This window comes from Nicotiana attenuata, chromosome 11 (assembly GCF_001879085.1).
Source record: "Nicotiana attenuata strain UT chromosome 11, NIATTr2, whole genome shotgun sequence".
In the NCBI taxonomy this organism is placed as follows: domain Eukaryota; kingdom Viridiplantae; phylum Streptophyta; class Magnoliopsida; order Solanales; family Solanaceae; genus Nicotiana; species Nicotiana attenuata.
Window position 1 is genome coordinate 16,106,917 of NC_031999.1, and position 72,089 is coordinate 16,179,005.

At 41.1% G+C, this 72,089-nt stretch overlaps 1 protein-coding gene across 6 annotated transcripts; it reads right to left on the bottom strand.

Annotated features, from left to right (window-relative positions):
- On the bottom strand, positions 6,945 to 27,505 carry LOC109234173 (putative cyclin-B3-1). Of its 6 annotated transcripts, none has more exons than XM_019400046.1 (27): positions 27,330 to 27,505; positions 27,211 to 27,250; positions 26,988 to 27,069; positions 26,767 to 26,824; positions 25,474 to 25,522; positions 25,295 to 25,388; positions 24,232 to 24,289; positions 22,102 to 22,159; positions 21,941 to 22,010; positions 21,796 to 21,828; positions 21,648 to 21,705; positions 21,255 to 21,312; positions 21,088 to 21,169; positions 20,942 to 21,004; positions 20,794 to 20,851; positions 20,632 to 20,680; positions 20,448 to 20,544; positions 10,574 to 10,631; positions 9,498 to 9,794; positions 9,288 to 9,410; positions 9,076 to 9,165; positions 8,823 to 8,984; positions 8,621 to 8,680; positions 8,317 to 8,415; positions 7,685 to 7,863; positions 7,411 to 7,608; positions 6,945 to 7,316 (listed from the first exon to the last, which is right to left on the bottom strand). In XM_019400046.1, the coding sequence occupies exons 1-26, from the start codon at positions 27,330 to 27,332 to the stop codon at positions 7,476 to 7,478; spliced, it is 2,211 nt and encodes a 736-aa protein (XP_019255591.1). In that variant the 5' UTR covers positions 27,333 to 27,505; the 3' UTR covers positions 6,945 to 7,316; positions 7,411 to 7,475. The 6 variants fall into 6 exon arrangements, with proteins under 6 accessions (XP_019255591.1, XP_019255593.1, XP_019255592.1 ...); XM_019400048.1 differs by having other exon boundaries at positions 20,942 to 20,971; positions 21,941 to 22,022; positions 27,330 to 27,504; XM_019400047.1 differs by having other exon boundaries at positions 20,942 to 20,974; positions 21,941 to 22,022; positions 27,330 to 27,504.

Consider the following 72,089-nt stretch of genomic DNA (forward strand, 5'->3'; position numbering starts at 1 on the left):
ATCATCCCCAAGAAACAGAACATAAATACAAAGACCATTTGGTGGATGTGCCCCAATGAGGTGAGGGCGAATTCGTCCGGATAAGTACAGTATGATTTGTTGTGACTGTACATTTCATACAAATGGTCAAAGGGAATGTATGACTCCTTCAAACATGTCAAGTCGGGGTTCTTCTTTAGACCCATCATTTTAAGAAAACCCCTACCCTTACGATTTTCCGGCATTAGCGAACCCGAAGTTTCCCATGGTATCCCAGCTAGTCCTCCTATTTCCTCGAGTAAAGGTGTCATTTCTATATCCCCGAAGCGAAACACCGATCTATCACAGTCCCAAAACAGAGTGGCAGCTTCTACGATTTTGTTGTTAGGTTGAATGTCTAGGAGAGAAGGCAGGTTTCCTAGATACTTCCTGACAAGAGCTTGATCGCTGGAATGAAGATCTCCACACCAATTCAGCAATTTGGGGTGCATGTTGGTGACCATGCCGAATTTGGGGACTTCGTGCCTCATTTTCTGCAAAACAAAAGGTCAAGCCCTTTTCCCCCACCAGACTCGACTATTTTAATATCAATAATTGGAATAACAAGCATTTAGTTCTCCAAATGAATGCACAGAACGTGGTAGTGTCCGTTTGGGTTTCAAGGAAACCCAGTGGACTTTGGACGAGGTTATCTTAAAGAGTCATTATGCGGACAACATAACTGACTCGGCTAAGTTTGACCATGATTCATGCATAATTTAAAGAGAAATGGTTTCTATGGGTTATTAGACTGGTACCCTTGAGCGGACAACTCAAGAGGGAAAGGCGCGGAACCGTCGACTACACCGTTGATCGACTGGATTTACCGCAAATATGCCTTTGCCGGATTTAGGGGTGATAATATTGGAAGGGTGCAACCACTCATTATAAGCGTTGCTATGGTATTTTGTTTGGCACGAGTGGAATATGATGTTGAAGAATGCAATTACAATAACTAACAAGTTGTCATGTACTTTCACGTTCATAAAATAATAATTACAACAGTTTCTCATAATTTACAACATTATTGAAAGAAAGCGGCAAAGGAAAACAATAAAAGAAAAGAAATGAAGAGCCAAGTCAGTTTCGTAGTGGAGGAAGGAATAAATATTTAAAGGCATTTAAACAAATAAAGGCATATAAAGAAGCATAAAGTCACAAATAGCATGAAAATGGTAAAAGCCTTAAAGAAATCCCCAGCAGAGTCGCCATGCTGTCGATGCCCCCTTTTTCTCGTGAAATCGGGTTTATGACATTTGGGCGGACAACTCTTTTCCTTTTGGGAATCGGGTTTGCAATTTAGAAGAGTCGCCACCTAATGATTGAGTGCATTAGGACACTAAGAATAAAAATAAAAAAAATAAAAAAGAACCAGAGAATGGGTAAGGGCTTGAAATTATCTCGGGGGGAAGGTGTTAGGCACCCCCCAAGATCCACTAGTGTGGTTCCCGGCCATGCTATAATTGTGACTTTAAATATAAACAACAAGTAAACATACAAGACAGCTTTCACATAACGATTGCAAACAAGGGAAGTATAAAAGTTAAATAAACATGTTGAAGTTCGGAGATAGGCGATTTCATAATTATTTAAGGGATATACAAGTGCAGGAAAAGGGTGTCAAATAATTGGTACAAATAATCAAACAAAGGAAATAAAAGAGGCGGAGGTTTGGAGAAGAAACAGTGCTGGAAATCAAATAAGTAAAAGAGATTTTTTAGCGACTGAAGTAAAAGAAGAAGTTTAAAGAACTGAAAAATTAATAGCTTTTCTAAAAAAAAGTTCTGGAAAGAAAAGAAAGTAAACAAATAAAGAGGGAGGGGGTCCTAGGTTTATACATAACATGGATCACCCCACACAACACCCGGTAACCATTTATACACGTGGTGCTATCGCGTGGTCATCATATCCATGTCTACCCTTACCCACCCCGTTAAGGTATTAAATCGCGGAATGGTCTCGTTAATTATTGCAAGCTATTACCCGCTCCAATCCTATAAGTCCCGGAGGCAGTTGGGACTGCTAATCCTAAAGGGAAGGGAGATTGGCTTTTCAGAGTTTTAAAAGGACAAAAGTCTAGTGCGACAAACAAAACACATAAAAGCAGTAAAAGGGGAAACACATAACAGTTAAAGGCTCAAATAGGCCTCCTCATTCAAAGCAACGAATTCTTTAGCATGACTTACAGGTACTGGTTAGGTCCTTAATTAAACTTAAACGTTAAAGGGGTGGCTGATTTATCACATATTTTCAGATAAGAAGTCCAAATTAGGCCTGCCTGCTGATTGTAATTATTAAAGACTGGTATAGTTAATTAGTTACCTAATGGTTTGCCTAGGTGAGACCTATAGGCATGATATCTAACAAGGTAAAGCATACTGATTTTAAGGAAGGATTACTGATTTTAGAAATAAACCAATTCTGCAGATACTAAACGACATTATTACTGATTTTAGACTCGCGGATGAATCAGATTTAAACGATTGCTCCTATAGGCATGAATTCTAAGCGTTACTGATTTTTAAACGGTTACGTAAGTGCAGGAATCCTATAAGCATGGTATCTAGGATGTGATTGACTATTCTTTAACCTATAGATTGTTTGCCTAGTGACATATGCATATGCAGAAGTGCAGAAACTTGTAGGCATGACTTCTATATGCGGAAATGCTAGTCTCTAATGTGGGAATGCAGAAACTTATAGACATGGTCTCTAATGTAGGAATGCAGAAACTTATATACATGATTTCTAACGAAATGCATAACTTATAGGCAGGATCTCTATATGCAGTAATGAAACAACTTATAGGCAGGATCTCTATATGCAGTAATGAAACAACTTATAGGCAGGATCTCTATATGCAGATACATAAACGAAAAGGTTGTGATTGCAGAAGTAAAGACCTAAAACATGATATCTACCCCATATGTATAACATGAGTGACCCTCCCCCATTTTTACTATACACCCCATAAGTTATTACAAGATTATTACAACTTGAATGAATCCAGAAAAAAAAGTAAAGAAAATTACATCAGAAAAAAAATTCCAACCAAGGAGAGCCTAATTTAGACTCCTAGTCTGAAACATGAAATAAACCAACTTCCAAAGATCAGATTTCCAAAGCCTTTCTCATCTTTGGGTGTGTCAAAGTTCCAAGGAGATTCATGAACTCCAAGCAGTGCTTACACCCAAATACATTGCAGGATCAGATTATAGTGCAGTGTGGAAGAGCCAGCCCTCAAATGTCCAAGTTCAGAGGGAACTCAAGGTCCCCAAGGCAAGGCTCATAGGAGGGGGGGCAGAACTTAGAATCTAAGAGTAAGTGTAAGTGCAATAGAGGGGGAGTTAGGGAAGGCCATGACAGGCTAGTGGTCATGCCCAGCAATTAGGAATGCTGGCACACCCCTGACCAACCTGTTAGCTAGATTTGGGAGTTAGGACCCATTGAAGGTTAGGTTCGGACCTGGGCAGTAATTTGGATACTGCCAGGCCATGAACTTTAACTCATCACATAGAAGGGAATGGGGGTATGGGAAATTTATAACAAACAGTAAACACAAAAGAAAGTAACATATTTAATACAGAACATGAGCAGCAAAGTAGGCAAGAGTGTAGTGACTGTAAAATAAACACATAGGGAAGAACCTGAAATCAAAATCGAGACATACCAGTTTCAGGGAAAACAAATAAGTAAAACAGCAGTCTTGAAAAGCCAAGTTGCGAGCAAAGCAGCACAAAAGTCTCAGAAGAGAGTAGAGAATTGAAAGAGTATTGTGATTGAGAGTATGCGTGTGAGAGTATGAGTATTGAACTTAGGATTCAAAAGTTCAAAGTTGTTTTAGTGCTGAAGGGTCGAGCCCCTTTTATAGTGAAGCAAACAAGTAAGAACAAGGTAAGAAAATAACCAGTTTTACCCTTTTTATTAATAAAAATAGTAAAATGATTTTAAAAACAAATTAAAAGCACTGAACCAATTAGTAATATATAAATGTTAATTAAAAAATGCTGGAGCCGATTTTATAATTATAGAAATGCTATTAATCCTAAAATAGGCTAAAATTACAATTGTATGTATTTTGGCTTTAAAAAATACCAAATAAAATTGTAAAATATACAAAAATCACATTAACTATATTTTGGTGTAAGTATGAGAATGAAATAAACTATTCACCAAGGTTGATAGTTTTGGGAATAGTTACTGATTTTTGTATTGCTAAAATGGACAATAAATTGATTTTAAAAATATTTAAAATTTATGAAAAATACCAAAACACTTGGGCGTGCTTATATATGCATATATATGTTATTTTCAAAGTATTTTGTATATGAAAAAATACGTTGGGAAAAATTGGGTATCAACAACCGACGGAGGGTTCTCGACTTTGAAGTCATTTTTTAGGACACAGGGGCCAGGAACAATCTCGTGAAGGAGAGGCTCCACCGGCGTTTTGTCACCGGCCGGCCGAGAAGAAGATGAAGAAGAAGAAGAAGAAGAAGAAGAAGAAGCTTTCTCCTTTTAAGGGGCGGTTTTGGAGGTTTTCGCTATTGATTCAGATGAGATGAAGCGGAAAGAGGTAGAGTTTGGTATTTTCTGGTCTTAAAAGATCGAATCAACGAGCGGTGGAAGAGAAGAGATAGAGAGAGGAAGAAACTTAGAGAAATTGGTGAAGATGAAAGTAAAGTTTTGATTCAAAGGGGAAACATGTAATTATAGGTTCACGGCAACGGTTCTATGGCGCTAGTAGCCGGCCGTCACTAGCAGGCATTTAATATTTTGGGGAACCGAACCGACGGGGCATTTTGGTCACCTCAAACGCTTACGTCATGGGGATGACATCATTATCGGGGTATCCGAAACGTCGAGGCTCAAGTCGTTTCTTACCATTTTATTCTAAGAAACGAGGGGACTATCTGTATATGGTGAAAATCGGGGCTACCCGATTTCGCTCTTCGATGGAAAAAGTGATACCACGTCGGAAAATCAGAACGTCGAGCTCGGGGTCGAAGTTCCTTTCCAAGATCATGGTCGATAACACTTACCGAGGTCAGAAGAAGGCATGCTTCAAGGTGATGCCGATATGAGTCAATAACGGAAAGAGCGAGATACCCGCAACGGGCCGGAGATCACGGCGTAAATTTCGGAATGGATTGGTCTTCGGCGGTTAAACAATTGTCAAATATGATTTCCTACTATAATTGAATGTGTACCTTATTTAGGACTCTCATATTATATAAAAGGGGGATCCCATCCATTTGTAGGACATTGATCATTGCTCATTGATAAGAAATTATACGCTTGCTATTCTCTTGCTATTTTATTCACTGTTCATCAGAGTTGTTTATTCATTTGTTCTTCCCATTATCATACTTCGAGACTGTCACAGCTCGAGGTCGAGATTTAGCTTACATATTGGTTTGATCTACTTTATTCTTTAATTTATCTATTTAATTCTTTGTTTATCAATTGGCATTGAATTAAATCACATATCCTTAAAACCACAATATAAGTTTAATTGCTACTCGAATTTTAGGGTAAACAATTCTGTAATAGCAGCAATACAAATTAAGAAATTCGACAAACTCAAATGGCGGAACAAATCACACTGAACACTTATGTTTTACTTTTGAAAGCTATGCAGAAAGTAGTGAACAAAAGGGAGAGTTAGCAGATTTCGGGTGGTGCAAAAATGAGGTCAAGTGTCATGACCACCGCCACATCATCATGTCACGTAGGTGCCACTTGGCATATATTTTGCCACACGAAAAGCTTACATAGGAATAAGTTATCACTTGTAGGAAGGTTCAAGAAAAATATAGAGGTTTCCCTAGGAAGACCCTAGAACCCTATGGATTTGCTAGGAAAGTCCTTGGAAGATTCTAGATATGTAGAGAATTCTAGAGAGAGGGCTTACTTGTAAATAATAAGGAACTTGTGTAATAATTTTTATTTATCCACTAGTCTCTAGGAGACTAATATATAAAGGGGGATATTCATTTGTAACTTACCTAGCAAAACAATAAGTTCTTTACAATAAAAAGCTTCATTTGGCAAATTTCTCTTGTCTTTCTTATCTAACATTCCCTTAGCGATCTTGAGTGTAGTATTTTAGGCTGACTTGGCATAGCAGGATAGTGAGCAAGTTATCAAGTGTCGCGCGTGTGCTTTGTTCAAGACTAAAGACGTGACACAAGCCTATGTATTTATAGCCAAAAGTTGGTGAACAAAAGTGTGTTGGTACCTGTTCAAAAACCAACTTGAACAGATAACGGAAAAGGAAAAAAAGAGAAAAGGATGTACTAATTTTGGTAAGAAAATTCAAATTCAAATTCAAAGTCGGACGACGACAACAACAACGCGACGCTTGCTTTCTTCTCAACTCTTTTAGCTAGAATAAGCGCTTCTATATATAAGCACAATATTTTTTTTCCCTTTTCTGAGGGACTAAATTTATAGCAGAAAGCAACCTTTTTTAAACTTTTCATTTCCCTTCATTCCTATTCACACCTCAACTAGAAACCAACATTCTCTTTAAATCACCTTTATTTAATCGGTTATCACAAAAATCTCCTTTATTGAATCTTCCTGTGCAGATTAAAAAGCATATTTTTGGATCTCTTTTCTGTATGTGTTAGATCTTATCACTGTTTTCTCCACTAGTAAAAGTTTCTCTCATACTGATCTTAACTACGAAGAAAATCTTGAGCGGGGTTATGTAGTGGAGAAAACAATGTTATCTCTTGAGTTTTATTGGTTTTTATCTCAAAGATGAATACTTGTTGCTCTTCCGTGTAACGTGCGGCTTCTGTACCCTCAAGAGAGTTGTATAAGCTGAAGATCAATATTTTTACAGTAAAGTTTAATTTTCCAGAAATAAATGCACTTGCACGACAAAAATCAGCAGATGTAACAGAGGGATTGCATAAGCAATTAATCCGTTCTTTATAACGCGCCAGAATCACGTATCAACAATTCGTTTGCAGCCTAGGCTTCAAAAAATAAGTCCTTAAAATTCGTATAGCTTACGCACATCGTGATGAACACAGGAAGCTCTAATGTATCTATTAATCTATTAATAGAACTAGAGCCCATTTTCAGCTTCCCTGGGAGGCTAGAGATAGAATGATTTCCGCTGCCATAAAAAAGTGGGTTTGCCTTCCCCTGGGATTACTCTAAAAGGGAAGTTAAATGTCTTATAGTTAAGAGATCCCCCTATGGTCGATTTACAAGGATTGAAGACCAAGCTCAACTTCCAGAAGCCATTACAAAGAGTTGTGATCAACACAGATTTACAGCACCTGCAAGAAAATCCAATGCAACCCAAACAATATATTTAGCATATGAAAAATAACTATTACATTGAGAATAGAAGTCTCTGACAGGGAAGCTCACATCTCTTTTGAGTTCCTCAGATGTTTCTGCACTTCCAGAAAACTGACCTCAGCAGAGATATATACTTAAGGGAGACTCTGCAAAGGTTTTATAGCAGCAACTTTACTGTTACTGGACTGCATATATTTCTCATGCGTCACTTTCAAAAGTGCTGTGCTTGCAGCTTTGTGAAACCTCAAGATCATTTCCGCACAATGTCTGTGAACATCCAAAGAGATTATATATCAGTAGATTGCAAAGAGCAAAGAGCGACAAATACTATGCAGAAATATGCCTGAGTTGGGATTCTTGATAACGTGCATGCATCCCCAGCAGTGGTGTCCAGGCTGGCGTCATTTGCATCGTACATCTTGCCACATAAATAGCTGATGCACAAAGCATGGATGGCTTGTAGTTCAAAGCTTCGTATTCAACCAAGCACAATTCGATGAGGTAAAATGCCAGATGTTCAAACTAGCAGAAGATTTTCAGAAATTCAGAAACACGTTAGTTGCATGAGTGAGAAATTTTATAGCTCATACGAACATTCAGCACATCTGCAGAAGTATTAACTGGGTTCAAAAAATAACCAGGTGGGGCAACAAACAAAATCCATAAATTTTTCAAGTATTGTTCCGAAACTGAACTGATCATACGAAGTTGAGATAAGGGGACTTTGTCATTACTTATGGCAGCATGGTGCACAAGGCATCCCCCGTTCATGCAGCATTCGGGAAAGGGCCGCACCCCAAGGGTGTGATGTAGACAGCCTACCCTAATGCAAGCATTAGTGGATGCTTCCACGGCTCGAACACGTGACCTATAGGTCACACCGAGACAACCTTACCGTTGCTCCAAGGCTCCCCTTCTTTGTTATTACCTATATCATACTTGTTTAATACTAGTCCAAAAACAAAATTTCCCTACCCTTGTGTCAGCTTGAGCAGCCTTAAGAAGCCTTAGCATGAAGACATAAGGAGTTGCTGCATTAAGGCGAAACTTCAATTTCCTTAAGATATCTTTCTCCTGGAAAAAGAGGATGTGCAAGACTGTCAAACACCAGATTAAGAGGCTAAGTTACAATGACTACCACCCCCCACCCCCCGAAAAAAAAAGGAATTAGATATTTTTAACAAAGTCATCCTGGTTCCATAAAAAGAAAAAGAACTTTGATTATCTTATGCCTCAGTAAACAAACCGTTTTCCGAAATTAAAGATGATTCATGCTCACCAATTCCAGCATCTGATCTCTTGTGTATGACTCCGCAGAGATGCTTAGTAGGTCCATGACCTGTAGCAATTGGATTTTCAAGGTGAAAGAACAGTTACATGTTTCAAATAGAACTTTACCTAAATCACATAATGATCACAATTAACTCCTAGCTATACCTAAACAGAAATCCTATAAGGAAGTAAAGTGTATAAACATTTACCCTCGGATGGAAAAGGTCCTCATATTTTGATGCCAACAAAAGTGAAGTAAGGCCAACTAACTGCAAATCATTCTTCTTGACCCTTGCTAATGATAAGTAGTAGTCCAGGAGTGTAACCATGAGAAATAGAGTTTCTTGCATCAAATCAAATTTCAAATGGACCTAGATAAAGAAAGTAAAACCCTGAAAGTGGGACCAGAAAGTATGTGCAAGCAAAACGAAAATGTATAAATGCAGAATAACTAAGACATACTTCAATAAGCCAGTTGATCAATATGCCACGCATTTGGGGTGTTATTTCCTTCCGAGTCTCCATGTAGTTTTTGATAGGCTGATTCTGTGCCTGCAGTTAGAATCAGCTTAAGAAATCGGAGGTCGAGATATAAAAGCATGTCTTTCCTGGGCAGAGGAGAGGGTAACTTGTGGTGTTCAAATGTGACGGCTAGAAGTATAATATTAACTCACCTCTATAACCCAATAATACTGATAGATGTCATCAACATATTCAGTAACTTCAAGATGATTGCAACTATCATAAATGTTTGACAAATTGTCCAGCTCTACATTTCCACATAGCTCCTTCATAAGCTGCATATTCATGTCAGCTGTCTAAAGATCTATGGGGGTGGGGGAGAAAAGAAAAGAATGATCTGAAAGAACAGAGTTTACACTAACCTTTGATCTTGCCATCAGTAAACACGTAAAAGACTTCCTACGATCAGATTTCTTCCTGGCAATTGACAATTCCGGTGTAGCTAAGCTGCCACTACTACTAGAAGGAACTTCCTTTTGATGAGGTTGCTCAGCTGAAATCTCTGATGTTGCATATTTTGATAGGGAAGATGTCCTAACATCCACCAGCCTTTTACATGGAATGGCAACTCGAGAGGTGCATTTGTGCACACCTGAGATGGAGTTCGACTTTGAACTCTTTTGTGAATTGAGACTGCTAGCAGTAATTTTCAGAACTGTCTGGAACATCCAAGTCAAAACAAAGAAATGAGTTTATTCTGTAGATACAGAGACATCAGATATTAATAGGGCTTTGAAAGTGAAAAACTCCAATAGTTATTTTAAAATCATTGCCTCCATTTGTTTTATTTAGAAATTTAGAGCGATACTATTATTTTGAACTGACTAAAAAAACAATTATAGAAAGGGAAAATTGCTAAGTTAAAAGAAACAACAATAAGCTGGTCGCTGATGTAAAATTTCATTCTACCCGAGCAAATTCCCCTCCTGGTGAAGTAAGACTTCAAGGGAATATCTAAGTTTGTTTTATAATGATTAATCTATTGAGATAAGAAAAGGGAACCAACTAAAGTCCGGATAATGTGATCTAAAAGTAAATTGCTTCATTCCAACAGGAGAAATTTGCAACCTAGTATTTTCTTCCGGCACTACTAGTATAATGGACAAGCCAGATTGACTTCTTATCTCTGTGCCCCTTCAATGAGGTCATATACAACAGAACAAAGGGAGTATTAATTTCGTGTCTCTTGAGTAATTTGGAAGATTTTAAATAGTATAATTTCTCCAAAAAGATGAATGGAGTCACAGTCCTCAAGTTAGAGCTGGAAATTAGCTACAAAAATGTGAGAGACAAGGATAATTATTTTAGTTGGATTGCTAAATTTGGCATTCCAGCCGCTATTCAACAATGATGAACACTACTCACTACTCATGGTACTATTCCCTGCTAGAGATAGGGGAAGGAGAAGAGAGTGAAACATGACAAATGCTCCATTTACCCTGACTGATTTTCTTCTCAATGCTCCAACTTCCACCTTAGCTTGACCCCGGGGAGCCCTGAAGAAAGATAAACCACAAATTAATTAAGAACATTGAGTAATGTATGTGCCAACTCAATCAGAAAATGTCAAGCTCATAGCTCAACCTACGATGAATTGAGAAAACTTGCCCTGTTAGACCTATACCTCTTACTCAAAGGGATTAATCAATATAATTTACAATTTATAACATCTATATAAGAGCCCAACCAGCCAAGTACTATAATTTTTAAGGAGCAAGACAGATTTTTTAATGCTAGCATGTTAATATCAAAAATGTTGCTGCGAAGAAATTAACAACTAGAGCACAGTATTATAGTCACCAGATTCAAGGCAAGCAGCTAGTTTACTTCGAATATTCAATTTTAGCTTAAGTGCAACAGTATTACTTGTATTTCAAGCTCGACATGTTTAACCATTACATTTTAGCAAATAATCAGTTTAGTTCTTTTGCTAAAGGATTCTGTAAAAGCAAATAGTTTTACTTGCTACACTTTGGAGCCTTCCGACACTACTGATGGGCTGATGGCTAGATAGTATATGTGTATTCAAGAGATTGCACCCCTTGAATTGCTATTTTTTGAGTGTTTTGGTGGAGGTATAGTTCATGAAAATTTAATGCTTTTTTGTGACATGTCATGCAGGTGAGCCAATGATTAAAAAATGGCCAATGTAAAAATATGAAGTGCCCGAAGTTAGACGTGTTTGTGCCAACCTTGAAGTAAGCGCGTCATAGGCAACGTGCAGAGAGAAAATAGAAGAAGCTGAACCTAACATGCTCATGCCATACAGACAGAATGTTTTGATCTTACATGGTCATGCGCTGACACGACCATATAGATCACTGAATTTTTTTGAAAGGGTTGTACTGTCATTTAGACATAGTTAACGGAGGCTACTACAAAAAGAAATTTCCTTAGGGAAAGGGAGTTCAGCTCTAAGGAAGAACTTACGGGTCATTTTGTTGATGGTATTAGAATAACTAATGCCAATATATAATACTGCACAAAAAACTACAATATTTAGTTGGCCAATAAGAAAAAATAATCACTCCATAACTAATGCAACATTTGGTTGGTGTTGTTAAATGATATCTGCATTAAGTTACGTGGGAATATATATATATATATATATATATATATATATATATATATATATATATATATATATATATATATATATATTGTTTTATGAAGGATAGAATGTGAAATAAGAATACGTCTATCAGCAATGTGAGGACTAAACTACTTAAAAGACAAACAAACAAAAACAAAAACAAAAAACTTTAAAGTAATTCATGTATAACAATCTCCCCATTATCCATCACCACATAAGAATTTCTTCATTATTAATCAATGCATAAACAATCCTACAATATAATCCGCGCATAACTAGTATGTGGACCAAACACCCCTTAGGGTTCAAGGCAAGGAAAGTGGTGACTTGAACTCAAGAAATCAAAACTTTGAAGGAGGAAGAACTTGAACTTGTACAATTTATTGTTAGATTCTCCTCCCCAAATTGCAGTAAAATACTTGGACTTCTATTTTTGCTACGGGCTGTCTTAACTCCTCCATGGAGTATGTTAGTTTGGTAGTTAAACAGTATTAAATAACCTTAATCCCATATGTATTAGGAGTAGGACATGTATTATATATATATATATATATATATATATATATATATATATATATATATATAGGGTTCATTGTATCATTGTTAAGACATGTGAATAATAATATTTTCTCCCGTGCTTTCTCACATGGTATCAGAGCCGTAATGGTGAGACACATCCGGGAACTAGGAATACAGAGCAGAAGTTGTCGTGCCTCAATTTTCCGGCGACTTTTTCAAAGCTATTTGCGTTATCTCTCTCCCTGTCAGTGTTGTGCAAAATCCAACACTAGCACAAGATTCGTCATCGTCCGCGACCAAACCCCAATGAACATCTCCGGCAGAACCCTCCACATGCGCCCTCACACGCCGTCAGAAGCTAGGGTTCCGGCGAGCGCGTGAGGTCATGCGCCGGCGAGTACGACCACTTTCGGCCATTCTTTGAAGACGTTTCTTCATAACAGTTGGGTCGGCTACTAATTCCGACCATACCCATACTGTTTTCGTTTGATTCTGACAACTTTGAGTTTTTTCGGCGACTACGCTGTTTTTTCTCCGGCAGCTACAGTAATTTTCCGACAAAAAAAACAGTGTCTCCTTCGTCTGTTTCAGGGAATTTTCAACTGATTCTTTCTGTTATTTGGTTATAATTTTATAGACCTCTCTTCAGTCCAACGATGTCTTTGGGAGTTGATGTTTTCGGGTCTAAAAACCCGGGCTCTGGCAGTTCCGGTATTATGATTACCTCAGAACCTTTAATGGGAAGTTCAAACTACTTAGCTTAGGCTTCGTCTGTCGAGCTGTGGTGTAAAGGTCAAGGTGTTCAAGATCATTTAATCAAGAAATCTAGCGAAGGAGATGAAAAGGCCAAAGCACATTGGGAGAAGATCGATGCTCAATTATGCAGTATTCTGTGGCGATCTATTGATTCCAAGTTGATGCCCTTGTTTCGACCATTCCAGACATGTTATTTGGTTTGGAAAAAGGCTCGCACTTTATACACTAATGACATATCTCGTTTCTATGATGTGATATCGCGGATGACAAATTTAAAGAAACATGAATTAGATATGTCTACTTACTTGGGACAAGTACAGACAGTCATGGAGGAATTTGAGAAGTTGATGCCAGTTTCTGCTAGTGTTGAAAGGCAACAAGAGCAGCAACAAAAGATGTTTCTAGTTCTTACTCTTGTTGGACTTCCTAATGATCTTGACTCAGTACGCGATCGGATTTTGGCTAGTCCGACTATCCCCACAGTTGATGAATTATTCTCTCGATTACTTCGCCTTGCTGCAGCACCAAGTCATCCAATGAGCTCATCACAAACACTTGACTCATCTGTTCTCGTATCCCAGGCAGTGGACAATCGGGCATCTCAAACTATGGAGAATAGACGAGAAGGAGGTCATTTTGGAAGATCTAGACCCAAGTGCTCTTATTGTCATAAACTTGGACACACTCGTGACGTGTGCTATTCTTTACATGGTCGTCCACCCAAAAATGCTTATGTTGCTCAGACCGAGACTACAGGTAACCAGGAATTTTCTTTATATGAAAGGGAGTATAATGAGTTCCTTCAGTATCGAGCAAGTAAGCAGACATCTCCACAAGTAGCCTCTGTTGCTCAGACTGATACTTCTGTTGCTGTTAATTTTTTTCTTGTGTTTCCCAGTCTAGTACTCTTGGACAATGGGTTGTGGACTTAGTCGCTTCTGATCATATCTCTGGTAATAAATCAGTTTTGTCAAATATTGCGTATTCACAGTCTCTTCCCGCTGTTACTTTAGCCAATGGGTCTCAAACTAAAGCAAAAGGAGTTGGACAAGCGAATCCCCTACCCTCTGTCACTCTAGATTCCGTTCTTTATGTCCCTGGCTGTCCTTTTAATCTTGCATCTGTTAGTCGTTTGACTCGTGCCCTCCATTGTGGTATATATTTTATTGATGATTCTTTTATTATGCAGGACCGCAGTACGGGACAGACGATTGGAACAGGACTTGAATTAGAAGGCCTTTACTACCTTAACTCACTCAATTCCTCCAAGGCATGTCTAGTTACAGATCCTCCAGACCTAATTCACAGACGTTTAGGACATCCAAGCTTATCCAAGCTTCAGAAGACGGTGCCTAGTTTGTCAAGTTTATCTACATTAGAGTGTGAGTCCTGTCAGCTCGGGAAGCATACCCGAACCTCCTTTCCTCGTAGTATTGAGAGTCATGCAGAGTTTGTTTTTTCTTTAGTTCATTCTGATATATGGGGTCTAGTAGAGTCAGTTCAACCTTGGGATTTCGTTATTTTGTTAGTTTCATTGATGATCATTCAAGATGTACTTGGATTTTCTTAACGAAAGATCGTTCTGAGTTGTTTTCTATATTCCAAAATTTTTGTGCTAAAATTAAAAATCAATTTGGTGTTTCTATTCGCACTTTTCGCAGTGATAATGCCTTAGAATATTTATCCTCTCAGTTTCAGCAGTTTATGACTTCTCAAGGAATTATTCATCAGACCTCTTGTCCTTATACCCCTCAGCAAAATGGGGTTGCAGAGAGAAAGAATAGGCACATCATTGAGACTGCTCGCACACTTCTCATTGAATCTCATGTTCCGTTGCGTTTTTGGGGCGATGCAGTTCTCACAGCTTGTTATTTGGTTAAACGGATGCCTTCATCTCCCATCCAGAATCAGATTCCGTATGCAGTATTGTTTCCCCAGTCACCCTTATACTCTGTTCCTCCTCGTGTTTTAGGGAGCACTTGTTTTGTTCATAACTTAGCCCCTGGAAAGATAAGTTAGCTCCTCGTGGCTCTCAAGTGTGTCTTCCTTGGTTATTCTCGTGTTCAGAAGGGATATCGTTGTTACTCACCTGATCTTCGTAGGTACTTTATGTCATCTGACGTCATATTTTTTGAGTCTAAACCTTTCTTTAACTCTTCTGACCACCTTGATATATCTGAGGTCTTACCTATACCGACCTTTAAAGAGTTTAATATAGCTCCTCCTTCACCTTCCGCTACAGAAGTCTTACCCATTCCAACCGTTGGGGAGTCTAGTGTGGCTCCTCCTAGATTCCCCACCACAGGAACACCGCTCTTGACATATCATCGTCGTCTGCACCCAGCATCAGGCCCAGTTGATTCACGTCCTGCACCTGACCCTGCTCCTACTGCGGACTTGTCTCTTCCTAGTACACCGATTGCAGTTCGGAAAGGTATACGGACCACCCTTAATCCTAATCCCCATTATGTCGGTTTAAGTTATCATCGTTTGTCATCACCCTATTATGCTTTTATATCTTCTTTGTCCTATGTTTCCATCGCTAAGTCTACAGGTGAAGCATTGTCTCATCCAGGATGGCGACAGGCTATGACTGACGAGATGTCTGCTTTACGTACGAGTGATACTTAGGAGCTCGTTCCTCTTCCTTCAGGTAAATCTACTGTTGGTTGTCGCTGGGTATATGCAGTCAAGGTTGGTCCGGATGGCAAGATTGATCGCCTTAAGGCCCGTCCAGTGTTATCAAAGGCCAAAGGCGCAAAAAAGCTCTAAGGTCCGTTGGGGCTTTAAGCGCAAAGCGCAAATAAAGCGTGGGCTTTAATGAAAAAAGGCAAAAAAGTAAAGATATGTATATGTAGTCCAACACTAATAATTATAAGCATGAATAACAAATATATGGACAAAGAAATTGGAAAAAATTACGAAACAATAAAATATCAATTGTTTAATGTCGCCTTTACAGGATTACACTCATTGGCAACGAAAAGTATGCCTTAGAGCCTTGATGAAATACTAAAGCGCTCACAAAGCGAGGCAAAGTGCTCAACATGTTTCGAGCCTCGCTTCAGGGCTTAAGCGCGCCTTTGACAACACTGGGCCCGTCTTGTTGGCAAGGGATATACTCAGATATTTGGGCTCGATTACAGTGATACCTTCTCTCCCGTGGCTAAGGTAGCATCAGTCCGCCTTTTTCTATCCATGGCTATTGTTCGCCATTGGCCTCTCTATCAGCTGGACATTAAGAATGCCTTTTTACACGGTGACCTTGAGGATGAAGTTTATATGGAGCAACCACCTGGGTTTGTTGCTCAAGGGGAGTCTTGTGGCCTTATATGTCAATTGCGCCGGTCACTTTATGGTCTAAAGTAGTCTCCTCGAGCCTGGTTTGGTAAGTTCAGCATAGTTATCCAAAAGCTTGGCATGACTCGAAGTGAAGCTGATCACTCTGTGTTTTATCGGCACTCTGCTTCGAGTCTCTGTATTTATCTGGTGGTCTACGTTGATGATATTGTTATTACCGGCAATGATCAGGATGGTATTACTAAATTGAAGCAACATCTCTCTCAACCTTTCAGACTAAGGACCTGGGCAAACTAAAGTATTTTATGGGTACTGAGGTCGCTCAGTCTAGCTCAGGTATTGTGATATCACAACGGAAGTATGCCTTAGACATTCTTGAGGAGACGGGAATGACAGGTCGTAGACCGATTGACACTCCAATAGATCCGAATTCTAAACTTCTGCTAGGACAGGGGGAGCCGCTTAGCGATCCTGCAAGATATAGGCGGCTGGTTGGTAAATTAAATTATCTCACAGTGACTAGACATGACATTTCCTTTCCTGTGAGTGTTGTAAGTCAGTTTATGGATTTTCCCTGTGATAGCCACGGGGATGCAGTTGTCAGCATTCTTCGGTATATAAAATCGCCTCCAGGCAAAGGGTTATTGTTTGAGGATCGAGGTCATGAGCAGATCGTTGGTTACTCAGATGCTGATTGGGCAGGATCACCTATGTGTTTTAGTAGGAGGCAGTTTGGTGTCTTGGAAGAGCAAGAAACAAAATATACTTGCTCGATCTAGTGCAGAAGCAGAATATCGAGCAATGGCTATGGCAACATGTGAGCTAATTTGGATCAAACAATTGCTCAAGGAGTTGAAATTTGGTGACATCAGCCAGATGGAACTTGTGTGCGATAATCAAGCTGCCCTTCATATTGTATCAAATCCGGTGTTCCATGAGAGGACTAAACACATTGAGATTGATTGTCACTTCATCAATGAAAAGATACTCTCAGGAGATATTGCTACAAAATTTGTGAAGTCGAATGATCAGCTTGCTGATATTTTCATCAAGTCCCTCACTGGTCCTCATATTAGTTATATATGTAACAAGCTCGGTACATATGATTTATATGCACCAGCTTGAGGGGGAGTGTTAGTTTGGTAGTTAAATAGTATTAAATAACCTTAATCTAACATGTCATTGTATCATTGTTAAGACATGTGAATAATAATATTTTCTCTCGTGCTTTCTCACAGAGTAGATAACTAGATATCTTTGTTGGTATTTTTGATGAAGTTTGGCGTATTAATTTTTTGATTGGTAGGTTGAGAACATGTTCAAATTAGTTATTTAATTGTTCAAATAGTATATGCATCATCAACGCATGTCTTGGCTTCATGATTTTCGAGAGACATGATGCCTCCTCAAAGAGTATACTATTTGGTGCTTCAGTTCCCCTTCCCCATCTTCTCTCCTTGAAGCACATATACCTCACATGGTGCCTGCTATAGGCAGAATTTCCCATTCTTTCTACCAGGAAATGATTCACCTACAGAAACACACAGCTGCAGAATAGCTTAGGTCAACAATTTAAGTTGATACAGGAGAAGATTATTTTTTTCTCTGAAAATTGAGCATCTCTGTCTAATGCTGTATGGTGGGCCGGGCTGGGACCGAGACCGGACCGGGCCCGCGGTCTTAACGAGCTAAACGGTCCTGGTGGGCCGGTCCCCAATGGTGCAGGAGGCCCGTGGCGGGCCGGTTCACTTCTATAAGCCCACGAGCCCGGGACCGCTAAGCCCGGGACCGACAGGCGGGCCTGGGCCGGTTCAACCGGGCCTAACGGGCTCCAACGGCTATTTTTAAAAAAACGGTCAGATTTTTAAAATCTAGCCGTTGGCCTTCATAATTTATCCGTTAGCCACTTTAAAAAATAGCCATTTGGCCCCCAAACTTTATATAATTACACTTTTTCCCAATTCTCAACTATAAATACCCCTCATTCTTTCATTTTTACTCACCAATTCATCAATCTCTCTCAATCTCTCTCAATCTATATCTAATTTCTCTTCTATAATTGTTTATTTTATTATTGCAATTTCGTGAAAAATTGTGAAGTTGGTGAATTGAAGTATTCAAGTCATCAAGTCTTCAACGATTTTCAATTTTCAAGAAGTTGTTCGGCAATTCGGTAAACTCGTTCCAACTCTTAAGTTTTAAGAATATATTTTTGTGTGTTTTAGTTTGCATAGTTGTAATTAATATGGCATTTTCTTTGAAAAAAATGTTTGGTGGTAAGGGAAAAGCTAAAATTGGTGAAAGTAGTCGCCAACCTACTACCCTTCCCCCGGCTCCCCGAACCAGACCTGTTACCCGTCCTGCTGCTCCTATTATTCTTGATAGTGATAACCCTTGTTTTCAATTTTCCGATAGTGAATTTTGCCATAATGTTGCACCAGGTCAAAGATTAAATGAAGAAGTTATGAATGCTCTTTATCCTACTGAAACTATCTTAGAAAATGATGAGGAAAATGAGGATGTAGATGAAACCCAACCGGATTTAGAAGATACACCTACTAGTCCTGATAATAACCCAACTGATGCACGTGCTGACCCACCTGCAGAAACCCCTACTTTTAATAGACAACCTTCTAAACGCCTAGAAACATCATTAGTTTGGAATTTTTTTACTCAAGTAAGAGAACAAAATAAGGCTAAGTGTAACAATTGTGGGAAATTGCTGGCGCATAAATATACTGGAGACCGTAGCGGCACGGGTAGTTTGGCTAGGCACATACAAACACACCTTAGAGATAAAGTTAAATATTTACAAATGAAAGCACAGCTAGAGGGGACAAGTGTAGATACTGCGGTTAACCCTAGTACAGGTTCAAATCTAGTTTAACTTGCAACTATTTATAAGCTATAATATATATATACATAACATACAATATATACTACAAGAAAATATATAAGGGAATATATATACATAACATACAATATATACTACAAGAAAATATATAAGAGAATATATATACATAACATACAATATATACTACAAGAAAATATATAAGGAAATATATATACATAACATACTATATATAGTATACTATACTAGTATACTATATATATTATATATACTTGAAGAAGTAGTACTATATATACTACAAAACAAGATTTTTCAAAATGAGGGCCCCACCCCCAATGACCACCAACGGTCATATTGCACAAATAGCCTCTTTTTTTTCAATTTACAAAACTAACCTTCTCTAACACTATAAATACCCCCTCCCTCTTCTTCATTTCAATACTCAATACTCATTTCTCAATATAAATTTCTCTCAATCTCTCAATCTCCAATTTTCAAGACTTCAAGTCTCAATCTCAATTTTCAAGTTAAATCATGCCTCGTTCGGAAAGAGTGCGCTTATTTGTTTCGCAATACTATGAAGTGCTTGAAGAAAATGAAGAAGGCCAAATATTAAAGTGCAAGAACTGTGGAAGAGTCTTAAATTTTCGTTCAGGGTGTACCACAGGCATTTTAAGGAGGCATATAAAGTATTGTGTTGAGGGTATTTATCTGCAAATTCGTCTTTAAGATTTTTCAACAATTTGTGTTATTTTAAAATTATTAGACGTATTTATGCTTCATGTTGTACTTTGTTATTAATTCATTATGCATGCCAATTTAGTTTTTCTATTGTTTTGTTATTTTACTTTTTCGTCAAGCACTTTAATAATTAGATTTCTATATTATATATACTACATATATTTATATAGCCATGTATAAGAGCAATTTATATATATACATACATATATGGTTTACAAGAAATTGCCTTAAACAAAAAAAATTTAAAAAAAAAAGCCCGGAAATAAAAAAGCCCGTTAGGCCCGCTAAGCCCACGAGCCCGGCCCAGTTAGCCCAGGACCATATGGGCTTAGGCCCGTCATGGGTTGGTTCCACCTGTTGAGCCCACGAAGCCCGGGACTGTGAAGCCCGGGACCGCTAAGCCCAGGCCCGTTTAGCCCATTTAGGCCCGGGCCCGGACCACCATACAGCATTATCTCTGTCATATATGGATCTTGGTGGACTAACATTGCATTCAAGAATCAAGTCCAAACTACTAATGGTCGAAAGAGAACTCTAAGTAAAAGAACTTACATTCTAGCCGAGGCATCACCAACTCGATTTCTCCGAATGTTGTTGTGGTTGCTTAACTGTGGTAAAACATCTCCTGCGGCCTTAGGCTTTGCCAAAACTGAAAAATAGATGAAAAGCCTAGTATTCATCAATGAAGTTATGGTAATGGTACTGAACATCACATACCCAAAGTAGAGCATCTAACCTGAAACACCACTTATTCCTTTGCCTTTCTCCAACTTTTTGGAATTTTCCTAAAAAAGATACAGTTTTTACATTGAAAAGACATTTTTCTAATGCCAAAGGTTGCAGCCTTGCAGCACATGACAACAAATTGAGACAAAAGTATAAATATTTTAGTGACAACCTTCTCTTTATTGTTCGTGCTCTCGACGTTCACCTGCTGTAGTATTGGTAAAGACCTCCTTCATGAAAATAACATAAATGCGTCAAGTAAAAGGCAAGTCATGAGCTTATAAAACGTTAATGAAAGATATATGGGACATGTTAGAAACCTTGATGGTGGTAGAGCATTCCTTCCAGTTCTCCTCAATAAACCAAACAAAAAAGAGTTAAAACTTCAAGACAACTAAAGAGTGTTAATATTACTTTCATCATAGAAGTCAGAGCATATATAACTATGTTTAAGATACCAAAATACCTGATTCCAGTGGTAACTGATTTACGGACTTGAATTCTGGTCTTTGGGCCATCAAATGAGGCTTTCATATCTTTGCGTGGTGCTTACCCATACACAAAGGAAACACATTGTTTTGTAAGTTCTAACTGACAATTTTTTCCTTATCCAATTAGTGGAAAAATTCTCACCCTGTGTCAAGATTTGCTTGTCATCAGTAGCTTTATTCAAGTTCGCCCTCACCTTTCCCTATTTTGTGCAGAAAAGCAACAATCTTTTCAGCACCTAATGATATCTAAGAAAGATCACAAGAACCTGAGCAGAAAAAAATCAACTTAAAATACCTAGCATCTTTTTAAAGATCTACCATCACGAGTAGGTTAAAAAGAGAGAGAGGGTTGCCTGATACTCACAAACATAGACAAGTTCAGACACCCTTTTTACGTTTACTTAGAATTCTTACTCTTCTCCAGTGAAAGACTATACCATTTTACATTGAGAAGATATTTTTCTTATGCCAATGACTGCAGACACCCAGCAGATGACAACATATTGAAACAAAAGTATAGATATATAATGACAACCTTCTCTTTATTGTTTGTACCCTCGATGTTCACCTGCTGTAGTAAAGGTAAAGACCTCCTTCATGAAAATAACATAAATGTGTCAAGTAAAAGGCAAGTCATGAGCTTAGAAAACATTAATGAAGGATATATGGGACATGTTAGAAACCTTGATGGCGGTAGATCATTCCTTCCAGTCGGCCTCAATAAACCAAACAGAAAAGGGTTAAAATTTTAGACAACTACAGTGATTTAATATTACTTTCATCATAGAAGACATAGCATATATAAGTATATTGAAGATACCAAAATACCTGATTCCAGTGGTAACTGATTTACGGCCTTGAATTCTGGTCTTTGGGCCATCAAAGGAGGCTTTCATATCTTTGAATGGTGCTATACATGCATAAAGGAAATATATTATTTTGTAACTAACAATTCTTTATCTTTGTACTATTAGTTCAAAAATTCTCACCCCGTGTCAAGATTTGCCTGTCACCAGTAGCTCCGTTCAAGTTTGGCCTCACATTTCCCTAGTTTGTACGAAAAAACAACAGTCTTTTCAGCACCTACTGCTATCTAAGAAAGATCAAAAGAACCTGAGCAGAAAAAAGTTGCTAATACTTAAAATACCTAAGCATCTTTTTCCAGATCTACCATCATGAGCAGGTTAAAAAGAGAAAGATGGCCGTGTGATGCTCACAAACACAGATAAGTTCACACTTCATTTTTACGTCTACTTAGACTTCTTGCTCTTTTCCAGTGAAAGACTTGCACCTTTTTTCTGCTTCGCTGCCCTTAAGGGAGGATGTCTTAACAAAATAAAATGGTTTAATTTTTTAAATGGTCTTTAATGTCATCAGGACCAGCTTATGTCCTCTACAATGTTAATGATTACAAGTCAAGCTGTAAATAATATAATTAGCTACATATGCAAAAATATTACACATAAAGTTACTAATATCAAGGGGAATAATCTCGAGAGGTATGTGTTGGTGGGGTTAAACCTAACTACTCGAGCTAGGTCTCATTGGCAAGACTACTCCAATTTTGTTTTCAATATATTTATTATTCTTTTCTAGGTAAAAAAAACAAAGAAGGTTTTTGTTCGCAGAAATGGGTGCACATAAAGAGCTTCTAACAGCAAGTTTTGTTCATGTCTTGCTAGCCATAGCTATTTTTTTTGATAAGGTAAACTTGCTAGCCATAGCTATTATACAAAGCAAAGAAAAGACAAGGGGATGCGGACCAGGAATCTTGTCCAGAAACGTCGAACATTTGGAGCCCTTGTCTCAAAGGACCAGACAACTAAATCAGTGTCCTTCCGAAACAACTCTTATGCACTCAACCCCAAGCACATTGAAGCTGGCTACATGAACCTCACTATCCATGTTGCTTCATTTAAACGAGCCTTGGTCCAGCAATACAATATTATTATGAATATTAGTTTCTCTAACACTAGAAGTTCTCTAATTCTTCTACTGGCATATAAATTTCTAACAAGACTAGAAGGTTCCAGCAAATATTGGACCTAAAGTAAATGTACTAGCATGTCTAAAACTTAATCCTAGCTAATTGGCTTGCCTATATAGATCTTTTTCTTCCATTCTGTCATATTCCTCGCTAGCTCTACATGGATTCCAAGAGATTGTAGGTCTTTTGAGACAACTTTCTTCCATGTGATTTAGGCCTACCTTGTACACCTATGGACCAGGGCATCTAGAGGTCGATATAGGACAAGAAATCCATCTCAAGGGACATTTTCTCATTTTATCCTTTGTATGCTACTTGCTCCTTCCGGAAAATGTGGTAATTTTTTATCTTGTCTAATCTTGTATGACACAAGTCTATCTTAGCATCCATATTTCTGTGACACGCATATATTGTGGATATGTTAGACTTTAGAGGCCCAACATTTACTCTCATATAACATTGCTGGTCTTACAACTCTTCTATTGAACTTGCCTTTCACTCTACTAGGTACATTTCTATCGCATAACACTATGGCAGCACTTCTCTTTTTCAACCATCCTATTTTAATTCTATGTGTAGCATATTCATCTATCATATGTTTCTCTTGAAACATCGAGCCTAGATATCATCAGTGTTCGAATTTAGGCATCGCAACCCGTCTACTCTCACCTCAACTTCACTCTTATTATGCTGGCTAAACTTGCAAGCATCTATTCAATCTTACTTCTACTAGTTCTAAAATCCTTATTCTCTAGAGTGTTTCTCCACCGTTCAAACTTTTGGTTTACACCCTCGCCAGTTTCGTTAATTAACACAATATCGTTTGCATATGGCATATACCGTGGGACATCTTCCTGTATAATGTTAATAAGCTCATCCATAACTAGGGTGAAACACGTACCAGCTCAATGTCAATCCCTACAGTAAAGCCATGGTATGAGAAACTCCTTTGTATCTTCTATTATTGTTCAAATAAAGTTATAAATATAGATTAAGAATTCAATCATAAACTACTTTTCTCTTCAAGAATAAATGCTTAAAACCTGGGGATAAAAAGAAGACATGAGATGGCTAAACAAGAAAATAAAAGAGCCATATAGAATAGTATTAAAGTATGTAGTTGTTTGCATACCATGATAAATTTTCTTGTTGAATTGCTTGCATTTTTTGGGCATTTACCATCTGACACCCTAAAAAGCAAGTGAAAAAAGTTAGCATGTATTACACGATTGTGTTAAGAAAACCGAAGCATCTAGAGACAAAATATTTAAAAGAGGACACGATAGCCATCATGAAGCACCTAAAGATATGAAACTAAAGAACCAAAATATCAGTAGATGGAGTCGGATCATGCCAAACTAAGCTCAATCAAATGGAGGCGATTAATGATTTTAGAAACCATAGGAAGTTCAAACTATAATCTTTTCAACATTTTTCTTATGACAGTAGTATTCGGGCCAGCTTGTGCGCACCTCGACTATTCTACTAGCTTGAAAAAAGATGGATTGTTTTAGGAAATTACATTATCATAAACTTTTAGGGAGGGAGAGCCTAGGATGTTGCCATTGGCACTCATGTGGATCCTATGGAAAGAAATAAACAGGAGAGCTTTTGATGGAATAGAGAATGACTATGCACGCTTGAAGAGTAGCCTCTCATTTCTAGTTTCTTTTTTGTGTACCCATGAGGTTCCAACGTGTAAAAGGGATTGGATGTCGTACAGAAAAATATTATAATGTATATTGTATATTCTATATTTTTTAGTATACTACTTGTATATTGGATATTTCCCCATTATTTTTAAAATCATTTGCTTTATCAAAAAACAAAACATAGACATGTCAAGTGAAGCATTGTATATTCTTTTTCTTGATATTTTAGAACAATGGCTACAATTTAGCTCACCAAAGTTACTCCATTTACACCTCTTACACCGCAGTTCCATGCATGCTTACAATGGCGTCCCAGAGAAGAGAAGCACTGATAATTGCTATTTCATGATCTAGATCTAATGTGAGAATGGAAGAAGTGAATTAGGAGAGCCATTCTCAGATTTTTGCAGAAAGCGTATTCTATAAGAATTTTAATTTGCCCTATATCAATTTTCCCGTAAAAGTATAACTAAGGACTAGAACACAAAACACTAGAAAACCTCTTTCAGGAGAGAATTGACAAGATGCTAATCAATCACTTACAGCAGTTTGGAGCTATTATATGATTTGGTTCTCGAAGAGTTGCCCCTGATATTGCTGATATCCGTCAATACTTTTCTTTTGACATTTACCTTAACTGCAAATACAAAGTGTACATACTAATAATGGTTCTGAAAACAGGAAATGTAGTAACTTTACCAAACAAATTTCACAAAACTTACCAGAAGTACTGCTTTTTGCTTTTATCCTCTCTATGTGCTTGATATCACTCTGTTGAAAAAATGGAGATGGATGGACCAAGAGAAAGTATGAAATCAAGTTTTTGGGTATGATGAATTAATTTATTTTACCATCGCATGAAAGCTGTTAACAAGTTCAGGAAATAACGCTCACAGGATACAACAAACTTTATGAATTCTGCACTGTCAGACACATCGGAACCAAAGTTTAGAGAGGCGAACCCCTACCCATTGTTAGAAAAGACTAAATAGTAAAGTGACTTGTTTTAATGCCAGACACTTAGCCTTACTTCGAACCAATGCTTAACAGTACTATCAAAGGAGAAAAGCGAAAAAAAGATGTGCACAACTCTGTTGGGGCTTTAAGCTCAATGTGCTGATAAAGTGAGAAAATAAAAGATATACATGTAATTCAAGAATGATAACTATAAACCACGAACAATAACTATGAAAAATGGTATTAGAAAAATCATCATTAGGAGAAATACATATTGTTTAGTTCTGCCAATTTCAAGATAATGCACATGGTGACAAGATGCACGTCTCAGTGTCTTGGTGCCGGAACTAAAGGAGTAAAGGACTGCCTAAGCGAGGCAAAGAACTCAGCCTGTTTTGCATCTAGTTTCAGGATTAAGTGTGATCCAAGTGAGCCTTTGATAACATAGGCATCTAGGCTACAGGTATGTTTTCTAAAGACCACAGGCTTTCACCGTATGTCATCACAGTAGTTTTTTTGTTTCTTTATTAATTATGCTACCAGAAGGGGAGCCTTGGCGTAAATGGTAAAGTTGTTACCATGTGACCAGGAGGTCACGGGTTCGAGCCGTGGAAACAGCCTCTTGTAGAAATGCAGGGTAAGGCGGCGTACGATAGACCTTTGTGGTCCGGCCCTTCCCCGGTCCCCGCGTATAGCGGGAGCTTAGTGCACCGGGCTGCCCTTTTATTAATTATGTTACCACAGTAGTTCTTTTACCGACAGTCGCCAAGGTTGTCATTTAACAAAGGTCACTAAGATAGTTATTTTGGTTTTTCACAACAAAGACCACCTAGATGACGACATTTTTAATAAAACAATGTCATATTCGTTCTCAGCATTAACATCTTCTCAGATGTGTTAGTACACTACCATATACAACAGAGTGACCTTGGAGAAAATTAGGGAAAATTTGTTTAATGTACAGATAAGAGACAAGTGAATTACTAACAAAATATAACCGTGACTGCCCGGAATAGGCAACTTATTTTCAAAAAAGAAAGAAAGGAAATATGGCAAACCTCCGAGCTCTTCCGACTGGTCTGCACATCACTCATGTTAGGCGCACCAGACTTTCCCCTAAAAACAAAAAAAGAAAGTCTAAGTTTTTGTCCGCTTTCAACTACCACTCTTAATATATTTTTAACACAAGCCAGTGAATTGAAGACTCTCCTCTCCTCACATTTTTTCCCCGAAAATCTTTTGGTTTAAACACCCAAGAAATACAAGATAGTAGGCTTACTTGCAGCGCCTGCTGAGAGAATCACGGCTTTGGATTTTTATCTTATCTACCTCTTCGTAAACCTTGAGTTCTGTAACTCCATCTGTAGATGAAGCAGTTTCAATTTTAGAGTATAGTAAGCAGGACTCTAGCCCCTTTTTTGAAGAAAAAAAAAGGAAGGTAAAGGATAATAACAGCAGTAAAAGTCAGAGTAGGTTAGAGTTGATGAAGTAGAATGAAGCACCTTTTATGGTGGATATATGTTTCTGCGAGTTCAATTTACCCTAAACACATCAAAATTACAAAAAATCAGTAGTAAGTAAACCAAAACTCTACACACATGACGAGATTAGGAAAATGTACCATTAAAGCCACGGTTGGAAGAATGCGATGCGCCTCTTTGTTTGAAGATTATTATGAGTTCAAACGGATCTATGGCTCAGATTCAATTGAACAAAGTGCGTTGTGCTTACAGGAATTGGAAATGGGGAGCGGGTTTTCCATGGTTTTTGAATTGCTAATGTGGCTTTTTACAATAATGTCCTCTACCTGTTGCCCGCCCAAACACTATTGAAATCCTCTCTCTACTTTCAGGTAGCTCTGCAGGCCCACAAAAAGGTGCCCCTACTACAATCTTCGAATCACGGGAAAAATTCATAAATAGCCAGTTTTACGAGTGGTCGTTCAAAAATGGCTCAGTTTTAAAAATAATCGAAATTTAGCCACTTTTCATGTAAAGATAAATCTGAGCGAAAACACTGTTCAAAACACGAAAAATACGCCAGTATATTATGCTGGAGTTCCAGCATAAGTATACTTGAACTCCAGCATATTATACTGGAGTTCCAGGATAAGTATGCTAGAACTCCAGCATAATATGATGGAGTTCCAGCATAAGTATACTAGAACTCCAGCATAATATACTGGAGTTCCAGCAAAGTATACCGGTCCAGTATAATATGCTGGAAGTTCATACACAAGTGCTCGAATCTCCAGTATATTATGCTGGAACTTTCCGTGTGTTAGAGTTCCACCATAATATGCTGGAAGTTCATACACAGGTGCACCGAACTCCAGTATATTATGCTGGACCGGTCTCTGTTGCAGCAAAATAGTGGCTATTTTTCATTGACTTGGTAAACGCTGGCTATTTTTGAATGACCAGTCCGAAAACTGGCTAGACCGTGCTATTTTTACGTAAATCACTAAAGAAAAAATGACACCCGATGACAACGCATAGGAGGAATTGGCAAGTTTTTATCCTTGTATTAGGTTTTGGCAATAGCAGCCCCAAACAATTGGCATTATATAGCCAAATCCTAAAAACCCTATTTTATTATTTATTCTCCTCACCGTTTGCCCCCCACCCCCCACCCCCATTGTTCGTTGGTCCCCCCCCCCCCTTCTTGTTTGCTGCCTCCCCATCCCTCCCTCCCTTCCCTTGTTTGTTGCTTCCCCCTCCTTTCGTTCGTTGCTCCCCTACCCTCTCCCCTTCTTGGTTCGCTGTGCTTTTATGGGATTGAATTCCAAATGAGATTAAAATGGTGGATTGGCTCTACGATTGGTTTACTCAGTATTACCCATCAAGTACAAAGGAGTGAAGCTCTAATATAGAGCGACAAATTAAGTACACACACACACACACACATATGTGTGTGTGTGTGCGCGCGCGCGCGTGTATTCATAAGAAATTATATATTATACACTGTAATATAAGGAAAGCAAATTTTTGACATACATTTTAATATATACAAAGAAGGATAATAAATTTGTGTTATACATTTTGCTATACACGTTTTATATATATTATTCACTGTGATATACGGATAATATAATTAGTTTTGTTATACACTTAGATATAAAGATAATAATAAATTATAGATAACTAACGAAGGAAAAAAATTGATATACATTTTGATATTCACAAAGAAGAAAAAATAAAGTTGCGATGTATATGTTGGTATACACGTTATATAACATGTTATACAGTATGATATACAAAAATTATATTTTGTGTTATTGTGACGACCCAAAGGGTCATCACCGGATTTCTCTCTTTTCCGTGCTTCCGAGGCTTTGAAAACCTCATTTCTGCTTGCCTCGATTTGCGTGCGCAGTCCGGGCGCGTAGCCGAAAAGCTTTTATGTTGAAATATGTGAACTTTGTGAAAAATTTGAAGAATTTTGATATTAATATTGCTAAAGTTGACTTTGGTCAACATTTTTGGTAAACGGACCCGGACCCGGACCCGTGATTAGGTGGTCCTAGAGGGTCCGTAGAAAAATATGGGACTCGGGCATATGCCCGGAGTCGAATTTCGAGGTCGAGAGCCCGAGAAATGAATTTTTCTGTGAAATTATTTTTCTGAAATTATTAAGGAAAATGGAAATGAAAATTGATCAAAAGACTATGGTATCGGGCTTGTATTTTGGTTCCGAAGCCCCGTAAAAGTCTTAAATATGTGTTAAGCGCTTTTTGTAAAGTTTGGTCGAAATCGAATGTCATTTGACGTGTTTCGGACCTAAATATCTAAAATTTGAAGTTATGAAGTTTGAAATGAAAATGATGATCTTGAGGCTTGATTCAATGATTTTTGATGTTATTTTGGCGATTTGATCGCTCGAGTAAGTTCGTAGGATTATTGAGTTAGTGTGTGTGATTGGTTAGGAGCCCCGAGGGCTCGAGAGTGAATTGGAGGTGGTTCGGGGTGTTTTTATACTTAGGAAAGGATCAGATTCTGCTGCATTTTTACATAGGCATTTTGTTCTTCGCGAACGCGGCCTCAGGCTCGCATTCGCAGTGCTTTGGTCTTCCCCTCTTACGCGTTCGCGTTCACGTCCTACTTCACGTGATCGCGTAGTTCTAATTCCCCCTCCTTCGCGTTCGCATCCTCACTATAGCGAACGCGTAGCTTTACCAGCTTCCTCAACGCGTTCGCGTGGCCCTCACGCATTCGCGTATAACAGCCCCTGGACCCCCCAACATTTTCTTCTACGCGTTCGCATTCTATTTCACGCGTTCGCGATGGAGTGTCCAGTTTACCCTTCGCGAACGCGGCCCCTTTCCCGCGAACGCGAAGGGCAATTTTGCCCAGCGAATTTTTAAGTTAAAAACAGAACAGTAGCTCGGGATTTTCATAAAAATACACGAACTCCTTTCTTCTCCAAGCACTTAGGCGTCCATTGAAGCTCCCTTTCATCAAAACTTCTTGGGTAAGCATTGTTCAACTTGTTTTCTTCAATTTCCTCTATTAATTACTAATTTCCTAGCCCTAAATCATGAATTCAAAGTAGAAAATGGGGGTTTTGGGTAGAGTTAGGGCTTTGGGGATTTTGGGTGATTCAACCTCAAATTGGGGTCGAATCTTGAAATAAATTATATATTTGAACTCGTGGGGTTACGGGTGATTGGGTTTTGGTCCGAGCCTCATGTTTGGACCATGTGGGACCGGTGTCGAATTTTGGTGTTTTTGGAAGAATGATAGGAATTTTATTTCTAGGCTATGGGATTATGTTTTGAGCCCTTATTGATATTATTGAACTAATTATGCCTAGATATTATTGTTTCGGAGTTGGATTGTAGAGGAAAGGCAGTATTAGAGTGTTGATTGCTATTCTTGGACCGAGGTAAGTGTTTGTTCTAACTTTGGCTTGAGGGAATAGGATTAGGATGTTATTTGCTACTTGCTAAATGTGGAGTACGGTGCATAGGCATGGTGACGGTTATCTATGCACCGGAGTCTAGCATGACCGTGAGTCTTAATTGCTTTTAATTCGAATGATGTGACACAATTTCCTTGTTTAATTGATAAATTTCATATAATGTGAACGGTTGAGGAAGAATTGTGATTGGTATATTTTGGAGCGTTGGCTCGAACAAGAATGTGATAGTTGAGAAAGAAGTGATTTAAAAGAGGATGTGTTGTGATTATTCCCTTGCCGGGACGTGTAGACTATTATTATGTACTCTCCCTTGCCGGGATATTTGGGCTGTTAGTTGTACCCTTGCCGAGTTAAAGTGTTATGTTGTCGAATTCCCCTAATGGGGCCTTCTTTACAAAGTCAGATATTTTGAACTATAATATGGGATCGTGTGGCACGCCGTCCACTTATATACTATGATATGGGATCGTGTGGCACGCCGTCCACTTATGAATTAAGAAATGGGATCGTGTGGCGCGCCGACCACTTATATATGAGCTATGGTATTGAGATAGTTTCGTCGTTATATCCGTTGATCTGTATTCGCTGTATTTTCCCCGAGCATGCCCCCTTCCCCTTTTTAGTTGATATTCTCTGTTGTTATTTCTGTTGCCCTTGTATATATATACCTGCACAAGTTTTTTTTTGGTAGGTCCTGTCTAGCCTCGTCACTATTTCGCCGGGGTTAGGCCAGGAACTTACCAGCACATGGGGTCGGTTGTGCTGATGCTACACTTCTAAGCTTTTTGCACAGATCATAGTACCGGAGCAGGAGCCTTTGGTCAGCAGTAGGAGCGTTGGGAGCTTACTTCAGTCCGGAGATTTTCGAGGTAGCTTGCTGGCGTCCGCATGGCCCGGAGTCTCTCTTATCTCTGTATTTCGTTTGATTTCCCTTGTATCGGATCAGACAGTACTGTATTCTTATTCAGACTTTGTTTTTAGCACTCAGTAGAAGTTCGTGAGTTAGTGACACCAGATCTGGGTAGAGGTGTATTTGAATTTCCGCACTTGGTTTCAGTTGTTTATGTGTCGAGACTTCCGCTTTTATATTAATTGCCTCGTTCTTCTTTATACTGTTAATGATGTTGAGAGAAATGTTAAATTAATTGGCTTGCCTAGCTCCTATTAGTAGGCGCCATCACGACTCCCGAGGGTGGGAAATCCAGGTCGTGACAAGTTGGTATCAGAGCACTAGGTTACATAGGTCTCACAACTCACGGACAACCTCGGTAGAGTCTGTGGGATCGGTACGGAGACGTCTGTATTTATCCCCCAGAGGCTACGGAGTTAGGAAAAGTTTCACTTTTGTTCTTTCCTGTCGTGCGATTTTGTTTCTCAAATACTGATTGTCTTTCTACTATTTTCTTTCGCAGATGGCGAGAACACGTGCTTCCTCTTCTACCGCGCAGCAGCCCGAGCCCCAGCAGCAGCTCCTGCGAGGGGCAGAGGCCGAGGCCGTGCCAAAGGCCGAGGCCGGGGCAGAGCTCAGCCCCGAGCAGCAGTCCCAGAGGTGGAGCCTCATGTTGATTATGATGAGGAGGCTCCAGCCCCAGCAGCTCCAGTGGGCCCAGCTCAGGTCCTAGAGGGGTTCATAGCCACCCCAGTTCTTCAGGACGCTCTGGTCAGATTGGTAGGCTTTGTGGAGAGCGTCACTAGAGCGGGTTTGCTTCCAGTAGCACCAGCCACTTCTCAGGCTGGAGGAGGGGTTCAGACTCCTGCTACACGTACTCCGGAGCAGGTAGCTCCCCAGGCACAGGTTGCAAGTGCTGAAACGGGGTTTTTTTGCACTTGATTTGAATTTATAAGAGCAATTCTCCAAATCTATAAAGAATTTGGGAATAAGATTGAAAAAGTATTGTAGTCATTTGAATCTAGTGTTCAAAACTTTAAACCATCTGTCATTCCGACATCTGTACAAAAAGTTATGCCTATTTTAGTGAAGGGAGGGCATACTATTATTTCTGAAAAGTTCTACAACTGTTATATAACCCCATTTAATACTTTGGACTTTATTTTTATTATTTTAGGAGCTAGGGGGCGCGAATTGAGGTGATTTTTGAGAAATTTTTTATCTGCTTTTTCGAGTAAGTACTCATAACTTAGTTCTACAATTATTACATGAATCTAACACCAAATTTGCCTTAGAATTAAGGAATCTAAAGATAGAATAAAAGTGAGTTTTTGACTTGAATGATAAGAAAGTTTATTTTGTGAATTTAGACATCAATTTGAAACAACAACAACAACGACGACGATGACGACCCAGTAAAATCCCACAAGTGGGGTCTGGGAAGGGTAGTGTGGATGCAGAATTTACCTCTACCCGAGTGGTTGGGAGGCTGTTTCTGATAGACCCTCGGCTCTAGAAGACGAAAAAAAGAGATAATATATCAGTACCATCAATAAAAAACCCGTATAAATAATAACATCACAAGAATCGGTAAATAGATGGAAAGCAAAATAATAACCAGTAAATAAGGCCCGACACTATGAAAACGGAAGAGTAGTATAAATGCAATATTGACCACTAGCAGTCTAAGACTAAATCCTATCAGCCTAGCGTCACACTGGTACAAGTTAGAAATATGCTCAACTACCTCCTAACCTACAACCTTAATGCCTGACCTCCACAGCTTCCTATCGAGACCATGTCCTCAGAGATTTGAAGCGTCGTCATATCCTGCCTGATCACCTCTCCCCAATACTTCTTAGGACGCCCTCTAGCTCTCCTCGTACCCACCATCACCAACCGCTCGCACTTCCTTACTCGGGGCATCCGGGCTTCTCCTCTGTACGTGCCCGAACTATCTGAGCCTAGCTTCCCGCATCTTGTATCCATGGGAGCCACACCCACCTTCTCCCGAATATCTTCATTCCTAATCTTATCCATCCTAGTGTACCCGCATATCTACCTCAACATCCCCATTTCTGCTACTTTCATTTTCTGGATATGTGAGTTCTTAACTGACCAACACTCAGCCCCATACAACATGGCCGATCTAACCACTGCTCTATAAAACTTACCTTTGAGTAGCGGTGGTACTTTCTTGTCATACAGGACTCCAAATGCTAACCTCCATTTCATCCACCCTACCCCTATACGGTGTCTGACATCCTCGTTGATCTCCTCATCCCCTTGGATAACTGACCCAAGGTACTTGAAACCGCCTCTATTGGAAATGACCTGCGATCCAAGCCTCACGTCTATGCCCGCTTCTCTCGGCTAGGCAATGAACTTGCACTCAAACTATTCCGTCTTCGTCTTGCTCAACTTGAAACCCTTAGACTCAAGGGCCTGTATCCAAACCTCCAGCCTCTCGTTAACACTACTCCACGTCTCGTCAATCATAACTATGTCATCAACGAATAACATACACCATGGCACCTCCCCTTGAATATAGTGTCTCAGCGCGTCCATCACCAGGGCAAATAAGAATGTGTTGAGCGCAGATCCTTAGTGTAACCCCATAACAACCGAAAATGCTCAGAGTCGCCTCCCACTGTCTTAACCCAAGTCTTAGCTCCATCATACATGTCCTTAATCGCCCTAATGTCATATGCTTTCTCCAGATCAATGAACACCATGCCAAGATCTTTTTTCCTATCCCTGTACTGTTCCACCAACCTCCTAATAAGGTGGATAACTTCCGTAATAGAATGACCCGGCATGAACCCGAACTGGTTGTCAGATATAGACATTGTCCTCCTCACCCTCGCTTTTACCACCCTCTCCCAAACTTTCATGGTATGACTCAGAAGGCTATGGATCACCGCGATTTGATCTTGGTCTCGAGTTTTGACCATGTGGGCCCAGATTAATTTTTTGTTGACTTTTGAGATTTTGATAAAGATTATTTTTCTCATGTGGAATTAATTCCTATAACATTATTTGATCTCATTAAGTATTCTTTGGCTATATTTTGGGCATTTGGAGAGTGAATTAGAGACAAATGTATTTTTGAATGTTGAAGCCTACTTTGGATAAGGTAAGTATCATGGCTCACCTCGACTAGAAAGAATTCCTCCTAAAATGAGCTTATGTGCTACATGCTACGTGTTTGGAGGTGATGTATGTGCTTGATGACGAGCGTATATGCATACTCCAATGATTATCATGTTTGGGGTCAGAATTTAGGCATTTTATATCTTGTTTTGATTTGTGTTCTTCTTGTAATATGCCTTACTTGTTTTTTATGACTACTTAGCATTTTATTCATGCTAGAGATCATGGCTAACGTCTTGATTCTTTATGTGGATATGATGGACTTATCGTATGTTGATTGACTTGTATAACTGTAGTCTTACAAACTTCTTATGCCTTTCATCATACATGTCCGTCTCTTATATACATGCATGGTGAGGATGAGCATGATATTAGCATGATAGGTGTTTCCGTGCAGATTGCTACATATACATAATGAGTATGAAAGAGATACTGGCACGATAGATATTTCTGTGTAGATTGATGACTAGTTTATGAGATATTGATATTGATATGGCGCATGGGTTCCAGGATAGATGTTTCTGTGTAGATTGATGACTAATTTTTGAGATATTGATATTGATATGGCGCATGGAATGAATCCATCCTCCGGAATCACATGATTAGTCATGTTACCTTGGTCGTGTGTACACGAGTTTGTTGGATACTTGGAGAGTGTCGGAGAAATATAAAGTTTGAGTTTTTATCATGTGTAGACATTTTAAAATTTAAACTCATTAGAAACATTAGTATAAATAATTTCATTCATGCGTATCTCTTTTATATGTAGATTTATTGCATTGATTTAAGCTTCGATCATATTATTTGCAAAGCATTCCATGATATATTTGTTTGACTATACACCGTGTTATTAATATCCACTATGTTTTAGTTATTTCTTTGTTATTATGCAAACTTATGAACTGTACAGGTTATAAGAAGTGAGTATCTTTTGTCAAATCTCTCCACTACTTCGTTGGGGTTAAAGTTGGTACGTACTAAGTATAAATTAATTTTGTACTCATACTATGCTTTTGTAAATTTTTGTGCAGATCTTGAGTCTGGAACCAGCGGGACCTAGGAGGCCACTTAGTTGTTGACATACATGAGATGTCGTGGTAAGATGCTATGCTTGGTTTCGCAACTTGTCCCCCTCTACCCTCTTTACTGTTTCTAGTTTCAAATAGTATCTTTTGTATTTTGAGGCTATGATGTATTTTAGTTATAGATGCTCATGACGTTGTGACACTAGTCTTGAGAGTTGTTTAAACATGTTTTGTTTTGGATTAGATTTGTTTATGTCTATTTTTATCTATAATGATGCAGTTAGACTTTATTTATATTATCTTGTTATTAGAAAATAGTAAGTGTTGATTAGCTTAGTCGACACATTAGGTGTCATCACGACCTTTGTGGGAATTTGTCACTACCCAAAAATCTCTACCTGTCGTGATGGCGCCTAACACACTAGCTAGGCAAGCCGAAACATAATAACGAAAGCAACAGGATAACGAAAATTTATAGAAATAGCATAAAGTCTGCGGTCTCATTACAATAAAACTGCTAATACAAAGTAAATTCCCCCAGAAACTGGTAAGTACGGAGTCAAGAGCTACTACAACGGGATACAAGTCTAAAACTGAGCAATAAATACACTGCCTGCACTATAACAACAGTATGAAAGAAAAAGACAAGTCAAACTGTGACCAATGATGCAGCTCTATGTTGCCTCTAGCAGATAGTCTGAAAAGCAACCTACTGCTGATGACTGGTCCCAACACTTGGATCTGCATAATTAAGTGAAGAATTTAGTATGAGTACAACCGACCCAATGTACTCAATAAGTATCGTAAATAAACAGGGCAATGTAAGAAAAGCACAAATTATTAATGATACTAGCTATCACCTATAGTTTCAATCCTTTAAACCAGTACAGATCAATACTGAAATCTAATCTTAAAGTTTAGTAAGAAAATATATGTCTGTGTATGCGTACAATTTCTCAAATACTTTGCTCAGACAATATCTTGGCATATAGAGGTGATATGCAATTGAATCAGATAAATGATCAAGGAAATTGAAAGTAAAGATGAAATGCAAAATCCAACAAAAACACTGGTCGGATTCCCTCACATTTCCATATCCGTTCCAAATCATTGATCCGTATTCCAAATATCTGCGTGTACACCATCAAGAGAGAAACATGAGAGGGTGACCCTAGGGGGATGGCTCTGTATCCACACGTGTTGCACGGATAACTCACGTGCTAATAACATCAATATCTGAATCCGCACGGACAACTCACGTGCCAACAAATACAATCCACCTGGTGTGATCACAGGCACAACAACACAATCTGCCCGGCGTGGTAACAGGCACCCAGTACAATCATATCACACAGGAGCAAATAAACAAGTATACACTTATGAAATGAGTGAATATCAAATCTTATGCTCTTGGAATGGTATAGATAACATGCTAAAGTGTACTATCATAACTCAAACCGGCAATTTCATCAAAGAATAGCATTTATCGGTTCATTCCGGGATTAAGCCTCTATGTAGCCTCAAAGATGGCTTAAATAGTTCACAACAATGTCATAAATGTGCGAAGCACCACAACTTAAGGTTTAACAGTCAAATTCTACGCTTATAAGAGCCTGAACACAACCCGAACATGAATAAATAATCCCGGTGCCTGCACATGGGTTCATCCCCATGCATGTGCGCACCGAATAGCACGTAGCTATCACAACAATTTAGGAAACTAGTGCCTCAATCGAGTTTAGATAAGATACTTACCTTAAACAAATCAGATCACTCCTCTAGCAAGCCCTTCCCACGCGTATTGACCTCTGGAAGGCTCGAATCTAGTAGAAAATAACGTAATACTATCACTAAATAACTATATGAATTGATTCCAAATGATAAAGATAAGATCTTTAACCAAAGTCAAAAAGTCAACCCAAAAGTCAACCCCGGGCTCACATCTCGGCATCCAAAAAAACTTATAAAATCCAAACACCCATTCAATGGTGAGTCCAACCATACAAAAATCATTGAAATCCGACCTCAAATCGCCTTTCAAATCTCCAAAATTCGGTATATGAAGTTTCACAATGTTTCCCCAAATATTCCAACTCCAATCACTAATTAAATAAGAAAAATAATGATTGATTCATGAATATAATAGCCAAATCCGAGTTAGAATCACTTACCCTGATGATTTCCTTGAAAATCCCTCTAAAAATCGTCACAAACTAAGCTCTCTAGGTCCAAAAGATGATGAATGAACTCAAACCCTCAAACATACCTTATCTGCCTAGCGATTTTCGCTTCAGCGACCAGAAGACTTGCGCATCCAACTCAAGTCCCGCCCCTCCGCTTCTGTGGAGGTTCACCTGCATCTGCGCACGTGAGCCAGCAGAGAAAAGGCCGCACCTGCGACCATGCCCGTCCTGCACTTCACTTCATCATAAAAGCGACCTTGCTTCTGCGGAGACTTTTCTCGCTTCTACGATCCCAGTGCCCCTACTCACTTCTGCACCTATGCTCATGAGGTCGCACTTGCGGTGCTGCATCTATTGCCATCCCCACCACAGGTTCGAGCATGCCAGAACTGGGGCAGATCAGCAACTCCTTAAGTCCATAATTCATTTCGATTTCAACCCGAATCACTCCCGAGGCCCCTGGGACCCCATCCAAACATACCAACCCATCCTAAAACATCATACGAACTTAGTCGAGGCCTCAAATAACATCAAAAAACATCAAATATGCGAATCACACCCCAATTCAAGCCTATTGAAACTAATGGATTTCCAACTTCTACAAAATCAATGTCGAAACATACCAAATCAACTCTGATTGGCCTCAAATTTTGTACACAAGTCATAAATGACACAACAGACCTATTCTAACTTTCGAAACCAAAATCCGAGCCCAGTAACCACAAAGTCAGCTCTCAGTCAAACTTCTTAACTCTCCAAACATCAACTTTTCCAATTTTCGCTAATTCAAGTCAAACTCATCTACGGACCTCCAAATCAACATACGGGCACACTCCTAAGTCCAAAATCACCATACAGAGCTATTGGAACCATCAAAACTCCATTCCGGAGTCATTTACATATAAGTCAATATCCGGTCAACTCTTCCAACTTAAGCTTCTCACCTTAGGCTAAGTGTCCCAACTCATTCTGAATCATCCCCGGAACTAGACCAACCACCACGACAAGTCACATAATACTAAATGAACATATAATAAGCAATAAACGGGGGAACGGGGCTACAATACTCAAAACGACCGGCCAGGTCTTTACATTCTCTCCCTTTTAAACAAACCTTCATCCTCGAAAAGGTCTAGAATCATACCTGGGATCTCAAATAGGTGTGTATATCTGCTCCGCATCTCTCACTCCGTATCCCAAGTAGCCTCCTCGACCGGCTGACCTCTCTACTGAACCTTTACTGAAGCTATATTCTTCGACCTCAACTTCCGAACCTGCCGATCCAAAATGGCAACCGGCTCCACATCATAAGTCAAATCCCCATCTAACTGAACCATGCTGAATTTCAAAACATGAGACGGATTGCCAGAATACTTACGGAGCATGGAAACATGAAACACTGGATGAACACTCGATAGCTTAGGTGGCAACGCAAGCTTGTAAGCCACCTCTCCAATCCTCTCAAGTACCTCAAAAGGGCCAATATACCGTGGGATCAACTTGCCCTTCTTTGAAAACCTCATCACGCCCTTCATAGGTGAAACTCTGAGCAGTAACTTCTCTCCTACCATGTAGGCAATGTCACGGATCTTCCGATTGGCGTAACTCTTCTGTCTAGATTGTGCTGTGCAAAGCCGATCCTGAATCAACTTAACCTTGTCCAAAGCATCCTAAACCAAGTCAGTACCCAATAGCCTAGACTCTCTGGGCTCGACCAAACCAACCGAAGACCAACATAGTCTCCCATACAAGGCCTCATATGGCGCCATCTGAATACTCGATGTCACACCTCCTTTTTCCTACACCCGCCGGGAAGGGGTATAATAAAGGGAGTTATTTCCAACTTGAAGTGACAATCGGAACGGGATCTATTATTAAAATTCAGAGTCGCCACTTGGGAGATTAATGGTGTCCCAAGTCACCGGATGAATCCCGAACCGAGGAAATTATGACTCTGTTAACAGTCCGCGAACTAGAAATCCGAGTAAGGAATTCTATTAACCCGGGTGAAGGTGTTAGGCATTCCCGGATTCCGTGGTTCTAGCACGGTCGCTCAACTTTTGTATTTGATTTTATCTAATTTCAAAACATGTTCTAGCCTATGTGCATTTTATTAGTGAATCGCTTTTATCTTTATTTTTTAAGAATGATAACGTCGTAAAAATGCGTCTTGAACCACGTCGCACCAGTGCACCCGTGATTGNCTTCTCTTTAACTTCCTTTCCTTGGTACATCACAGTCACTCTGTCATAGTTCCACGGGACAGCTTTCTCACTAACCACAGGCAACTGGGTCACCGGTTTAATGATAACTGGTTCTGTTCGAGCGCCTTTTACAACCAACACAGGCTTAACAACTGCTCCTGGTATTGTCACCTTAACAGGCTCTGGTTCTATTATCATCACTGGTTCTCTGACTGTCCGGTCCACTGCGACCAGGGCTTTTCCATCAACCAATTTCTCATTTGCTTTATTTTCACTTGCCTTAATCATCATCACAGTTTGTGACGGCTTCTTGTATTCTCCCTTCTGCACTAACTCGATCATGTAAGCCTCATGATGAATTGGTAGCGGATTCTGCGTGATATTGGGAGTCTCCGGAGCCTGCACCTCAATTCTCCGTGTATCAATAAGTTCCTGAATGGCAGTTTTCAGATGCCAACATTTCTCCGTGTCATGTCCAGGCGCTCCTGAGCAATACTCACAGTTTACTGAATGGTCCAGGTTCCTTGGGGGAGGGTTTGGTAATTTGGGTTCGATTGGGTTCAACATGCCTAACTGCCTTAATCTGTGGTACAGGCTAGTATAAGATTCACCCAAGGGAGTAAAAGTCTTTTTCTTTTGCATCCTATCATTCTTAAATACGGGGTTGGGTCGGAAACCAGTTCCTACGGCATTTCTGTTAGTTCTTGGGGGTGGGTAAGCGTTTTGAGAAGGGTAAGTATTTTGGGGAGTGGGTGCGCGCCATTGTGCATGGGTAGGAGGTTGGGGGTATGTCTGGGCATGATGGACGGAGAAATGGGGAGTATGAGGTGGGTAGTAATGCTGTGGTGGGCCGTATGGAGTATGTGGGTAAGCTTGGGGGTGAGGGCGAGGTTGGTGATAATATGGTGACGGACTCCTGGACCAAACCCTTGATTCCACTACTTCCACTTCTTCTTTCTTCTTCTTTCCCAATACTCCTCCGGTGCCGCTTTGAATAGCCTGCGTAGTTGCTTTGAGTGCTGAATAGCTCATAATCTTGTTAGACTTGAGACCCTCTTCCACCATACTTCCCATCTTCACGACCTCATTGAAAGTTTTCCCCACTGCGGACACCAGATGACCATAGTAGGTTGGCTCCAAAGCTTGAAGGAAATAATCAACCATCTCATTCTCTTTCATCGGAGGATCAACTCTTGCTGCCTGCTCTCTCCAACGGAAACCATACTCTCTAAAGCTTTCTCCAGGCTTCTTCTCGATTTTGGTCAGTGACAGACGGTCCGGGACAATTTCGAGATTGTATTGAAAATGACATGCAAATGCTTGAGCCAGGTCGTCCCAAGTGTACCACCAAGCATGATCTCGTCGTGTGTACCACTCTAACGCTGCTCCACTTAAGCTTTGACTAAAGTAAGCCATTAATAGCTCATCTTTTCCCCCAGCTCCCCTCATCTTGCTGCAGAATCCCCTTAAGTGGGCCACCGGGTCACCATGGCCATCATATAAGTCAAACTTGGGTAACTTGAATCCTGCTGGCAACTGGACGTCAGGAAACAGGCACAGGTCCTTGTAGGCTACACTTACTTGTCCTCCGAGTCCCTGCATATTTCGGAATGACTGTTCTAGGCTCTTGACCTTTCGGATCATTTCATCTTGCTCAGGGTTTTTGGGAGGCTTTTCTTCTTCAGCTGAGAGATCAAGGCGGGGAGTGTAAGGGTATGGTTCTGGGGGTTTGCAAGTGGCTTTGGGTGGGTAGTACTGGTTATCATGAGTTTGGAACATGGGTTCGCTAGATGACCTGTGTAGCGTGGCAGGTGGGGGAGCCACGAATACTGGAGCAATTGGTGGTGGAGGACATGGAATTTGTTTGGGTGGTGGTGGTGGTGGTGTCTGAGAGGTGGTTCCGTAGTACTGCTGGTAAGTAGGGAAAGCAGGAGATGAGTTCACTGTGGGAGGATCTTGGGGTTGAGCTGGTGGTGGGAGGTAATTAGGGTTAGCAGGATAAGCTGGTGGTGGATGTCCCTTCGACCAGGCCTGGTACATCTCGGCCATTTGTTGCTTCTGCTTATACATCTCCTCCCTCATTGTATTAACGTCCACTACTTCCTCCTCTCTGGATGGGTCGACAATGCTTGCTTCTAAATCCTGATTGACCATGTTTGACTTGTCCTTGGAGCGGGTGTTGTAAGGATGGGTTGCCAGAATGCCAGTCGACTTAACCACTTGCCTGGATTTAAAATAGAACAAAAAAAAGGAGGAGTCAGCAGCAAGTAATCAACTGGTATTCAGCAGTCACAAGCAGCAATAACAGGCAGGAATCAACAACAACCCAGAGCTAACTCAATCAGTCCAGGAATAGCTTGCAACCCAGCAGAAACCAGAAATCAACCAGACACAATTTGACTGAACCAATTGAAATTGAAATTGAACCCAAAATTTCATTCACACTCAGCAAATAACCCAGCGGAACTTAAACAGACAGATCCAATCCTACAAATGACTCCAAATGCTGTAATTTTGAATATAGAACAGAAGCAGAAAGGTTCCTACTATTTTTGATCCTAAGTGAGCTAAAGAGCTGAATTAATGGCTGAAAGTTCGAAAATGATCTAAAGGAAGCAATGAAACAGTAACTCTTTTTGGTGTTTTGTTGTTTTCTATTGTTTTTGGTTTTTGAATTTGTGATTTTCTATCTCAGATCTGAAAGTTGAGAGAAGGGCTCCAACCTATAGCAATTTTCAGGGATTCCAAAAGCCTCCTCTGCAAGGCAAATGAATGCCTATTTATAGGCAAACTTAGGGTCCAATTTCAAATTTTCACTTTACCCATTAGTCCCTATTTTAATTCTATTTTTTACCCCTTATTTTCTTACTTGTTACACAAGTAACTACACCTATTTTGTTGAAATCTGTACTACAGCCCATTCTAGAAGGGTCTAAACCCATTACAATTCCTATTCTACCCTTACTTCACTTCAACAATTACCAAATCTGATTAAACTACCCTTTTCAATGCCCAAAATACCCTTTAACTATACTGTAATTACTGACCTAGATCAAAACACTAAACTTGGCCCTATTATCTTAGTCAAGACCCAACTAGGGTTAAACAAAATGCCTGCTAGATAAAACAGCTATATCCAAACAATCCTAAAATTTAACTAAGAGTCTAATTATCCTTCTCTAAATTTCAGAAATCAAAACCAACTATCCAAGATAAGCAATGAATTCAACAGTAAATGAACGGAATTGGAATCAAATTAACAAGAACATTTATGGATCAATTAATCGACACCCAACACTGAATCAGACCAATAGAAATCAGAAAAAGAACAGAAAAAATTAAACCAAGACAAAGCAAAATTAATCGGAACAAAATCAATTAGAACCCTAAAAGTTTTGAACGATATTATTATGCAAAGAATAAAAAGAAAATCAGACAAAGAAAAAGAAACTTACTAATTTTAGGAATTCCGGCCAGCCGTTGACGTCCGAATCTTTCAAAATTTTTGACACGCAACACCCCTAACCATGTGTTTTCGCAAGAAAACGCCTGGTTAAGGATAGTACGGTCCAAAATCACAAAGATTTTGGATTAGGGTTCTGCTGGAATTGAAATTTATAATTCGTAATATTCCGGACAGATTCGAGGGTTTCTAGGTATGGATTAATGATGAGGGAGGGATGAGGAACATATAGTATGAATTTGGGCCGGTTTGGGTGAGTTTGTGACTTGGCCGGAAAACTTAGATTGGATATTCGAGGAGGTGGGTTAGGATTCGAGGGCCATGGATGTGGGGGTTGGAAAGACGAGGTGAAGGAGAGTATGGTGTGAAATTTTGGGGGCCATCGGAGCATTGCCGCCGGCGGCGGCGATTTCCGGCCGGCGGCGCTAGGGCGGAGGACAGCGGAGAAGGGCGGGGTAACGGTGGTGTTACACCGGCGGCTGGAGATAGGGTAGGGGTACGAGGAGTGTAAAGAGTGTCTAGGGTTAAAGGGTGTTTTTAGGACACTTTTATTAGAATATTAGCATCAACGCGAGCCGTCGGATGAGGGTGATGGACGGTTGGGATTACTCGACGCTGGATCGGGTGGGGAGACGGATTGGGCCAAATTGGTCTGGGCTGAAGCAAACTGGAGTGGGTTGTTTTAGCTGGGCTGGGAATGTATTTGGGCTGGTTTTATTAAAATCAGCCCAGCTCTGTTCCAATTTTCTCTTTTTAATCTTGTTTTATTTTCATTTTTGTATTTATTTACTTATTATTATATTTTTTTTTGATTTTATAAAATGCTAAAACAAAACAAAGACCTGATTAAACTATTTAACTCCTAGAATTATTAAAACTCTATTTAAAGATAAATGCAACAATTAACAATTAAAAGTGTAAAGAAACTATTTTTTGCAATTTTCTTTAATTTTGTTCTAAAACTACCTAATTAATACTAAAATTGTGAAATTAAATCCCTAAGTGCAAGTGCATATTTTAGTATTTTCATATGAATAAAAATGCAACCAATTAACACAAAAATTTAACAAAAATTCACACAAAAAACAAAAATTGTAAAATAATAAAGAGATCAATTATTCGAAACTTTTGGAATTAATTTGCTTAGGGCAAAAATCACATGCTCACACTCGATTTGTAGCTGTTGTTGTAGGCAAACTCAGCAAGTTGTAGAAACTGATCACAAGAACCCCTGAAATCCATGACGCAAGTGCGTAACACATCCTCCAATATCTGAATAGTGCGCTCAGACTGTCCGTCAGTCTGAGGGTGGAATGTTGTACTCAACTCAACATGTGTGCCTAACTCTCACTGCAGTGCCCTCCAAAACTACTATGTGAATTGCGTGGCCCAATCTGAAATGATGGACTCGGGCGCACCGTGAAGGTGAATAATCTTGCGGATATAGATCTCAGCCAACCGCTCCGAAGAATAGGTAGTCCCAACTGGAATGAAATGTGCGAACTTGGTCAATCGGTCCACAATCACCCAAATAGCATCAAACTTTTCCAAGGTCAGTGGAACCCCAATCACGAAGTCCATGGTGATACGCTCCCATTTCCACTCCAGAATCTCAAGTCTCTGAGGTAAACCGCCCGGGCTCTGATGCTTGTACTTCACCTGCTCACAGTTCAAGCACCGAGCAAAAAACTCCACTATGTCTTTTTTCATCCTCCTCCACCAATAGTGTTGCCTCAAGTCCTGATACATCTTTGTGGCACTTGGATGAATAGAATACCGCGAACGATGGGCCTCCTCAAGAATCAACTCAGGTAGCCCATCCATATTAGGCACATAAATCCGACCCTGCATCCGCAACACCCCATCATCCCCAATAGAAACCTCCTTGGCATCATCGTATCGAATCGTTTCCTTAAGAACAAGCAAATAGGGGTCATCATACTAGCTCTCTCTGATGCGATCATATAAAGAAGACCGAGAAACCACGCAAGCTAGAACCCAACTAGGCTCCGAAACATCTAACCTCACGAATCGATTGGCTAAGGCCTGAACATCTGATGCAAGCGGTAATAGGAATAAATGCAAGGCTACCCATACTCATTGCCTTCCTACTCAAGGCACGGGCCACCACATTGGCCTTCCTGAGATGATACAAAATGGTAATATCATAGTCTTTTAGCAGCTCCAACCATCTCCTCTACCTCAAATTTAGATCCTTTTGCTTGAACAAGTGTTAAAGACTCCGATAATATGTAAATACCTCACAAGACACGCCATACAGATAATGCCTCCAAATGATTAATGCATGAATGATGGATACCAACTCCAAATCATGAACATGGTAGTTTTTCTCATAAGGCTTCAACTGGCGTGAAGCATAAGCGGTCACCCTACCCTCTTGCATCAAGACACACCCAATACTGCCCGAGAAACATCACAATACACTATATAAGAACCCGATGCTGAAGGTAAAACTAGAATTGGGGCTATGGTCAAGGCAGTCTTAAGCTTCTGAAAGCTCTTCTCACACCCATCCGACCACCTGAATGGAGCACCCTTCTGGGTCAACCTGGTCAAAGGCGCTGCAATGGATGAGAAACCCTCCATGAAGCAATGATAATACCCGACCAAGCCGAGAAGACTCTGAATCTCCATAGCTGAAGATTGTCTGGGCCAACTCTGAATGGCCTCAATCTTCTTCGGATCCACTTTGATCCCCTCACTGGACGCCACGTGCCCCAAGAATGCCACTAAATTGATCCAAAACTCACACATGGAGAACTTAGCATAAAGTTTCTTCTCCCTCAACGTCTGTAGTATAACCCTCAGATGTTGTGCATGCTTCTCCTAGCTACGTGAGTACACTAGGATATCCTCAATAAATACTATGACAAACGAATCAAGATATGGCTGGAACACACTGTTCATCAGATGCATGAATGTTTCTAGGGCATTGGTCAGCCTAAAAGACATCACAAGGAACTCATAGTGACCATTGAGGGTCTTAAATGCCGTCTTCAGAATATTTGAGTCCTGAATCTTCAACTGGTGATACCACACCTCAAATCAATCTTAGAGAACACTCTAGCTCCCTGAAGCTGGTTAAATAAGTCATCAATGCGCGGCAAAGGATACTTGTTCGTAATTGTAACTTTGTTCAACTGCCTATAGTCGATGAACATCCACATAGTACCATCCTTCTTCACAAACAAAACCGATGCACCCCAAGGTGACACACTAGGCCTAATGAACCCCTTATCAAGAAGCTCCTGAAGCTGCTTTTTCAATTCCTTCAACTCTGTTGGAGCCATACGATACAAAGGAATAAAAATAGGCTGAGTTCCCGACACCAAGTCAATACTGAAATCAATATCCCTGTCGGGTGGCATGCCCGATAGGTCTGCAGGGGACACATCCGGAAAGTATTGCACCATCGGAACAGAATCGATGTTAGGAGTATCAGCACCAACATCCTTCACAAAAGCCAAATATGACAAACACCACTTCCCAACCATTCGTTGGGCATTCATATATGAAATCACCATATTGGGAACGTAGTCTAGAGAATTTCTCTACTCGATCATAGGTAACCCCGGCATCGCCAACGTCACGGTCTAAGCGTGACAATCTAGGATAACATAACATGGAGACAACCAATCCATCCTCCAATAGTCACACACATGACCGATACACATGATCCACAATAGTAGAGTCGCCCACCAGTGTAGACACATGAATAGTGAAACTAAGGACTCACAGGGCATATCCAAATAACGAGCAAAATATGACGACACATATGAATAAGTGGAACCAGGGTTAAATAATGTGGAAGAATCCCTGTGGCATGTTGAGATAATACCTGTGATCACTGCGTCTGAAGCAACAACCTCTAGCTTGGCAGGGAAAGCATAGCATCGAGCCTAACCGCCACCTGACCGGCCTCCCCCTCTAAGGTGACCTCTAACTGCCTAAGCCCTACCCCGAGCTAGCTGAGCGGGTGGTGTAGCTGCTGGTGCTGTTATTATTGATCGAGGACTCTATTATGGAACCCCACTCAATAGTCTAGGGCAATCCCTCTTGAGATGATTCTAGTCCCCGCACTCAAAACAACCTCTCTTTTGACGGAGCTGCTGCCCCTGATAACCCGAGGAACTGCCTGTAGAAACTTGGAAAGACGAAGCATGGTAAGAACTCTGCGCTGGTAACGTACTGAATGATGACTGACCCGAACGATCACTGTAGGAACCATGGTTAACTGATGCACCATGATGAACTAGACGAGCCATCTGAGAGGGCCTATAAGGACGATCCCTGCTGTGATGGGATTTCCCCCAGAAGATGCACTACTAAAACCACCCAAACCACGAGGCCTCTTGGCCTCCCTCTCCTCACGCTCCTTACTACGAACCTGCTCAAGTCGCATGTCAATATCAACCACCTCGTCGAACCTATCACCTGATATAATCTCCCGAGTCATGATGAAACGTAGTCCATAGTTGAGGCCATCAATGAACCTCCTAATCCTCTCCCACTTTGTGGGAACCAACCAGATCGCGTGATGAGCTAACCTTTTAATCCTCTCCCTTTTTGTGGGAACCAACCAGATTGCATGACGAGCTAACTCTAAAACACTCATCTCATATTGGGTCACGAACATACCCTCCTGGCGTAGTTGCTCAAAATGCCTATGCAGCTCCTCCTTGAAGGTTTGTGGAACAAACTTCTCCAAGAAGAGAATGGAGAACTCGTGCCACGTAAGTGGTCCAAAACCGGTTGGCGTTATCAACTCACAGGCCTCCCAACATTTGAAGGCCGCCCTAGACAGCCGAAAAGTAGTAAATGAATCTCCACTGGTCTCCAGAATACCTATCGTTCAAAGAATCTGCTAGCACCTGTAACAACCCGACCAGTCATTTTGAGCTCTAGCGCGTCGTTCAATGGTTTAAAGCCCTGAGTAGATTCACTTCAGATATTATGACTTGTACGCGTGGTCGAAATTAAATTATGGGAAGTTCGGAGTTGATTTGGAGAGAGAATTCTCATTTCAGAAGCTTTAAGTTAAAAGAATTGACTAAGATCGGATTTTTGAGTAAACGACCTCGGAATCAGGATTCGAAGGTTCCAGCAGGTTCGTATGATGATTTCGAACTTGGGCGTATGTCCGGATCGGGTTTTGAAAGACCCGGGAACATTTTGGCACCTATTATGTAAGTTAGCATTTTTGGAAGAATTTCATAAGTTTGGGTTGAAGTGCATCTCAGTGTTATCAATGTCCATTTGGGATTCCGAGTTTGGGAATAGCTTTGTATGGTGATTCTAGTGTTGGGAGCGCAATCGGAAGTGAATTCGGAGGTCCGTGGGTCATTTTGGAGTCATTTGGCTAAAGATAGAAATTTAAAGGTTTTTGAGAAGTTTGACCGGAAGTGGACTTTTTGATATCGGGGCTGGATTCAGATTCGGATTCCGGTAGTTGGAGTAGGTCCGTAATGTCGAATATGACTTGTGTGCAAAATTTGAGGCCAATTGGACGTGATTTGATAGGTTCCAGCATCGAATGTAGAAGTTTGAAATTCTAAAGTTCATTAAGCTTGGGTTGGAGGTCGATTCATGATTTTAGCATTGTTTGATATGATTTGAGGCCTCAAGCACGTCCGTAATGTGTTTTGGAACTGGTTGGTGTGATTGGACGGGGTCCCGGGGACCTCGGGTGGATTCCGGATGGTCAATGGATCGAAAATAGAATTGGAGGAAGGGCTGAAGCAGCTGGGCTTCTGGTGTAACCGCACATGTGGGCCCGCAGGAGCGGGGAGTGACCCGCAGAAGCGGATGGAAGTGGAAGGGTCAGAGACCGCAGGTGCGATGCATCTCCCGCACCTGCGAGGTCGCAGATGCGGCCTGGGAAGCATAGAAGCGGAAGGAGAAAGCCTAGTGAAGGACCGTAGATGCGGTAGTAGGGCCGCACCTGCGGAACCGCAGAAGCGGTCAAGTGACCGCAGGTGCGAAAAAGCTGGAGGCAGAGAGTTGTTTTAAAGTCGGGATTTGGCCCTATTCTTTCATCTTTCTCTTGTTTGGACGATTTTTGGAGAGCTTCAAGTGGGGATTTTTCATCATCAACGACAAGGTAAGCTAACCCCACCTATCTTGAGTTAAATATATTGGTTATGTATGGATTTTAGCATGAGAATTGGTAGAAATTTAGGGGTTTGAGGAAAACCTAGAAAAAAATGGTATACTTGGATTTTGACCACGATTTTCTGGCATGAAATTGAGAGTAAATTATATATTTGAGTTCGTGAGGTTATGGGTAAACTTTATCTTCGAAAAATTTCGGAATCTGGGCACGTGGGCCCGAGGGCAATTTTGTCAACTTTTTGATCGGGGTTAGGAATTGTTATAAATTGGATTGTAATGAGTAATTGATCATATATTAATGAGTTTACATAATTATTGGCTAGTTTTGGAGCATTGTGCATCGATTTGAGTCTTCGGAAAAGCGTGGAATGCCGGTTATGGAACTTCGGAGCAAGGTGAGTCTCCTTTCTAACCTTGTAAGAGGGAATTGTCCCCATAGGTGAATTAATTGGGTATGTGCTGCTATTTGCGGGGGCTACGTACGCACGAGGTGACGAGAGTCCGTGCGTAGCTACTATTATGCTTATGTCCGGGTAGTGTAGGACCCAAAAACATGCTTTACTTGTAATACTTGTAACCTTATTGTTAGTTTAAATTGCTTAAATCATATCGAAGTGGAAAATGACTTTCTAAATGAGTTAAACTTCATTTTCTTGACTTGTAAAAGAGAAATTTACACCTCCTTGAATAATTGTTTCCCTGATGAAGTCTTGATTGGCTGTTAAAATGTGTGTTTCTATGTGTACCTGCGTCGCATGTATGATTCGCGAGCAGGGTGATTGTTTATATACATTTGACCACGTCACATGTATGATTCACGAGCGGGGTAATAGATGCATCTATGGTTCGTGCCATTCTACCCTCTGGCAGTGCACATTTTAAATATTGTTGGATCGGGCTGTACGACCTCGGCATGAGTTGCGCATGCTTGTATTGCTTGCCTTGAAATTCATTGGAGTTGAGATTGTCACTCCCTGGCTTTTGAATAAGTGTATAATTGATGAAAACGAAATTTGGAAATTACCCTTTGAATAAAGGAATTGATCACTTGTTTTATTCTGTTGAGTTACAACCATGCTTTATAAAAATCCTTGATTTTATTATATTAATTGTGTATCATTATTGGACCACTAGTAAGTGTTGAAGTCGGCCTCTCGTCTCTACTTCTTCGAGATTAGGCGGGATACTTACTGAGTACACGTTGTTTTCGTACTCATGCTACACTTGCTGTGCATTTTTGTTGCACAGGCACCTGTATTTCTAGTGGCTTATTGGGCGTAGCAGCATGGATGATACGGGGACTAGGTGAGCTACATTTCTCGAGGCGACCCGCAACTAATATAGTCCATTTTAGCGTATTGCATTTACTTTCTGTCCAAATTGTATTCCGGACAATTATTGTATTGTACTTTATTTGATTCCTTATTAATTGCTCATGCATTTGTGACACCGAGTTCTGGGATGATTATGAGGTATTCTGTAATAACTTCTAAACATTCTTTATTTATCTTGTAAAGATTATCTTTTACTAGCCAAATTGAAAGAAAAGTCATAGTTTTCACAATTATTCAAATGAGAATGTAATTAAGTGGTTGGCTTGCCTGACAGCGGTGTCCGGCGCCATCACGACCCTTAGTGGATTTTGGGTCGTGACAACATGGTATCAGAGCACTAGGTTCCCGTAGGTCTCACGAGTCATGAGCAAGCCTAGTAGAGTCTCGCGGATCGGTACGGAGACGTCTGTACTTATCTTCGGGAGGCTACAGGGTTGTTAGGAGTACTTCCCTTATTGATTCCTCATCGTGCGGTTTGATTCCTTTGAGGTTTATGCCTTTATTTCCTTCCTATTCAATCTTATGCGACGTGGAGCGCTTATTATAAATCGAGGATTGGGAAATTTTAAAGGTACTACAGAGTGGTACGGGATGCTTCTCCCGGCATAGTTGATTTGACTATTGTCATCGCCTTGTGGAATAGATATTCTATCATTTCGACTCGGTAGCTGTATTTCTAAAAGCTCTGAGGCTAGGCGCAAGTTTCCATGATGCTTATGAACAATTATCGTGCAGTATTGACGTGATGGTAGGATGCTTGCCTACGTGTTGGGGCAATGAATGACTCGAAGGGAGGTTTACTCAGTGCATGATTTAGAGATTCGGTATTTTATCCCCGGCGGGGGAAAGGCAAATGGGCTAAGGATGTTCAAATTTGAGTTGATGGAGTAACAGGGCTTGGTATTTGCGAGCGTGGTGGAATTTTCATCTATGATGAGGTGCCGTTGTCCCTGTGGATATATTAAGTTCGCTGGTGTTATGACTTCTACAATTCGCCTTTGGAGCAGGATATTGTGAGATAGTATTGAAGAAAACGACTATCAGAGATCGCGGTGTGCGGTGGTTTGGGATTGAATCGGTGTTTCTAATGTTGACGGCTCGGGAAAGATGATCTTCGGAAAGGTTTAGAATTTAGTAGCAGTCTATCGGCTCAAGAGCTACTGAGTTAGATTTGATCTAAGGCATCAGCTGAGCAGCAAAGGTGATGAAGGACATGTGGAAGGTGTCATGCGGTGGTTAAATTTCTAGAAGGCCAAGTGTAGAAGCGGAAGTCGAATAGTCGCTTAAGGAAGAGGGTTTGGCCAAAGTGGGAGAGTGACAGAGAAGCACGTGGTTTCAGTGGCAGGATAACTACACCCTTGAGGAAAGTTTGGAGTGATTTGGGAATTTTAGTGGACGCTGATTGGGTCTACGGGCTTAATTGGAAACATTGGCTAGCATAACGGCGGGAGATGTAATATGACGGAGAGAAGCTGCTTGATATGAGGAAGTATTCAATATAACTTTGAATTGGAAGATATTGTCGCACATTTAGTTAATGTCCACGAGGAGTAAATGGACTTGTGCAGCCGGTGGATGAGCACGGGCTCAAGATGGGTTATTGATGTTGTAGTAATTGTACCCCGTGCAACGACGTTGGAAGATGTCGGTGCGTAGTCTCCACATTTAGGGATGGCTCCTATGAGCAGATCAACGGTCGCGTGGTTGGCAAAGCTTCAGCGAAGGATTTTATTAACTATCCGGTAAGAGGTCTAATATGTGAATGTTGCTAGAGATTCAGAGTGTTCATGAGATGCTAAAGGAAGGATTTCGAGGAATCTGGCGGTTTGATTGCGCAAGGTCATGTCAATAAGAGATAAAGAATCTTGGTGGGTTCCAAAGTTGTGTAATAGTGGCTTCAAGCTAAGTAGGAGAGTCCCACCGCCTACGGTTGAATTGCCAGGTCGCCTATTTGTGAGATTTCTAGTTATCGACGTATTGGTAAGTTATTTCGGCTAAGGAAAGAGAACATCGGTATTAATTTGAGCAAAGGAATTGAAGAATGTGTTCTATAATTGGCATCATCGATTCATGTTCAGGCTTTGGGAAGACTCGGGAATTATGCTTCGCATTGAAGTGAGTTGCAAGAAAGGTGATTCGGCCGGGTGTTTCTCTGAGAGGGTGGTCATGGGCTAGCGGAGCCTTGCACTTGATTATATTCGGGATCATGTTAGAGTGGGTGACTCTCAATAACGGTCCTAGTGAATTCAAAGGTTAAAAATGCAGTGCCTAAGGATTCAAGCCCGCAATGTGTTTAGGAATCGGGCTTGTGAAGCAGCTTATGATATGAGGCTCAGAATGTTCTATGAATTTTTGACTTGCAGTGTAGCATTGGGAGAAAAGGGGGAAAAAGACTTCGGATTCGTAGAGGAATTATCAGAATGGGTGTGCCAGTCGAGAAGAGAATATGCGCACAAGGAAGGTATGAAATGGTTCATGGGATTTGGGACAGCATGGTCTCGTGTTACAAGGGCACTCGGGTTGAGTGCATTATGTGTTGAATGAAGTTATTATTATTCTAAGGCAATTAAGGATAAATTGGAAGAGGTTGGATTGGTTAGCCATGGTTGAGATGGCATACTGGTGGCAGTGATCAGTCCCTTCAGCGTGATTAAGTTATGCAAGTGATTTGTGATGGTACATGTGAGTCTTGACGCCCGTCGTAATTGAATTTGTTCGGAAGTATTCTAGTATTATGGCTTGCTATGTGTAGGCGGATCCCGGAAAGGGCTATGGTGACTTAGGCTACTACTTGAAGAATTGCATCTACTACGGTTGTGAGAATTCACTCGTGTGTTGCTATGGTTCTCTTGGAATGAGTTAAGTAAAAGGCTTCCATGAGAGGAAGTGTTTACCATGTTAGTGGTTCAGCAGTTGTGATGAAATTCTTGTACTATCGCATGCTGGCTTGTTAAGGTGCAGTGAACGGTATGAAATATGAAGGTGAGGATCAAGGTTGCGGTCTGGTGTTGACAAGGATGTCACGAGCTCGGATGAGCATGAAAGGGGTTTGAATGGTTAGAGTAAGCTGGTATTGTCTTCAGCGTCTCGTGGGATCGGTGATTTGTGAAAGAGGCTTTGCATCCTGGTTATGGATTCTGGATCGCTTTTCAGCGTTAGTACGACCGGTGACATGGATATGCATACTTGTTATCTGTTACGGAAGGTCGTGGGAGAATGTTCCACGGGAAGATTGTATAAGTGTGGCGTGTAGTCACTTGATTGATCGAAGAATGAAACCAAGTATGAAGATTGTGGTGATATCGTTAATTTGAGAATTTATGCCGGGAGGGCACTCGGTTTATTGGGATGTGGACTGTGGAGGATTACTTTGGTTATGATGGTTGTTCTTGCATGTTAGGGAAAAACAAGGGGTTATTATGGACCCAAAAAAGATTATTGGCCTAGTTCGGTACGATCAGAATTGGCTTGAGGTCGGTGGATGGATTTAAATATGAATATGGGCTCTATATCAGGCCGAATGTGTACATTTCAGCATAGCTCTCCTTATGGAGGAGTATTCGGACGTTGGATGTTATTTCGTCGTCGGCTATTTCATGTAATGCTATATTGTGCCGTGTGAGTTGCGAAACGGCTTAGTAGATTTCTTATGTGTTGAGGTTCCGTGTAGCGATGGTGTTATGTGAGCAGGATGGCTCTTTAGTTTCAGAACATATATCGCACCTCAGTTGTGCTTGAGTTGTTAGCTTATGGCACTATATGTCCCCTCAGGGATGGTATTATGCACTTAGCGTGCTTGTGACCGATATTCGGTGTTGTGTTGCAATGAGCAATTTAGCTCGATGTGTATCTCCTTATGTGAATTTTATGTGTGTATCGGGTGGCACACTGCCATGAGTATGTTGTTTGGATCGGGTTACACGCCGCAACAGTGTGATGATAATTACAGTCTCTTATATTCTATTCTGTGTGTTTTGTTTCCCATTTTCTGAGGAAAGTTCACATTAGTTGCGTGATTTGAGTAGTCCCTTCCAGAGTTCGTCTTTCTTATGTATCACGTTCGAGTTGGTAGCCTATTGGCACGTTGTGGCATCATAAGAGATTTTTGGTCATGTCTGGGGTGGCTTGTTGCCTGAACAGTTTGTACTGGGTGAGACAAGGTTATTGGATCTAGAATCCCAGAACCCGGTGTCACAAATGCATGAGCAATTAATAAGGAATCAAATAAAGTACAATTCAATAACTGTCCGGAATACAATTTGGATAGAAAGTAAATGCAAAAACGCTGAAAGGGACTATACTAGTTGCGGGTCGCCTCGAGAAATGCAGCTCACCTAGTCCCCGTATCATCCTTGCTGCTACGCCTAATAAGCCACTAGAAATACAGGTGCCTGTGCAACAAAAATGCACAGCAAGTGTAGCATGAGTACGAAAACAACGTGTACTCAGTAACTATCCCGCCTAATCTCGAAGAAGTAGAGACGAGAGGCCGACTTCAACACTTACTAGTGGTCCAATAATGATACATAATTAATATAATAAAATCAAGGATTTTTATAAAGCATGGTTTTAACTCAACAAAATGAAACAAGTGATCAATTCCTTTATTCAAAGGGTAATTTCCAAATTTTGTGTTCATCAATTATACACTTATTCACAAGCCAGGGAGTGAAAATATCAACTCCAATGAATTTCAAGGCAAGCAATACAAGCATGCGCAACTCATGCCGAGGTCGTACGGCCCGATCCAACAATATTTAAAATGTGCACTGCCACAGGGTCGAATGGCGCGAACCATAGATGCATCTATTACCCCGCTCGTGAATCATACATGCGACGCAGTCAAATGTAAATAAACAATCACCCCGCTCACGAATCATACATGCGACGCAGGTACACATAGAAACACACATTTTAACAGCCAATCAAGACTTCATCTGGGAAACAATTACTCAAGGAGGTGCAAATTTCTCTTTTACAAGTCAAGAAAATGAAGTTTAACACTTTTAGAAAGTCATTTGCCACATCGATATGATTTAAGCAATTTAAACTAACAATAAGGTTACTAGTATTACAAGTAAAGCATGCTTTTGGGTCCTAGACTACCCAGACATAAGCATAATAGTAGCTACGCACGGACTCTCGTCATCTCGTGAGTACGTAGCCCCCCGCAAATAGCATCATTCAAGATGTTAAACAGTGATTTCGGACAACTCTGGTGCAGTTCTCAGCACGTTCGAGGACGAACGTATGTTAAGTGGGAGAGAATGTAACGACCCGACCGGTCATTTTGAGCTCTAGCATGTCGTTCAACGGTTTGAAGCCCTGAGTAGCTTCACTTCGGATATTATGACTTGTACGCGTGGTCGGAATTGAATTCCCGGAAGTTCGAAGTTGATTTGGAGAGAGAATTCTCATTTCAGAAGCTTTAAGTTGAAAGAATTGACTAAGATTGGATTTTTGAGTAAACGACGTCGTGATCGGGATTTGAAGGTTCCAGCAGGTTCGTATGATGATTTCGGACTTGGGCGTATGTCCGGATCGGGTTTTGGAAGACCCGGGAACTTTTTGGCACCTATTGTGGAAGTTAGCATTTTTTGGAAGAATTTCATAAGTTTGGGTTGAAGTGCATCTCAGTGTTATCAATGTCCGTTTGGGATTCCGAGTCTGGGAATAGCTCCGTATGGTGATTCTGCTGTTGGGAGCGCGATCGGAAGTGAATTCGGAGGTCCGTGGGTCATTTTGGAGTCATTTGGCTAAAGATAAAAATTTGAAGGTTTTTGAGAAGTTTGACCGGAAGTGGACTTTTTGATATCGGGGTCGGATTCCGATTCCGGAAGTTGGAGTAGGTCCGTAATGTCGAATATGACTTGTGTGCAAAATTTGAGGCCAATCGAACGTGATTTGATAGGTTCCGGTATCGAATGTAGAAGCCAACTTGTCACGACCCAAAATTCTTACCCGTCGTGATGGCGCCTAACACACTTGCTAGGCAAGCCGAAACATAATAACGAAAGCAACGGGATAATGAAAATTTATAGAAATAGCAGAAAGTCTACAGTCTTATTACAATAAAACTTCCAATACAAAGTAAATTCCCCCAGAAAATGGTATGTACTGAGTCATGAGCTACTACAATTGGATACAAGTCTGAAACAGAGCAATAAATAAACTTTCTGAACTTTAACAACAATATGAAAGGAAAAGACAAGTCAAACTGCGACCAAGGATGCAGCTCTACCTCGCCTCTAGCAGATAGTCCGAAAAGCTACTAACTGTTGATGACTGATCCCCACACTTTGATCTGCATAATTAAGTGCAGAGCGTAGTATGATTAAAACCGACCTAATGTACTCAATAAGTATCGTAGATAAACGCGGCAAGGTAAGAGAAGCATAAATTATTAATGATACTAGCTATCACCTGTAGTTTCAATTCTTTAAACCAGTACAGATCTGTGAGCACGTGATTTTTGCCCTATATATGAATTATTCCCAAAAAATCAAACAAAAATGATTTTTCCTTATTTTTACAATTTTTGTGAATTTTTGTGTCATTTTCTGTTAATTGTTTGCATTTTATTTGTGCATGTTAATTCATATGAAAATACAAAAATACGCACTTGCATTTAGGGGATCTAATTTCATAATTTTAGTATTAACTAGGTATTACTTAGTTTTAGAACAAAATTCAAGGAAAACAAAAAATATATATAGTTTCTTTGCACTTTTAATTGTTAATTGTTGCATTTATCTTTAAATGGAGTTTTAAATAAATTTAGGAGTTAAATAGTTTAATTAGGTATTTGTTTTGTTTTAGCATTTTATAAAATCAGAAGAGATAAATAAATATAAAAAATAATAATAAATAAATACAAAAGCCAAAATGAACAAACAATTATAATAAGAAGGCTGCTTTGAATTGGGCCATTGTTAACAAATTCGGAGCCCAGGTGTTAAAACAAGCCCCAGGCCAGCCCAAACCCGCGTCTAAACCCGGTCCAGCCCCCCCATAACCCAAAACGACGTCGTTTTAGGGTTTAATCTCAGCCGTTGCTCGTCAATCCAACGGACGAGATCGTCCTAGGATCTCAGTATAAGACTGTCCGAGCGCTCCCCCCTACCCCCATTTCCTCATCTCCCTCACCCTACCTCTCCTCTCAAACCCTAATCCAAGCCGCCACCAAACCCCACTGCCTGAGGGTGGCGACGCCGCCTCCAATCGCTCTGAAAACTAACAATACAGCTCCCTNTCACCTGAAAATTACACCACCTCTTCATCTCACCTTCCTCTTCACGAATCAGCCTTGTTTTTCCTTGAACCCCACCCCAAAGCTTCGAATATTCGATCGAAGTTTTCCGGCCATGACGCAACTCCGTCCAAACCACCCCAAATTAACACCACATAACCGCCTTTACCTCCTCTATCAAACCCCTCAAATCCCATCCCTCAAATCTGGCCGGAACTGCTCGAATATGGAATATAAATTTTCCGGCCAAAACCCTGTTTTGTCCAAAGGGCCCCAAATTCATACCATATACCCCCCTGACCTCCCTCATCATTAATCCCCAACCAAATTCCCTCGAATCTGAGTAGAAGCACCCGGATTTTAAATCTAGGGTTTTGAGCATCGAGTCTTTAGGGCGGCACTTCAATGTCAGAATCTTTGGTTGATAGTTTGGCCGTGAGAAGTCTGGAATCAGTTAAGTTTTCGTCCTATTTCTTTTTTGTTTTTTTTAATCTGGTTTTTATTAATTCGATTTATGTTTTATTAGATGTAGTTTCAATTGTTGAATGATTCTAATTAGTAGTTTAGTTTAACAATAATCGGTTTCTTCAAGTAGTAAATGTTTAGGTTAATATTTAGGTTGATTTCCATTGATTGTTTAATTCTGATATGATTTAGTTTAGTATTCAACTGTTAGTTAATTATTATATGATTAGTTTAATTCAAATTGATTCCAATTATTGGTGCAATTGATGATTTTGATTTTTGTGTTTTTTGTCAAAGTTCCGGTTTCAAATCAGTATTGAGTATTAGTTTGTTTGAACTGAATAAATGTGGATTGTTAATTGGTTTAATTCTGATTGTCTGTCAAATGTTATAGTTTGAGTTTCATTGATTAGTCTTAATTGGTCATTAAGTTCACTTTGGGCTAACTTGGTTATAGCTGGTAGATTTTAGTTAAGGTTAGTAATTCAGGGGTGTTTTGGGCATATGAAATAGGCTAATAGTAATTACAGTATAGTTAAAGGGTAGTTTGGGCATTGAAAAAAGTAAGGGTAGAATAGGAATTGTAATGGGTTTAGACCCTTCTAGAATGGGCTTTAGTACATATTTCAACAAAATAGGTGTAGTTACTTGTGTAACAAGTCAGAAAATAAGGGAAAAAATAGAATTAAAATAGGGACTAATGGGTAAAGTGAAAATCTGAAATTGGACCCTAAGTTTGCCTATAAATAGGCATTCATTTGCCTTGCTGAGGAGGCTTTTGGGAACCCCTGAAAATTGCTATAAGTTGGAGCCCTTCTCTCAACTTTCAGATCTGAGATAGAAAGTCACAAATTCAAAAAGCCAAAAACAATAGAAAGCAACAAAAAATCAAAAAAAAAAGTTACTGTTTCATTGCCTCCCTTAGGTCATTTTCGAACTTTCAGCCATTACTTCAGCTCTTTAGCTCACTTAGGATCAGAAATAGCTGGAACTTTTCTGTTTCTGTTCTATATTCGAAATTACAGCATTTGGAGTCATTTGTAGGATTGGATCTGTCTGTTTGAGTTCCGTTGGGTTATTTGCTGAGTGTGAATGAAGTTTTGGGTTCAATTTCAATTTCAATTGGTTTAGTCAAATTGTGTCTGGTTGATTTCTGGTTTCTGTTGGGTTTCAAGCTATTCCTGGACTGATTGAGTTAGCTTTGGGTTGTTGCTGATTTCTGCCTGTTATTGCTGCTTGTGACTGCTGAATACCAGTTGATTACTTGCTGCTGACTCCTTCTTGTTCTTCTGTTCTGTTTTAAATCCAGGTACACAGTTTGAACTCACACTAATGTAGCATCAAATTGGAGTGAAATGAAGTAATGTTCCGGTTTGTGTTCACTTGAATAGCTGAAGTTATAATCAATTGAATGTTATGTAGTTATTTAGCCTTAATTTGTTTGAATTGTATTAAACCAGTGATTGTTTAATTAGGACTGTTGTTGTTTAACTTGTACTAGACTGTTAACTTTGATTTGGAATTTATTCCTCCTGAAATAGAGTCCTTAGTGTAATGTGGTTTGACTGCTTGTGTTAATTGTTACTAAACTGGAAATCGAATGCAAACAACAGCGTATAGGCGTCTGTTCACGTTAGTCTAGGTCTGGTAAACCGGTCATGTATGTTTGATTTGAAATCAGAAACTAGCCATAGTCTCATATGTGATTTAAATATCATTAATCATTGTTGAATAGGTGTGATTCATTAGAGTTGATTATAGGTAATCCAGTTTCATTAACATCACTGGCCATCAGTTTCATTAACTACAATAACTTAAAGTGATACTAACCTTGAGTGCAAAATCAGAATTTATAAGTTGATGCAAGTGTAAAACTAGGTCTGCAAATCAATTACATCTTACACCAATTGATCAAACTGGGCTGCTATAATTCCTGAAGCCCAAACAATTCTTGCCCAGCTGCGAAATTTTATAGGCAGGCCAGTTGGTTTGACACCGGGCATATGAACTGTTACGGGCCCAGTCTGCCCAATTCCTGAATAACGAAACCGAAGCTGTTGGTTGAGAATGGCTTGCTTTACTTATTCAACTCTCGGGCCTAATTGTTTGAAATTGTATTATGGAATTTTGGACCTTTCACACTTGTTAATTACTCAGGACCTTTTCTTGCATTTTTAGAGACAAAACAAGTGAAAATTGTAGTTTGCTCTAGGTTGGCCTTTAATCAATATGATGAGACGAGCCTCGCCAAACAAAATATATAGATTGCGGGGCCCTCATTCAATGTTTAACTAAAAATACCTAGACTTCGGGATGGGCCGTTTAGCGAATTTCACGGCCTTCCCCAAAGATAATAACTCGTTAGTCACTTTAGACGCGTTTTTAATAATCTTATCTTCTTAATTACGGGTGCACATTTATGTGACCCAAATCCAAATCTCAACGGAGTCGAAATGTGTTAACAATCACGGGTGCACTGGTGCGACGTGGTTCGAGACGCATTTTCACGACGTTGCAATTCTTAAAAATAAAAATAAAAGCGGTTTACTAATAAAGTCACATAGAACATGTTTTAAAGTCAGGTAAAATCAACTACAACAGTTGAGTGACCGTGCTAGAACCACGAAACCTGGGAGTGCCTAATACCTTCTCCCGGGTTAACAGAATTCCTTACTCGGATTTCTGGTTCGCGGACTGTTAACAGAGTCATAATTTCCTCGGTTCGGGATTCGTCCGGTGACTTGGGACACCATTAATCTCCCAAGTGGCGACTCTGAATTTTAATAATAAATCCCGTTCCGATTGTCACTTGAAGTTGGAAATGACTCCCTTTATTACGCCCTTTCCGGGGGTGTAGTAGGAAAAAGGAGGTGTGACAAGATCAACATTGAAATCAAATCATAAAGTTTAGTAAGAAAACATCCGTGTGTGTATGTGTACAATTTTTCAAATACTCTGCTCAGACAATATTGTTTACTGTGAAAATGGTAATAACAATTAGATTTAATTTTGTGGTTCTAAAAATACGTGATTTATTTTTATGCTAGTTGTTAAGCGATAGATGCTAAGTAGGAGACTAGAAAATAATATAAAATCTTGAAGATAGTGTGTTTAAGCAAACCGAATGGCTGAGAATCGGGGCCTCGAGCCTGGTTATACGGGGCCTCGAGGTCGAGCTCGATGCTACGTTATGGACAATCGGTAAAGGACTAACAGCTTTGAGAGCTTGGATGAAGGCTCTTTATGGTCAATGATGAACAATAAACGAAGAACAATAAATGAAGAACAATTAATAGAACGCAATAAATGTATGCAATAAACAGAATCAAGAGAGAATGTTTTTAAGTTAGAGAGCAGAGAATGTTCTTGTATTCAATGTTGTGAGTTGTGTTGTATATTATCTTCTATCTCTCTTACAAAATGATAAGGGTCCCCTTTATATATAAGGGGGAATCCCAACATAATACAGATGCATTTATTACAAAGATATAGGGCTGGTACCGCCATTAAATGCCACGGTACGGGCTTGTACTATCCTAATAGGCTTGGTCAGCTTTAATCAAGTGCCTAGGGAACTTCCCATCTTTCCATCATAGCTATCGATCTGCACTGCTCTAGAGTCGAGCGTTTGGAAATCCTTCGAGGTTACATCTCGAGCCTTGCCTCTAGCCTTATGAGGCGTATCTATGGAGCATCGTAGTGGCCATGAAATCGGCTCTTCTGATTTCACCGTATATAGATAGTCCCCGCGTTTCCTAGAATAAAAATGATAGGAAACGATTTCGAACTTCTGCTTCTTTGATACTATTGCCATGACGTCAGTCTATCAGAGCATTAAATACCACGACTCAAAAGCCGCGCAAGGGTCGTTGTCAATACAACTATCGAGAAACCCACGAACCGCTATTGGTTCGGCTCTTCCGCTGCCCATATGGCTTCTATAAATAGCCTAACCGTTCAATGGTTCACACTTTTATAATATCTTCAAATTTTTAGAGTTACGTTCACCCTCTCTTACATTCTTCTCTCTTCCGCTCTTGGTTCCTCACTTCTTTTCTCTGAAAACCTTTCTATTATCATGGCCAGAACCTCTGAAATAGTGCCTCAAAAAGAGGGTGCTGCCTCTTCGTCTCGACCATCCAAGGGCAAACCCAAAGTGGCCCCTACTGTTGAACAATGTAACCCCACTGAGTTCGATACTGTGCTCGATTTTTCTATCGAGAATCCCTCGTCCAAGCTAGGCCGATGCGAGCACGTGTCCCGGTATATTAGCATCGTGACTAATATTGGTAGAGTGAAGGAAGACTGTCGATGGGAGAAGACAGTGCTAGTTGAGATTCCCAAATCTAATGAAAGCATAATAGACCATAAGGCTGGATTTCTTTATGTATATACATACCCATTCACTCTAGGTCCCGTCGACTCTTCAGACCCTTCTTCCCCGGTGATAGATCCGGTTATTCTCGACTTCTGTCATAAGTATCAGGTGACGCTTGGCCAAATTTACCCATCTTTTTGGAGGATAATCTATATGCTCCGTTATTCTTCCAACAAGGTCGAGGGTATGACCTTTACCGTTGACCACTTGATTAGACTGTATAGCCCTCGTCTCTATCAAGGTTTGATCAAGCTTCACCCTCGATCTGCGAAGCCATTCTTCTCGAGCATTGATGATGACAAGGATCGGGGGTGGATGAGCCAGTTTGTCCGAGTGAGGACCTCGGACATCATCCTGGCCAAAAGGATGCCATTCTCGGAAAAGTAAAATATGGAGCGTAAGTGCCTCTCCCTCGAGAATGTTTTATTGCCTTCTTACCATTTTCTCAAAAAATGATCTTTGTTTTGATTATGCAGCCGCCGTTTGGTACCCCGACGCAGTCCATGACCTACCGGAGTGGATTAGGCGGTTGAATTCTTCTTTTTCTTATCTCGAGCGTTCCTAGCACGACTTGGCCAAAATGCGGTGGCTAGCCAAGAATCACGGTAAGCTTTTTATCGCTATCTTTACTATGTTTCCATATCCCTTTTGCATATCTTCCACGTTGGCGAGCTTTGAGCATTATGCTTGTGCAGGCCTTGGTGATGGAGTGTTAATGATGCCGCCTCCCGTCAGCGAGCAAGGGACCTCAAAGCCCGGCAAGGGCAAGAAGAGGAAGAAAGAGGCGGCTGTCGAGTCTCCTAAGTCAAAGAAACCTAAACCTCGCAGGCCTCGGGCCGATGCCAAGGTCTTGACTTCATCCGCTGCGGCTAGAATCGAGGATGAAGATGACGATGATGACGAATATCCTTTGGTACAAAGGATGAGATCGGGCATCGATGCTCTGCAGGTTGCTGGGCCGAGGGTCGCTGAATCGGGAACGGTCCATATGGATCGAGCCCGTGCCGAGGAGACCCCCGAGGGGGGTGCGGATACGGTCCCCGAGCTCCAAGACAGACATGGTACAGTCCATGTCGGGGGACCTGCTGCTGATGATTTCGGAGGGCCTCAGCCCGAAGCTTCTGGGGGGCAAGATGAGACCCTTAGAGAACTTAATGCTCTAGGTGGCCTTTTTTTGGCCATTCGTACTCACCAGGGGAATTCAGGGATACACAGGACCCAAATATCGCCAATGTGGGGGCCTCTCACAGAGGGAAAGATGTACTTGAAGACCTCCTCGCCGGCGTCGACGAGGATATTGACCTCGATGCTCCCGTTTCTCTCGAGGAGGCGGAGAGGATTCACCAGCAGGTGATACTTTCGACATACCATTCGTGTCTTAAATCTTTGTGCTCGACTTTCTAACTTTTTTGCGTTGTTGCAGGCTAAGAAGATGTACGATAGTGCCTTCCATAGGCTCCAAGATGAGGTTTCGTGCTGCGGGAAGGAGCTCGAGGTGCTTACCTCGGAGCTGAAAGAGTCAGAGGCCTCTTCTTCCAGAAATGAGGAGGAGTTGAGCGGGCTCCGGGCGAGGTTGGAGGGAGTGTGCCAAGAAAAGGCTGGCCTTGTTGAGCAGGTAACACTGTATTTACGAATTTGTCTTTTATTGTTATAACTTAATGCTTACCAACTTGCTTTACCTTTGCAGATCGAGCAAAATGATGCCCTTGTGGGGCAACTTCGGGAGGAGGCCGTCGCCAAGGATGCGGAGGTCCTCGAGCTGAGGGGGCAACATGAGGCTGTGACCTCGGAGAGGGACCTTCTGCGGACGGAACTGTCATCGACCCGGGACCTTCTTCAAAGTGCTAAGAAGGAGGTTACCGTACTACTGGCGGCCAAGTCTGCAGCTGAAGAGGATGTGTCCTCGTACAAGAAAGATGTTGCCGCTGCAAATGAACGAGCTCGAGAGATATCAAAAAAGGCCGGGCAGAAGCTAACTCGGGCCATTGCTCACGCTTGTGCCAAGGCAAGGAGGCAAGCGCTCGAGGAGGCAAGTGCTAAAGGCGCCGATCTCCCAACCGAGATCGAAGAAGCTCGAGACTTGGAGGAAGAATCGGCATTCTCGTCCACTTCGGATGAGGATTCCAGAAGTGACCTGGAGAGTAGCGACGACGAAGAATAGACCTACGTCTTTTTCCTTTCTTTTTTTGCATATGAACTCCTCGGGGAAAAGGTCTTATAAAGACGCCCCTTGTAAATATATTTTTGGCAATGCAAGAAAAATTTTATTCTTCAAGCCTTCGAATTTATTTTCAACGTTTATGCGAAGTTAGCCTGTTGAATTCTGATGTTGGCTCTTTGGAGCCCATACTTGGAGTAGTCGGGACCCCCGAGATCGGACACCATCTCAAATTAGGTCGATAGCTTTTTAGAATCGATGCTTGCAACAACAAAAAATCCTCGGGGTCTCAACGGCTCCCTAGTGCCGTGTGGCAGTATCATTTATGTGCCACGGTTGTAAAGCGACCGGGGTGGTCCCACCGGTGCATCTCCCAAAAATGATATTGACATGTTCAGAATTAATTGGCCTTCAGGACAGGCGAACAGTCGTTGCTTGCTCTTTATATGCACTTACTTATTTCTTATCTGAGGACTCTGCTACTTTTGAGTAACTATCCCTTTCATAGAGCTCTTTTTGTGTTAGTTCTATTACTATTTCAAAAGCTTTCGCCCAAGCCTTTACCTTCCCTTTTCTTATTTTACCATAGCCATGGCCATTACGTCCAAACCCGTTCACCATGGAGAGGATAGTTCCGCCTATGCTTCGCGCTCGGTCGGTGGTACACCGCCAGTTTTTGGGGAGCGAACCTCGAGGTGCTTCATCACGAGGAGGGATTTTGCGCTAGAGAGACCTCCCAATATTCAGGGCTATCGGGAGCATGCATCGAGGTTTATTTCCTCGATAGGGGAGGAGCACCTCGAGGCAGTTAGAAAAGACTGCGGATGGGGAGAAGAAGTAGTACTGCAGGTATCTTCCCCGGAAGAGAGCATCATGGCTCATGTTGAGGGGTTTTTGAACGTATATACGTACCCCTTTACATTGGGCCCCCTTGATAGATTCGTGCTCGAATTTTGTAGGAGGTGTCGGGTTACCCTGGCACAGGTTCACCCGCTGTTTTGGAGGATAGTGCTAATGATAAGATATTTTCTAGATAAAGCCGGGCTCGAGTTTACCTTCAGTCACCTTCTTAGACTGTACCGGCCCTTGCATCATCGAGGCTTGATTACTCTGCTTCGTCGATCCACTCGGCCTTTTGTTGACAGCAATGAAGAGGATGGGGACCGAGGGTGGATGAGTCATTTTGTCCGAGTGCGGACTGTTTATATTATCCCTGCAGAGTTCCTTCCGTTTCCTGAGAAATGGAACTTCACTCGTAAGTGGTACGCTTGTGTTCTTATTGTTCTTGCCCATGATGAAGGCAGACTCTGTAAAGATACTCTTTTTTATTATTTTGCAGCCATCCCGTGGATGCCACATGAGGTTCCCGACCTGGTGGATTGGTCTCGGAAACTGGCAGCTTGCTCGACTTACGATGAGCGCAAGTGGCGAGATCTGGCCAAGGGTAGATGGGAGGCTAACCACCATGGTACGTGGTATGAGTCTTGCTTTCTTTGAGAGGTACTTTCTTTTATGCGTACTAACTCCGTCCCCCTAGGTATTGGACATTTCTCTTATATGAGGCCGAGCCCCCTCGGGAAGTAGGAACAATCGTCAGCTTTGTGGGTCAAGGACTGATAACAAACGGAAGGAGCCTTCGAAAAACAAGGATGCTCGTCCTGCCCGAAGGCTCAAAAGAGATGTATTCGCCGATCCTGCGGCGTCTGAGGCTTCTAGCCTTGGGAAAGTGGTTCCTCTCTTGCCGCCATCTTCATTTCCCACCGAAGCAACTTCAAGGGATACATGTGTTCAGCCGCCATCCTTGCCCCCCGTTGAAGGCACTTCGATGGATGTTCGGGACCCGGGGCTGCCTAAGTCAAGTAGGGTCTCGAGCGACCATGTTGCCGACGAGATTGGTTCGACTGGGGCCGGTGAGACTAGGCCAGTAGGTGCATGCTCAACCTTTGAGGAGGCTCAGCGGCTTTGTTTAGTGGTGAGCTTTGATCAACGATCTGCTGATTTTATATTTCTGTTTTTCATATTGAGCTTCTTTTTGGTAGGCTTTTGACAAACTCAAATTTGGACTGCTCCGCTGTGAAGCCCGGTTAAGGAAATCCTTGGATGGGGAGAAGTCCCTCAGGCTTCTTTGTGATGAAAGGGGAAAAGAATTTAGGCACGTTCGGTACGAGCGAACCGAAGTCTGAACTATGAAAGCCATCTTGAAAAGCAGGTAACTTTTACTCCGAGGGGATGCATGTTCCTTCTCCTGTCCTCAGATATTAATATTTCGATACCTCAGTTGCAGGGCAAGATAGAGGATTTGGGACGCCTTTGGGCGAGGTTGGCAGGGTCAGGCATGAGTGTAACGAGATAAGGGCTCAGATAGATGCCTATGTTGCGGCCAAGAAGAATGCTCTGGCCAAGGTTTCTACCCTCTAGGTGCAGCTCTGAAACACTCATGAGAACAGCTCGGTTCGAAAGGACAAGATTGCAAGGCTCGAGTCTGAGCTTCTGAAGGTGAAGGCCGAGGTTGTGGATGCCCGGGCTGAAGCCGAAGTGATCCAAACCAAGGCTGATAAGAAAGTGGCCGTCTATTAGAAAGACGCTGCTGATGCTCGAGCTGAGCTGAGGGGGGCGCTCGACCGGGAGAGTAGGAGTAAAGAGTATGCTCGGTGCAAATCTCGAAGGGAAACCCTCGAAGAGATTCATGCTAGGGGCTTCGATCTCTCGGAAGAGGTAGCACAGGCCAAGGCGCATGAATACGATGCCAAGTTCCTTTTGTCCGATGCCGAAGATAATGAGGAAGAGGTCGATGGGGCCTCAGTCCCCGAGGGGAAAATAGACTAGGCTTTTTTCTTTTTGATTCTTTGTACAGCGTTCTTAGAGAACTTTGTAAATGTAGCCTTGCGTCGCTTCATATATGCATATATAAAGAAACTTTTCGATTTTTCCCTTTCATGAGTTTCTATTTGCTTGTACATGTCTTTCCTCGTTTTGAATTTGCATGTTTGTCGGTAATTGGCCAGATGATTTGGCTTTGGAGTAGAAACCCTTAGGTTTATAATTCGGCCCTGAGGCTTGTTGGGTTGGCCCATAGGCTTTTACACGTGGGGTCGGTACGACCTTTGATTTTAAGCTGGCGACAAGGGCTCTTATGCATTTAGGTCGGTATGACCTTTAGTTTAGGCTAGCAACAGCAGCTCTTACGTATTTGCCCTTAGGCATTTTTTAGTTAACCGTTTCAGGCTCAGTCTCCGAGTTGGATTTCGACTCGAGCTTATTGACCCTCAAGTTTTTGAATTTCAAGCCGGCCCTTAGGCTCTTACTCATTGGGTCGGTATGACCTCTAATATGGTCTGGCAGTAGTGGCTCTTACGCATTGGGTCAGTATGACCTCTTAGTGTAGGCTTTATTTTTCCCTCGTTAAAGACTTCTAAAGTTTTTATATTCGCCCGACTCTTCGACGGTTCAATAAGAACCTCGATTGTGAGCCGTTATACGGCGATAGATGAGCACCTAGGGAGGTCTCGCTCGATGGCTGAATGATTTCGAAGCCTGTAATTTGGAGCTGATACGATCGGAGCTCTTTCGCTTAAGTCGAGGGTAGCCTGATTAACCGGTTCTTTTCGAAGTTTTTTCGTAGTAATTGAAGGTCTGTGATTTTATAGCGACGGTCGGGCGTCCACGTGTCACATTAGTTTGGCGGGTACAACCTTGTGTCCGTAGTCATTGTATTCGGCCGGAGCCTTTTAGTCCCCGAGTGAAGTAGTTTCGGCGTCTATATCGAGGGTATGCCTTTTTAGGGGTCTTACAAGTTCGGATATATAGCCTTAACTATTAAGATCGGGATTATGCCTTTTGTAAGGTCTTACAAATTTTAACATGCCTTGCCGGAGGTCTTACAGATCTGGTTACTTGGTACAAGTATGATTCATGCCTTGCTTGAGGTCTTACATGTTTGGTTACTTGGTACAAGTATGACTCACGCCTTGCTTGAGGTCTTATGAGCTCGAGGTTGCCCACGTGGGGTCTTATAGCCTCGGGTTTTTGATAAGTCGATGGGGTGGCAGTCGGCGACTGTCCCCAAGATATTGAGAGTTTCTTGGCTCTGGAGCCGTTTCGTGTAATCTTGGAGTTGCCTCATTGAGGGCTTACTAGTTCGAAGTTTTTGGCCCGGAGGTCATGTGACTTCGAGTTTTTGACGTCAGTCCCCGAGTGTTCGAGAATTTTCTGGCTCTGGAGCCGTTTCTCGAAAAAATAGCAGACTTCTTCGAAGCTCAAAGCGTTTTGATGGAACAAATATTTCTTGATTACTTGGCACAAGTATACATGTTTTTGTTGTCAAGGGCTCGATTATCCTATACAGACATGATTCGTTCGACCGTTTGGCCGGATACATCATTTCCCTATCAAAATCCTTTTGGCATATCTTGACTTCTCCGAGGAGGTGACCTCCCGGGAGGGGGGGGGGGATGCCCCCCAGTATTCGAGGTTTATTGAAGAGAAGCCTTGAATACTTGTTGAGTTTTCCTTAGGTAGTACATAGATGTTTCCTCGTTAAAAACCTTGCCGGTAAAACCCTTCTTGGGATAAAACCCGGCCGAAGGAAAAGAGTGCAACGTATGCTTTGAAACCTAAGGTCTTCAAGCTGGAGATCGCTTCGACTTTTCCAATTGGATACCTGCGCACAGGTTAGTATAAAATGTAAATGAAAAAGGGAAATGATTATACCTTTAGTGCTGATGGTGCTTTGAGCCTCGATATAATCTAGCTGTTTGCTCCGAGGACGCGGTACGGTCCTTTACTCATTTAGTCGGGTGTAGCCAAGAATATATCTCGCTATTACTTCTTCACTATTTTCTTATCTTTTGGCTCCTTCGATGCTGGAGGCGTTGATGTCGGTGCCACATCGTGCACCGCGAACATCTCTCTTGCTGCATGTTGTTCTCCGTAGATGGTTTTTATTTCGTCCTTTGTCAGAAATTTCATCATTTGATGAAGGGTGGATGGTACCGCTCTCATGTAGTGTATCCATGGCCTTCCGAGCAAGGCGTCGTACCTCATGTCTCCTTCGATGACATAGAACTTGACATTTTGGGTCGTGCCGGCCACGTTGACCGGGAGGGTGATTTCTCCTTTCGTTGTCTCGCTCGCCATGTTGAACCCGTTGAGGAATCGAGAGGCGGGCACGATCTGGTCGAGCAGTCCGAGCTGCTCCACCACCCTCGACCTGATGATGTTGGCCGAGCTACCTGGATCCACAAGTACACGTTTAACTTGAAATGTATTTACAAGAAAAGAGATTACTAGTGCGTCGTTATGAGGTTGAGACAGAGTCTCGATGTCCTCGTCGCTAAATGTGAGAGCGTCCTCGGGTATATAGCCTTGAGTTTGCTTTTCCCTGGTGATGGATATTTTTGTTCGTTTGACGATGGGTTCCTGTGGGATGTCAACTCCTCCAACAATCATGTGGATGACATGTTGTGGTTCTTCTGTTTCATTCTTTATGTTCGCCTCTCTTTCCCGAAATTGATTTTTGGCTCGGTCGCTGAGGAACTCTCGGAGGTGCCCTTTGCTGAATAGTCGGGCTACTTCCTCTCGGAGCTGTCTGTAGTCTTCGGTCCTATGACCGTGCGTGCCATGAAACTCACACACTAGGTTGGGGTTCCTTTGTGACGGATCTGATTGTACGGGTTTTGGCCATCTGGTTTCTCTGATTTTACCGATGGCAGAGATGTCTCAAACGTCAATGTTGAAGTTATATTCGGACAATCAGGATGCCTCCGTCGGTCTCGTGTGTCTGTCTAAGTCTGTCGAACCCGGCTCCACTTACGAGTCCCCGAGGATTCTGACCTCGATCTATCCTTCGGTCATTTCGGGGTATGGTACGTCATGGGGCGTTTCTTCTATCTTCAGTGTATGGTTGGTACCTTTCCTTGCTTGGTTTTGGCTCCTTTGCTACGAGCCTGCTAGGATATATTGAGCCCGATGGGGCTCCTAGTTGGTCGTCCTCGACCCTAATTTTCGATTGGTATCGGTTGTGGACATTCGACCAGGTCACGACGGGATATTCGACCAAGTTCTGCTTCAGCTGCTTTGAAGCTACCGAGCTTCGCTCGTTCAAACCTTGAGTGAAGGCCTGTACGGCCTAGTCGTCGGAGACTGGTGGTAATTCCATTCGCTCTATTTAAAAGTGATACACAAACTCCCGCAACATCTCGTTTTCTCTTTGTTTGATTTTGAAGATGTCGGATTTCCTTGTAGCCACCTTGATGGCACCGGCATGTGCCTTTATGAAAGAATCTGCCAGCATGGCAAATGAGTCTAATGAATTCAGGGCGAGGTTGTGGTACCACATCATGGCCCCCTTCGAAAGTGTTTCTCGGAACTTCTTTAGTAAGACGGACTCAATCTCGTCGTCCCTTAGATCATTGCCCTTCACTGCACAAGTGTAAGCGGTGACGTGCTCGTTGGGTCCGAGGTTCCGTTGTATTTTGGAAGGTCGGGCATTCTGAACTTCTTCGGGATGGGTTTTGGAGCAGAATCTTGTGGGAATGGCTTTTGTACGAACTTCTTCGAATCTACACCCTTCAGGATCGGGGGTGCGCCTGAAATTTGATCGACCCTGGAGTTGTAGGTTCTACCTTCTTGTCATTGGCTTCTATCTTCTTCTCGCCCGACTCGATCCTCTTTGTGAGATCCTCGAGCATCTTTATGATGACGGGGTCGGTTGCTGACCTGTTGTCGCTTGATCTTTACGGTACCTGTTCGGCCTGGGGAGCCGTTTCTGGTGCTGCTGTGCTTGGAGTTTTTTGGTGGCTTTGCAGTTGAGCAATCGCCAGCTGCTGT

What these genes read in the sequence shown, in the direction of transcription:
- LOC109234173 (XM_019400044.1), bottom strand. An exon ending in TCAGTTACCACTGGAATCAG is followed by an intron (nt 21,829 to 21,940) that starts GTATTTTGGTAT and finishes TGGTTTATTGAG; the next exon opens with GCCGACTGGAAGGAATGATC. An exon ending in AGGACCTTTTCCATCCGAGG is followed by an intron (nt 8,681 to 8,822) that starts GTAAATGTTTAT and finishes CAATTGCTACAG; the next exon opens with GTCATGGACCTACTAAGCAT.